The 72,089-nt window shown below is 36.1% G+C and overlaps 1 pseudogene across 1 annotated transcript; it reads right to left on the bottom strand.

Moving 5' to 3' along the window:
• Window positions 1–11,663: 11,663 nt before the first annotated feature.
• Window positions 11,664–38,945, bottom strand: LOC143609745 (ent-kaurenoic acid oxidase 1-like; annotated as a pseudogene). The gene is made up of 6 exons (XR_013149473.1): window positions 38,680–38,945; window positions 13,096–13,573; window positions 12,742–13,005; window positions 12,078–12,246; window positions 11,874–11,980; window positions 11,664–11,789 (listed from the first exon to the last, which is right to left on the bottom strand). The product of XR_013149473.1 is annotated as an ent-kaurenoic acid oxidase 1-like (transcript).
• Between the last annotated feature and the right edge of the window lie 33,144 nt (window positions 38,946–72,089).

Below are 72,089 nucleotides of genomic sequence, written 5' to 3' on the forward strand. Positions count from 1 at the left end.
TTTTCACCTACATATAAATAATATTCATCTACACATAACTCGTATTTGCCTACACATAAAAGACAGATTATAAAATAATTAATATTATAAAAAAAATATGATGTGTTCCTACATTGCGAATATTTTACAAGTTTAGGTTAACATTATTAATTGTATGTGATATCATGAACAAGGTTTGCTTGTGTAGGTTAATATTCTAATATGTGTAGATAAATATAAATTGGTAGGCTATAACATGAAGTAAATTTGTATATGTAGGTTATTATTGTGATTTGTGTAGGCTAACATGAACTAGTTATGTGCATGTATATAAATATTGTGATCTGTGTAGGTGATAACATGAACTAGTTTTTGTATGTGTAGGTTAATATTATGATTTGTGTAGGTATTTGTTTTTATGATGGTTAATATATTTATATTTTTTATAATATGAGTATGATGGTTTTGTTTTATGAATTGTTTAAAGATTAAATCAAACTAAAAAATAAAAATAAATGTATAATCATTTGTAACTTAACATTAATTATTATTAATTACCCATACTTCTACAATTAAATAATCCAAAATTAAAAGAAATCTTATGATTGGCCAGAATCTCTTCTCGTACTTCTCACACTAAAAACACTTCTGAAATGAACCCAATCATATATATATATATATATATATATATATATATATATATATATATAATTTAAAATGATCCAATAATTTAATGTGTCTCCCTCTCGGATAGTGACTTGGAGATGACATCTATTGATGAGGATCGATAAAAATAATAAATAAAATCCAACAACCTATGTGTTTTCTTTCGAGTTGGCAGCTTGACTGATAGGCCTCTGGGTGAGGATTAAAAGAACGTTCATGAGTAATGACCAACAGCTTACATGCTTCTCACTGGGCTAGGAACCACGGTGAGAACATCCATGGGTGAGGTCTAAATTATTTTGAAATATAAAATTGCTCAAATAATTCAAGTATTTATTTATGAAGTTAAATTTTAATAGTTACAAGTTTTTAGGGTGCACTGGTAGATTAAAATCTTTATGGTATTATCTTTGCTTTGACACCTGAAAAAATTAGGTGGATTTATGATTCTAGGTGTGAGACCCTTAGACTGAGTGTTAACTTGAATTAATGCTAAACATGATTAGAGGTCTGATCTGTAGGCAGTTAGGTTTAAGTGAACAACAATATTGGCAATCGTGGTTTTTTTGTTCTCTGTAATTAATGAAGAAAACCTTATATGTTTTTAAGACAGTGTTTCTCCGATTCTGATCCCATTGCAATTAGACTTTTTCAGTGACGAAAAAAAGATAAGTGTGGGGATATTTGATATAATTCGAAATATATATAAATCACTTGTATATTTTAATTAATATTTTATTAGTTTTTGTTCATTTTTTATTAGAATTTGTATATAACTACCGTATTTGAATAATGTAGGTTTCGAGACTTGTTCATGGTTAAAAAGGGCGAAAAAAAGCTAAAACAAGCCAAACCGGTGAATCAGAGCATCATAATTGAACCGGACCACATCAGAATTGAACCGGACCGGTCAGCCACTCCTAGCCCACGGCGCTGCGCAACCGGGAGGCAAAATCCCGCCACGCGACGCTCTTGGCACCTAGTTTCTCGAATTTTCTTCATTTTTTAATCAGTTTTGGGCCTAGAAAGCCTATATAAACACCCCTAAATTTAATCCTGAGCATACCCTGCGAACCAGAGCCGAATTTGGAGTTTCTGGAGCTTAGGATTGCAATATTTGGTGGTTTGAAGTCAAGGAATCAGTCGGTGAAGTGCCAATCGATCAAGAACGAAGACTACTGGTTTTATCACCTATTTTCTTCCGTTTAAATTATTTTTTCACTATGATTTCCTTTAAGTTTGTTTTGTTTGATTTTATAATGATAGGCTAAACATTATAGACTGCCTACGCTTATGATGAACCTATTTTGACGTTGTGTTTTGATTTGGGATTTATTTATCGTTATGGTTTTATGATTTAGTAAAAGGTTTAATTATATTAAATTGATGCATATGGATGCTTAGGATTGTTTGATTGATTATTATTATTCTGTAGTTGCCTTGATTATTGTTTGTCATTATGATAGGTTGCTATTAGGTCAATTACTTTGTGTTCTTGAATATTTTATGATTGATTTGCAATAAGATCATAGAAATAATAATTATTAATTAAATAAACCTAAGTGTGCTGTTAACCTAAAATCTGTAAAGTGCTAGGTTATTAATATATCTTTATTATCTAATCTTGCTAGACTTAGTTCTTCGTAAGGAGTCCGTCTAGGTTTGATTATTTATTATTGTCTATTGAATCAATTAAATATATTAAATTACCTTTGATTTCCGCGCTATAAGGTAGAATTTCATATAAAGGAATTAAGTCATAATTAATTAGGTGACCGTATGGAAACTTGATTTTTAATACTGGTGTGCGTTAAAACTTATTAGAAACTCATAGGTGTCTCTTGAGAAGGGTTAGGGGTCCTGTTCGGGTTTTCTCTTAAGTGTCTATTTTACGATCTTAGTCCATAACTTAATACTTTCCCGGTTAATTCATAACTGAAATTTAGGGGATTCTAGCCTGGGCAGTTTTTTCATCATCATCTTATTTACTTAAACTTGTGTTTTCGTTTATTTTACATGTTTTCTTAAATTAGTATTTAATAGTAGTTTTAAATTAGTATTTTTATTGAAAACCCCCCGTTAAATAAATATAAATAAATAAGTTGCGTCTGTAGCTGAGTCTAATTTAGCTAGTATACATAATTAAAAGAGTTTCGTGGGTTCGATATCCGGACTTACTTAGTTGTACTAGAGTCGACCGGTTCACTTACCAGTCAGTAGTTTTAGTTAAGTCTAGATTCTCATAATTTAGTTAAAATTAGACTACTTCAAGCACATCAATATTCCTGAAGTTGGGGGTTCATTGTCAGTGTTTGTTGATCCTGTAGTTGAACCTATGGTTACTAAACCTGTGGTGGAATATGTGATTGATCATGTTATAGTACTAGATGCACCAATTGTTGTTGAACTAATTGTAGATCAACCTATTGAGGAAGAGCAAGAAGAAGATGAAGAAAAAGTGGATTATGGTGACTCCCCGACTCGTGATGACTTTGATGATGATAATGATGATCCGAGTGCGGGTGGAGGTATTGGTGTGTTGATTGGATCAAGTTCTGGTGGTGTAGGGGAATCTGCTTCAAAACCAGTGGTTACAGTTGAACCCACTCACGAAGAAACTCAGACTAGTGGTAATTTGGATGAATAGGAAGTTCTTGATATTGAGCCGTTAGCGTTTAAACCTCCGGTTAGATTTTCATCTACTGGAGATGATTTAAAGGAAGGAGAGATTGAGTTAACAAGGACTGACATTGCCAAGATGCTTGATGTTACTGAAGAAGAGTTCGTGTTTGAATTTGAAAAGGATTTAAGAATGATTGATGATGTTAATGCTGCTCTTGTTAAATCAGGAGTTTGACAGTCAGGGTAATCCGATACCGACTAATAAAGGAAAGTCTACCGAAGAGGAGGAAGTTAACAGTCAGGATTAAGAGGAGCGGTTTGAAAGATGAAAGATCGAGCCTAAATGTATATACTTGAAACCTGTCTAGTATTATCAGAAGGAGAAAGAGGTAAAGCTTGGAAAAGTTGTTAGTATTGCCTATTTGTCCAAAATACGAAAGATTGCTGTTCGGAGGACATATGGAGTTCAATACTTTGAGAGCTTATGTGAGTTAAAATCTTTACCATGGATGGACATAGTGGATATAGTTGAGAAAGAGTTGCTATATTGTCCTAAACGTGGACCAGTGAAAGAAATTTGGGAGTTTATTAAGCGACATGCTAAATGTAGATTTCGAAGCGGGACACCGCAAACACCATTTTTACATGTGTCTCAACTCTCGAGTGAAGAAAGATCTAGAGATAGGTGATTTTGTGAGAACCTGGAGATACAAGCAACCGCAGACTTTGAACGTCACACCTATGTACCATATGGAGCAGGACTTTCATGTTTACTTCCGATGGTGGTATTACGATGAGAATAGGGGAGAAGCCGTGATTGTACTGAATCGTGATGGAGTTTGGGATGTTATCGATGGTCATGGATCCAATGTGGTTGATAAATTGTTAAGAGAAAGCCATTGAAGCATTATACAAGTTCAAGATTCATGTGGCAAGCAAGAAACAGTATGATTCAGCAATGCAGTATCATAAGGTGGTGACAGTTTGTCACAAATACAATATTCAGTCAAGTATGGAAGAGTAAATGGTTGAAGCTGGGTGAAGAAGAGGAAAGAAAAGAGAAGGAGCATGAATGTCAAATCAAGGAGAATGTGACAAGGGCTTCATGGTCAAAATTTCAATATAAAGGAGTTGATGTGTCTATCCCTACCAATCAGAAGCCGTCAAATAAACGTTCATGGGAAGATATGAGGCAAGAGTACAGGGAAAGAGTATTTGGGATAAAAGAGTGAAGCTGATTGAAGATTCAAGACCAAGCAACATCCAAGGGGGAGTTTGTTAGAGCATAGTGTCTATTGCTAGGGTCTTTGTTTTGTTTGTATAGCTTAATTATCATGTATGTTTGAAGTTATATTATAGCGCATAAGTCATCCATGGAAATGGATATGTTATACGGTGCATATCTTATGCGCCGGATAACATATACGCCCATGTGAGCTTATATGTCAAACCTATAATAGGTTGACTTATGCATGAATAGTAACTTTTGGTCATTAGTGTCAGTTCCTAGAGAGAGAAAGTGTCAGAACAAGTCATATCTATGTAGTCCTTTTGATTATATTAATGAAATGGACTTAATGTTACTTGTGTTCTTTCGACCTTGTTGTTTTCCGCACCTCAAGGTATAAGCGATAGCAATTTAGATCCTTACGTAGATCTACGTCACCCTACAATATTCTTTCAAGATATTTACAGTATGTACAAGATAGTAACTGAAAAGGAAAGGGGGAGACATGCTAGAGATGCAGAACAGATAAATCAAGAATTGAAGAAGTATACTGGAGATGTGAGATTTCTTGCAGAACATGGATACAATTTTGCTCTAATCAAAGATCTTCCAAAAACAATACTTAAAGAAGGCATATGAAGAAAAGGAGAAAGACAAAACTGAGAGAGAGAAGAAAAAGAAAGCCGAAGAAGAAAAGGCCAGATTAATTAAAGAACAGAAGAAGGCTGATTTAGCTGAATGGTTTGAGAATGTGGAAAGAGTGGAGATCTTGAAGAAATTACTGATATCTAAAGGTATGACGGAGCTGGAAATTGAGAAACTGTCAAAAGAAGAAATGATTGAAATATGTGAGAGGGAGCTTAGATTGTATAATCAATAACTAAAAAGGCTAAAAGAAGAAAGTCATATGCAGAAGAATGTAGTAGAGCCTGTTGAAGTGAAACCATAGCCCGTGGACATTGAAGGAATGATGGATGCAGAAACGGCTGAAATGATAAGCATCTTATGCAAGAGGGGTGAAAAATATTTTGAGTTAATATTGAAGGCAAAAGCAGAAATCAAGAGACTGTTTGATGAATTTGAAAAGAAACATTCCACGAAACCTTCAACTCATAGTACATCATCTTCCAGGGTTCAAATGCCATCCATAAGATCGGAAGTGCAGAGGCAAGAACCAGAAAGGACAAACTTTGATTTGCCTACACACTTGTATTTTGATTCAAGATCAAAGACTCTAAAGGTAATTACTGAAGATGGGGTTGAAAGTGTAATAATTTTTAAAGATGATTTAAGGGAGTTCAGCAGGGAGCAGCTTGAGAAGATGGCTACACTGGATTTATATGATTATCCTCAGAAAGACAAGCTTGCTGGACAGTAGAGGAATGAACTATCCAAGTATTTACACGAGCAACACATAAACGGATTTCCTCTGCTGGACAAGAAAAGAAAGTGGTAGTATACAGATGCTGATAAAATAAGAAGAGATAAAAGACTAAGGGAAGTCAGATGGGCAGAGTATACATTCTTACAACCTGGGCAAAAAGACACTTCACATAAACATGGACCATCAAGCTCTAGTGGATAAAAGAAGATTATTATTTCTAGCTCAACGAAAAGAACACTTAGAGAAAGCGTTGCTATGAGGAGAGAGATGATGGTACCAAATTTGGAAGCTCAGAATAATGGAAGGATTGCCAGCCTAAGCTTCAACACAAGAAGTGAAACGGTCACCCTAAGAAACTCATAAAGAGATGTCCTTGCAATAGTTAAACATGACTCTGCATTGTAGTTCATACATATTCAGGACTTAACAGACATCATGAGGGTGGAGATACGTTGGACTCAAAGGTATATGTTGAACTAGACATGTTTAAGCAAAGAGCCGTTGCCGTTAGAAATAGAAAAATTAGCAAGACAAAGAGGCTGGAGTGAAAGCTGACATTACAAGATATGTGCTAAAGGGAGTATTCTTATGATCTTTGTAATTTTTATCTTTTTGTGTATTTTGTTTTATTTGTGTAATTTGATAACTATGTTATTTAATGTGTAATGCATTGAAGGCAGAATCTTGATTATATAATGTAATCATTATTTGATTTTCATTTATGATATATATTTTGACAAAAAATGTGAGTAAATGCAGGTAAGTTTTGGTGCATCTAAGCTTTTTCCAATCTAGGGGGAGATTGTTGGGTCAGAAAATTGCTAAGGAAGATTGGAATCTTCTCAACCTCCTCGGAAAATGGCTGAGTATGGAACTTGAGCAAGCTTAGACCTTCGAGCATGAAGTTTACTACCTTGAGCATGATATCTTACGCTTGTAAGATTATCTTCTGGAATTTTTCTAAGTGTTGAAAGCTTCGAGCAAGCTGCACTTTGTCGAGCAATTATGTTCTTCATCAAGCACAGTTTGCTATCCTAGCAGACACTTGATCTATCCTGCTTAAAACAAGTTGTACGAGCACTTTGGTGGGTCAAGCATGGATACAATAAAGGATGATCTCAATATGTTCTAAGTAAAGCTTCGAGCATGGTTCAATCTTGAGCAAGTTTTAGTACCAAATATGTTGGAGTTGTTCTAAATAAATTATAAGGAAAGATTGAAGAGGTCAAGAAGAATATGTTTGCTCCTGGGACTTATTCGAGCAAAGTTGGAATACGTCATGAAGATTGAAGTCTGCTGGTGTAGAATATTTTCTAAGGAAAATATTCTAAGTAAAGTTTGCTCGAAGACATGTTTCGAGCATACTCTGTATTATAAGGTCTGCTCAACAAGACCATCTTTTATTCAATTCGTTCAGGACCCTGATTACTAACTAATAGCGGTAACCTGACCCCGAATGGAGCTTCACGGGTTTTCATTAGTTCAACCCCACGTTTTATTTCATGCAAGTTATTTTCTTTCTTTGCTATTTTCATTTTTTAATTTTCTACGTTGGTTGCTTTTATTTTCCATGCCTCTAAATGTTAGCAAACGCGGGTTGTAGTTTTATTTCTCTTTATACGTATTTGTCAAGATGAATGAGAAGAGGCAGTATGTGCTTATGTTTGATATTTTGAACTTATTTTATCTCAATGGATTTTGAGAAGAATTTGAAGTCTAAATTCAAGTCTAGTGGTGATTTTATGTATCTTAATTTGAGTTTAGTTTTCCCAACGTGTTTATTCGAGTGGTGATCTGTATCTCGAGCTGAGAATTGTTCTATTTTTTTCGATTTTCAATTTTCTATCCATTACCGGTTGGTTTTACACCTAGTTATAAAATCTAATAAAAGCCGAAACTAATAAAAATCAAATAAGACAAAATTTGATACCTTTATCCATTGATATGTCTAATGAGATCTTCAACACCACCAAGGTAAATTGGTAAAAGACTACTAGAACCATAATGGAACTACAATATCCAAATCCATAACTTAAAAAGAAAACGACATAAATGGTAGATACTTTATTTAAATTCCAAATCTACCCTCCAAAGTCTGATCCATCATTTTGAAACTTTTATTATTCTTCCCAAACAATTGTCTTTGGGCCTTGGGTGAGGGAGGTGTAGGCATGTTCAACGAAACCGGTTCCTGGAACTGAACCGGTGGACCCGAACCGGTTCCTACCCGTTTTTTGTAGGAACCGAACCCTATCTGATTCAACCCGATGATCCGTGACCGGTTCTTGCATTTCTGAGTGGGGGCGGGTAGGAACCGGAACCGAACCGGAACCGGTTCTGGAACCGAACCATCCGGAACCGGTTCCTAACCGGTTCTAGCCGTTGGATCGAATATAGCCGTTGGAAATCGTTTTTTTGGCCGTTTTTTGACCTTTGGGGTCAAAAATAGCCGTTTTTTGGCTCCCCCAAGCACCCCACTACTAGTATAAATAGGTATTTGGTGTCATGGGTTCATCACAACACTCAAAACGCAAACCCGAACGCAAAAAAATACAAAAAAACGCTATTACAACGTTTTGAGTTCTCTAATCTCTTGTTTTCTCTTCTTCTATATACATATTTGTTGTTATGGCTGCCTCACAATCATCGGTTGGTCAAGGTTCCAACGCCGAACCAAGTTTCGTTCGTATTGTACCTCATAATCGTAATCAAGAGATTTGGTGCAATTGGGATTTGGTTGAATTGAGTGACCATTCATTGAAGGCTCGGTGCAAGTTTTGTGGGATTTATTTAAACCCACTTTCGAATTCAAATTTGAAGAAACACATCGAAAAACCGTATTGCAAGGCGTTGAAAAAGAACGTCGATTCGCAACAAACGCAAATGGATAGTGAAGGCGGAATATTTACATACCAAATTGATCGAGTTCAAGATCGTATGGCGAAGTTTGTGATTCAAGAAGCTTTGCCGTTTAGCCACTTCGACAACCCTCGCTTAACCGCCATGATTCGAGATACGCTTCAACCACAATACACTCACGTAAGTCGTCATACTCTTAAACGTTATTGTTTAAAATTGTGGAAGAAGGCCAAAGAGGTACTAATTGCATATTTTGAAAATATAAATACGGGAATAAACTTAACTAGTGATGTTTGGTCGGCTCCACATGGTCTACCCGAATCTTATCTTTGTGTCACCGCTCATTGGGTAGACCCGTCATCGTGGGAAATGATGAAACGCACCATTGCTTTCGAACTCTTTGAGTATTCACATACGGGAGATAATTTGTTTGAAATTTTAGATTATGTTATAAAAACTTATAAACTAGAAAATAAAATATTTTCAATGGCATTTGATAACGCGTCGAATAATACATCGGCGGTTGATTAATTAAAATTAAAATATATGCCGATTTGCAATGGTGTATTTTTTCACTCAAGGTGTGTTGCACATATCATTAATTTAATCGTGCAAGACGGACTTGCTTCGGATGAGGTTACATCGGTTATAAACGATTTTAGACTAATGATACATGAAGTTTTTAAGAAAAGTAAAAAAAGACAAATGGAATATAGAAAATTTTGTAAAGATACGGGAAGAAAAGCTTTGGGAGCTAATTGGGATGTACCTCATCGATGGAATTCCACTTGCATAATGTTTCAAAGTGCTTTGAAACAAAGAGAAACTTTACAAATGTTTCATTCTAGTCTTGCCGAGAATGATTTGGCAATCCCCTTTTCAAATGAGAAATGGGAAATTATCAATGACTTATCGACTTTTCTTGAAGTTTTTAAAACATCAACTACGAAACTATCGGGAACGTATTATCCGACAAGTCCCTTGGTTCTTTCGGAGTTATTTTTAATCGTTAACAATCTTAAAGAATTTGAAAATAAAAGTCCAATGTTTTCAAACATCATATTACCAATGAAGTTTAAATTAAAAAAATACTTTCTTGAATTGCCACCGGTTTTTACTTGCGCCGCCGCTTTAAACCCAATGTTAAATGTTACGGGGGTTGAATGTGTGATAGACGAAATTTTTTCAGCCTTAGATATGCATGAAGTTGACCCAAACTTTTCAACAGAGGCAATAAATGATTTTAACTTGAATTTTAAATTTATGTATGACTTTTATTTAAATAAATATGGGTCAAACATACACATGCCTATGCCGGGGGGGTCTTCATCAAGTTCAAGTGCTACTAGAGTACAAGATCCCATGATTAGCCTTATGAACACCGTTCGCAACGTAACGGCTAAAAAACAAAGGGGTAACACCCCTTCAAGCGAACTAGGAAGGTATAGTGCAAATGATTACTCTACCGGTTTATCCGAAGAGGAATATGGCACTTTTGATGTTTTGGTTTGGTGGAAGGTAAAGAAAACCGAGTTTCCGATTCTTGCCACCATAGCCCGTGATTTACTAACCGTCCAAGCTTCTACGGTAGCTTCGGAATCCGCTTTTTCTCTTAGTGGCAGGGTAATATCGGTGAGAAGAACAAGACTAAATTCGGAGTCGGTGGAGATGTGCATTTGCTTAAATGATCACTTGGACTCAATCGATCATATTCAACACGTAACCACTCTCGAAGATGAAACACCACTTGATGTTCGAGTGCACGACGAACAAGAAGGCATTTCTACAAGTAATTCCGAGGAAGAAGTCGCCGCTCAATAATTACGACGAACAAGAAGGCTTTTCTAGAAATAATATGTCACAACTTTATATTTATAAGTTTAATGTTCCCACTGATGAGTATTCCTCATCAGTTAATTGTTTATTTTTATGTTAATTGTTTTTTTTATTTTTCATGTTATACAAATACGAATCGTAGTTTAGAATCCAAATCGCAAACGAAAAACGAAAAAAAAAAAAAAAATTTTTACACTGTAACCGGTTGGAACCGGTTACGGTACAGGAACCGGTTAGGAACCGGTAAGAACTGGTTAGATAGGTTAGGGGTCCGAGGGTGGGAGAACCGGTTCGGTTCCCTAACCGGTTCGAGCCTGGAACCGGTTTAAAAGGGGGTTTTGAATATAGGAACCGGTTAGGAACCGGTTCCGGTTCCTAGTCCCAAACCGTTTTGAACATGGCTAGGGAGGTGCATCATTGGACATGATGGATTGTCTCTTTCAAGCCTGGAAAAAAAAAGGAATTAGGTTCTAAATTCTTTGGAAGACAAATAAGTATTTTAGTCCATAATACTATAGATTTACATACATTCTTTATAAAAGAATTTGACTAACAAATCGTTTTAAATTGGTTAAAAGTCAAATAAAGCAATTTTTAGCATGAGAACAAGAAGCATATATGTATCATAATTAGTCGGCATCTTTTGGTATAAAAACTATGGTTTTGATGATCTGATTCTAACAGCTTTCAGTTTAAACTGTGAGTTAAACCGTCTGTAATGATTTTAGCTTTGTAAAGTAAATAAACGGTTGCCTAACCAGTAATAAATAGCTTGATTTCATGATATAGAGTTACTTAACTATATTAAAAAGCCTCAAAATATAAAATTAAAAATAGGAAATAATAGAATACATAAAAATTTGAGAATTTAAAATCTAGAAGAAAGGTAATACATTAAGTTTTGCAAATATTTTATTGACAAATAAATGCAATAGAAAATAAAAAGACCGAAAGTTTTTGAAAGAACAAAACACGACATCAAACAGACTGGTTTTAATTAAACCACATATCAATATTATAAATAAATTATGAACTTCAAATATAAACTGTTTAGAGTAAAAGAGTCAAAATAGAATCTAATATGGATACTTACTGATAGTTGAGAAGAAAATGATGAAGGAAGATGGCAATCTCTAGCTTGGCAAGATCATTTCCAGGACAAAGTCTAGTGCCTGCTCCAAATGGAAGGAAAGTTCCAGCTTTTGGTACAAGATTCTAGTAACACATGTTGCATTAGTCAAAGGTACAATTGGTTGGTTATAAAAAGCAAGTTGATGGTAAAAGTCATAAAAAGCTTACATCCCATCTTGAGGGGTTAAACACTTTGGGCTGTGGATAGAGTTCAGGGTTGTGGTGAACACTCCTAAACCAAACCAACACTTTCCATCCTTTGGGAATGAAATAACCTAAAACCACCAAGATGCATTTATTAATTTTTTTATTTTTGAAGTACAATATAAGGAGGTATTTTTAGCTATATAACAATGAAGATGATGATTGAACCTTTGATATCAACATCCTTTCTCGCTTGTCGAAACGTCATGAGCGAAAATGTCACTAAACGAAGAGTTTCGTCGATCACCTTTGAAAGATACTCCATTTGCCTAAATTCCTTTAGAGTCAACCCCTTTTGGTCTGGAGGCATATTCTTTACTATCCGTTCTTGTTCTTCCTGTAATCAATGAACACATGAAAACGTTGTACTTAGATTCATCATCATCATCATCATCGTCATCATCGTACTCAGTATATCCTACCAATAGCAAAGCTATGGTAGGGTCTGAGGAGGGTAAGATGTAGACAGCCTTACCTCTACCCCGTAGGAATAGAGAGGCTGCTTCCGGTGAGACCTCCGGCTCGATAGTAGTTTTGCATCAAGCCTTGGACATAAGGCACATAACACTCAACCATCGGGACACCGGTCGATTGGTGCATGTACCGTTGTCTTTCGGCTATCAACGCCACCACATGATGCCTGATTAACATTGTACTTAGATTCAAATTCATGAAACATATATAGCTAATAGTGTGTCTAAAAGCACAAGAATTTATGTAATTTGTGTTTTAAGCCATGCATTTTGTAAGACTCATAATGCACATCTTAAAACACCACTGAATAGCAATATATTTTTAATATGATAGTTAAGAATATTCTTGATATCGCTACCTTTGCTATTTTAAGATACTCTGGGTGCAATTGAAGAAGAAGAGTCGCCCACATTGTGACGTGGCCCGAAGATTCGTGGCCCTCATTTAGGTACATGACTAGAGTATCAATGATTTCCTCATCGTCTAGTTTCTTTCCAATCTCGTCCTCAGCATCTAGGAGATTATCGAGAATGTCCTTTTTGGGCATCCCTTGAGTCCCCTCTCGATTCTTCCTACGCTTAGTTACCGCTACTTGCAAAATGCTGACTAGATTCTTTCGTGCCTGCAATTTGTAGTCGCTATTAAAAATATTTAAAAGTCTCAAGGTATAGCGGAGTAGCTAGATCAATAAATGGCAATTAATGTAGAAGACCTTAAGGGCTCTATGGTACACAAAACCGGGAATGTTGATGGCCATGGCTCGAACACCATAATTAAGTTTCGTGTACTCTTTCTCCAACGCGTCCATCACGTCTTCACCCTCTGAACTTAAGAAAATGTACATGATTATCTGAAACGTTAGTTTTCAGAGTTGAGTCAAGAACTCGATTTGGCCCATCTGTGACCAATTTTCCAATGTGGATATCACTTTAGACTCAATATATTTCATGTATATTGACAAGGCTTCGTGACCATTGACTGGCGCTACAGTCAACTTACGAAGCCTTTTGTGATCTTCATAGGCAATTGAAACAAAAGATTTTCTTCCAATGAGTTCTAGTGTTGCGGTTGGCCACCCTGGCTCGAATGCATCATCATCAAACAGTATCCTTCGACATGCTTCTGGAGCCGTGACTATGATGCTAGGCTTCCCGAACATGAATGACTTGTAAAGACCGCCTGATCCAAACCTATATTCAAAAAATATATAGCAAATCATTTACATGAAAAGAACACAATAATAATAATAAGAATTGTAACAACTAGTAGCTTGTTTCCCACACATTTCGGTGGGGACCTGTCTGCTAGTGTGTAGAGTGAAAAAAAGAAAAAAAAAAAACACCACGCGTTGCGGCAGCTATGTGGCGGGACTTCGAACGGTGTTGCTTGGTTATCATATTATAAGCTTGGTTTACCAATACCCACATGGCCGGCCCTTGGGTAGGGCAAATCGGACGGCCGGCCGAGGCACATAAATTTTGGGGGCCAAATTTTTTTTATATATATTATGTATATATATTTAAAAAATTATAAAATAGATATTGATCGTAATCATATTAAATATTTTGGATCCAAACCTTTTTTTATCTATAATTCATCTAATCTATTTAGTCCAAGCTAAATTTAAAAACTAAATAAATAATTGCAAATTGGAAACTAATAATCCCACATTTTGTGTATTGGGTGATAATAATCTCATATTTAAAGTCACTACCAATAGTCCAACCTTTCAACTATTTTTGTTTCAATGGACATCCATTAAAAAGCACTTAACGTCGTTAAGTTTTTTTCCGGGTTTCAAACCGGTGTTTTAGGACTTTTAATTTGAATAAGGATACGAGTCGACTTATGTAAAACTTATCTCGAAGCAGTGATCCGAACGACGAAACAGTGTTTCAATTCGGGTTTTTGAATTTCCAATTAACAAAAATCAAATCATATGAGTCACCGTTTTAAGATAAGTTTTATATCGGGCGGCTCGTATCCTTCTTCCGATCAAAACCCTAAAAAATTGGTTTGAAGCTAAGAAAAAAATTAACGACGTTAAGTGTCTTTTAACAAAGGTCCACTGAGATAAAAATAGATGAAAAGTTGGACCGTTGGTAGTGATTTTTAAAGGTGAGATTATCGGCCGATACACAAAAGTTTGGATTATCTATTTCCAATTTTCCATAAATAATTAACGTTAATCGTTGTTTGAAAAAAATAGCTTACATATTTCGTTACTTATTAGGGCCTGCGGGCCTTTTTATTTTGGTTTGGCCGAGATATTTAAATTCTCGGAGACGGCCCTGAATACCCATATTCATAACTAGTAGGGTTATTTGTGTAACTTATAAATGAAACGTAGATTTTATTTCATAATTTGTAAATTGTGTAAATTATGAAAACTGTGGGGTAGCAAATGTAAAAGTGGTGGCATGTATTTCTAAATTAACAAATTAATAATAATAATAATAATAATAATAATAATAATAATACCCCTATCAAAACATCAGCAACTTTAGCTGATAAACATAAAAATAGTATAACGCACAACATGCACAGGAAAATCATTATAATATGACAATGATAGTGACAAAATAGTTAATTCGCGTATGTGCATAGTTATAAACTCATATTGTGTCATTATCATATACATAAGCGTAACTATTTATATCAGTTATGTAATATGTTGCATAATTATTATGCAATTATTTACGTAACTAAGTTATATAAGTAGCGTAATTTGTGTGCGATTATTTAGCTTTGTGTGTAGCTATTTGATAACTTTTATTTGTAATAATGGTGTGGAATCATTCACCGAAAGACACGTAACATATCTTTTGTGTGTGCGCGCACATGTATAATAACCTACAATAAAATGACTAGATTAATTATTATTACTTTTGTTCAAAACTCTTAACAAGTAATAATGTTTACTTCAGTACGTGCTAGTATGATTACTTTAATATTTATACTTCAATGTTGAAAGTTGCTTGTAAATGACCAACCATGCTTTAAATCGGTTGAATAAAAAATATTAAATAGTTAGTAATGAAAATTATAATACTTATAAAACGACATTTGTGGTAAGATATGATTACAAGTGGTTAGATGAGATGTAAATCAATTTTCATTTTAAGCCCTTGTTTTCAAAATATAATCATTTTTTTTCAATTTTGCAAATTATATATTCCCCGTTAACATGTACAAAAACACTGGCTCACATGTAATATATCACCACTTCACATGTCAAATGCCACCGTTTGCGATATTTAAAGCAAAATTGGAAATAAATAATCTTACTTTTTGTATATTGACTGAAAATAATCATAACCTATCCAAGGCGCAAAATTCACTAAGACATAGCTATATACAATAAAATTCGTTTAGAGATAATCAATTTTAAATAAATAATTAAACATGTTTTATAAAAGAAAACGTAGTAATATAAAATCAAAGTATCTTTTGAGCATTAAATCATTCATTTGGATCATAGGAATAATTAATAGATCGGCACATGCATTTCTTTAATTTGTAAAAAATTTGCACCATAAAAATCAACACTTTATTTTCTTTAATTTGAGTTTGATGTTTTTATAATTTTTAAATTTTATAGAAATGAATATGCCACACAGGGGTGTTAAATTCAATTTTGATGGTTTTTAAGTTAAAATTGTGAGTCCAACCGTTAATAACGATTTTTTGTCATCCAAAAGTCAACCATTGAAAATTGAAACCGAATCGTTACTAACGGTCTGATTCCGGTTTGATTTCACAGCTTAATCTTTGATAATAAATTTAGTTTAAAATAGTTATTAATTTAACTGTACCATTAATTTAAATAAACACCAAACAAAATATGATACTCGAGAAGACTATGTGTATGTTTGGCAAGGAGCTTTTAGGGGCTTCAAGCTTCAAGCTTTTAAGAAAAAGCTCCTACCCCACAAAAAGCCCTTGTTTAGTTCAATGGACTTGAAGCTTTATATTTGGAGAAAAGGCTCTTTTTCTAAACGCTAATACTACTAGCGTTTGAGAAAAAGCTAGAAGCTTTTACAATTGAATTTACAATTTTGATACTTGAACTTTAATCCACTTTTGTTAATTTATATAATAGTTAAATATTTTACCCTTATTCAAAACTAACTACCCTCATGACTCTTTAAAAGTCCATAACTTTTTCACACGTTAATATTTTTTTAAACACACTATATCATAAAAAAGAGCATTTTATTCTCTTTAATTTGAGTATGATATTGATATACTTCTTTACCGGTTATGATTGGCAACAAGTCGAGTCAGACGAGCTCGGGTCATGCGTAAAACCAAATTAGGGTCGGAACGAGTCGATAAAAAATGGTTAATTACTTCGGTTCATGTCGGTACGGTTTTGAGTCGAAAGGGGCCAGGTCAAAACATGCTTCAGATTAAAACGGTGTACGGCCGGAAAGGGTTTCAGATCAAAAGAGGTTGGTTTAAAAATTATCTATTTGAAATTACTGTATATTTTAGCTTTGTTTCTTGATTTTCGCCACGGATTACACGCTTACTGTCTTTGCACGAAGTACCGTCTACATTCGGGTTATGTGTGCACTAATATCAAGCGAATCACGTACCGATTAAAACATGTTTCTGATTAAAACGGTGTCGGGCCGGAAAGGGTTTCAGATCAAAAGAGGTTGGTTTAAAAAATTATCTATTTGAAATTACTGTATATTTTAGCTTTGTTTCTTGATTTTCGCCACCGATTACATGCTTACTGCCTTTGCACGAAGTACCGTCTGCATTCGGGTTATGTGTGCACTAATATCAAGTGAATCACGTACCGACACTAATTATGAGGTTGATGTCAGGTTGCGCGCGCACTCCGCTGCACCACGCTGGCACCCAATTAGTTTTTTTAAAAGCTCAAGCTACTCTGTCAAATACCTAAATATATATATAAAAAGCTCCAACTACTCTGCCAAACACCTAAATATATCTAAAAAGCTACAGCTACAACTACCAGCTTCCAGCTAACAACCACCGGCGTTGGTACATGATTCACCTGATGACCCAGCTACATACTCAATTAAAAGCCTTGTGTTAAAAGCCTTGTTTAGTTGAAGGAGCTTGAAGCTTTTAGGTAATAAGAAAAAGATTAAAGCTTGAAGCTCCTACTAGTAGCGTTTAGAAAAAGCTACAAGCTTTTAGTATTTTAATTACTTAAATAACCTTCCAAAATAAGTAAATTTAATATTATTTATTTTTAGTTATACCCATTTTGGTCATTTTATATATTTTATTAAAAGCTTCAGCTACTCTACCAAACATTTAAATATATCTAAAAAACTACAGCTACCAGCTTCAAGCCATCAGCCACTAGCTTCCACCTATAGCTACCGGCTAGTTTTGCCAAACATACCCTATAATAGAAAGAATTATAATTTTAACCACTTAAATGGTAAACAATAATTGAAGGCATAGGAGACGAAATAATAACAATAATAAAGATTATAAAAAATCATTCTGAAAATACGTTAATTTAAAATTGTAATAGCCAAATTTACTTGCATTAACAAAGATTTGTTCAACTATATCTTAACTATACTAATCTATATAACAAAACATATCTAAAACTAATAATAAAAAAATATTAAAATGCATTCATTAATTAAATTATGGTCTGGTTTCATAAGACCTGTTTCCGTTATAAAGAGTGAACTAAACCGTTTGTCATGGTTTAGAAATTTTGAAACCAACTGAAAGTAAAAAAAAACACCAATCGTGAAACCTAACCGATGATCGTTTTAAACAGTTTCAAGGTTTTAAACTGAACCATGAACACTCATAATTGTTATGTGATTAACATGCTACGCGTTCAAACACCTGCTGCATCACATGGACACCCATCTAATGTTACATAATATATGAAATTTATGATTTATGCCCCTTGCTTGTAATGCATGGGCCGATCTATTAGTTATTCCTATGATCCAAATGAATGATTTAATGCTCAAAAGATACTTTGATTATATATTACTACTTTTCCTTTTATAAAACATGTTTAATTATTTATTGAAAACTGATCTATATATCTATTAAAGAAATTCATTTTAGCTCATTTTTATTGGTTGATTTTACTATATTTCAAAAATAATAAGCTCTCATAGCATTTTTTTACTAATAAAATAATTCAAAATTAAAATCATAATAATCATTTAATCTATATAATAAATGTTATTAAATAAATTCTTTTTGGCTTATTATGATTTTTAATTTTGAATTATTTTATTAGTAACAAATTCTATGAGTGCTTATTATTTTTGAAATATAGTAAAATCAACTAATAGGAATGGGCCCTTTTATATAGTTTTTTTTAAAGAGCCTTTTCATACAGGTAGTTTTGTTTTTTTTTTTTTTGTTTTTTAGGCAGATGGTGTTATGTTCACTAAAATGAATTATTAGTTTTATGTTATTAAAATGCATTTTTATATGCGAGTTAAGGACAAACATAACATTTATTTAAAATAATTTGATACAAATAAAATATTACAAATTGTTCAAATATATAAGCATATATATACAATTGACACCTTAAGATAAAAAAAAGCTTCTGTTTAAGTTCAAGAGAAGACAGTTTTCTGTTGTAGTTTGGTTTTGCAATGATTATCAACAAAAGTCTAGGCCAGTCTCTAGCAAGAGTTGGCATACTTAAAAGACTCGTTTTACATATGGTCAACTTTATGTAAATTTATCTAGAGTGAAAAATAGAACCTATATCTATATATCTATTAAAGAAATTCATTTTAGCTCATTTTTATTGGTTGGTTTTAGGATATTCCAAAAATAATAAGCTCTCATAAAATTTGTTACTAATAAAATAATTCACTATGAGGGCTTATTATTTTTGGAATATAGTAAAATCAACCAATAGGAATGAGCCATTTTATATATATTTTTTTAAGGAGCCCTTTTATATAGGGTTTTTTTTTGCCAGATGGTGTTATATTCACTAAAATGAATTATTAATTTTGTGATTATTAAAATGCATTTTTATATGCGAGTTAAGGACAAACATAACATTTATTTAAAATAATTTGACACACATACAAAATTTACAAATTTTCAAATATATAAGCATATATATACATTTGACACTTTCAGATAAAAAAAAAGCTTCTATTTAAGTTCAAAAGAAAACAATTTTCTATTGTAGTTTGGTTTTGCAATGATCATCAACAAAGTCTATGCCAGTCTCTAGCAAGAGTTGGCATACTTAAAAGACTCGTTTTACACATGGTCAACTTTATATAGATTTATCAAAAGTGAAGAGTAGAAACGAATAAAACATAAATACTTATTTTAGATAAGCAAGAGAAAGTTGCAAACAAAGCAAAAAATATTGTTTATAAGTAAAAATTTGTAGCTTTTGAAGTTTAAAATTTTATTTGTAAACATTCTACTATGTAATGTTATTTTTCGTAAGTTCATGTCTTTCAATATTATATTTTCTTTTGAATATGATTTACAATTATAAATTATATTGTTGTTTCAAAATACATATTAAAAACATGTTGTTGTTTGAAATTATATATACGTTTACTTGGACGGTTTTTTATATTTCTGCCCGTGTAATACACAGGTCAATCTGTCTACTATACTATTAAAGTAATAACTCTTAACATAAACAATATGCATTCTCCTAATTTCATGCTAATAAAATAATTCAAAATTATATTAAATTGTATTCAACATATTCTAATCTACTATACTATTAATAATAATACATATGTTCGTTAAGTTTGAGTTTTTCTTTTAAAAATTTCGTAGCAGTTATTTTTTATTTAGTTTCATTTCAGTTTTTGGTTTGTTTTTAGTTTTTATAAATTTGTTTCGTTTTGGTTCGATTTTGTTTTTTTTGTATTTTTTTAGTTTTGTTTTTGGTGAGTTTAACTTTATTTAGTTTTTCGTTTTGGTTTTTATAGTTTTTGTTTTTGAGTTGGTTTCAGATTTACCGGCTTTATTTTTTTAGTTTCATTTAGGTTTTTTTAGTTTTATTGGTACTTGGTTTTATTTAGGTTTTTTGTTTTGGTTTTGTTTTAGTTGTTTTCAAATTACTTTCGTTTCAATTTGTATTTAGTTTGTTTGTTGTTTGGTTTTAGAGCATATTGAAAAATAAAAGAATATGAAAGGTTCACAAATTAAGTGAAAGGTTTACATAAGTTTCAACTTTCAAGTGGGCTGAAGTTATTGAAGCTTTATGCATTTTTATATCTTTATAACTAGTAATAATGAATTCGCATTTGGTAGAAAGGATTTCAAAAGCTAAGAGCGTTCTTAATTTTCTTCTTAGTATTCAATTGTGTTATTTCAATTTTCATTTATGAAAATGGGTCATTTTAGAAATGTTTCAATTTGCTTTGGCTAGGATCAAAATGGGTCATTTAAAAAAGGTAAGAGTATAGTTCTGGTCAACGTGTCAATATAAAATGTATCGATTTCGTTCGGGTTTCAACGGGTCTTTTTAAAATCATACCAATTTGGTTTGGGTTATAATGAGTCAATTTTAGAAGATATCGATTTTGTTCGGGTTAAAATGGGTTATTCTCAAAACCTAACGATTTGATTTTGGTCAAAACATGTCATTTTAAAAAGGTTTCGATTTGGTTCGGCTTCTTAAATGCGCTTTGGGCTTGCTTCAGTTTATTAGGGTGCAAGACATTTCACATGAAATGTAAAAACACTTTTCGTAGTCAGTTAGTCATTATGTTTGTTAGATTGTGTATAAATGTTTATGTCATCAACTGTGTTCCCGATTCAAGAAGAAAAGAAACCCGAACCATTCTTGGATGTTTATCGGGAATCTTTTCTAGATGCTTATTTTCTGATTTGCTTGTATTCCAAACTAATGTTAGTGAACGTTTTTTGTTTTCTGTTAATATTATTTTTCAAAGTTTATGAAGTTTATGTTTTAAATTTCCTTCGTAGACATTTACTATGTAAAGTCATTCTTTATAAGTTTATGTATTAATTTCAATACTTTGTTTGCGTATGAATACGAATTGTAGGTCCCGAACCAGATCTAACAACAACTATTCTTGGATCAATCTCTTAGTGATAGCGAAAATCATACTAAAGAACCGAGATCTCGAATCTTGTTTGGAGTTTGGTTATTTTCGGGTAAGAAGAGAGGTAGAGAGAAAGAGTTGTTAGAAGCATAAGATTTCTTTTTGCAAAAGGTTAAATTTGCATGTTCATGCTTCCCTATTTATAGAAGAAGCAGGGCATGCAACTAATATATTATTCACGGCCCAATGGGCTTTTGTTTATAAGGCCTCGGGCCCAAATACATGAGAAGTAACAAATACGATAAAATATAAGCGTAAACAATACAAAAGACTTTCAATATACAAGATGAGGCCTAACACGAATTGCAATTAAAATCATGTTGTCGTCTCAAAAAATAAATTAGAAAATAACTTGTTGTTTGAAATTATATATGTGTTTACTTGATGATTTTTATATTTCTGCCCGTGTCGTGTACGGGCCAATAACCTAGTTATCTATAAATGAATTTTATTGTATATAGCTATGTCATAGTGAATTTTTCCTTTTGTATTGTTTAGTTCCAGCTGGCCTTGGATAAGTTATAAAATCCTATGTTCATTCTTCAAATGATTATTTTTAATAGCGTTATTGACTACAAGGATAGATATATTAGATGGTTATACTTACGGCTGCAAATGAAATAAACGAAATATGGTGAGAATATGATTTTCTATTTTATGCTAGGGATTAATAAAATTAAAGAATATAAAATAAATAAATGTACAAAAGATTTCATGAACAACATATACAAATGTTACTAAACGAATGTTTATGAACACATTATCGAAGTTCACGAACACAACTGAACGGACGGGGCTTTGTTCATGTTCGTTTGTGTAACTAATCGAATGAAATTTCTTGTATGTGTTCATTCATTTATTAAATGAACTTCCGGTCAAAAAGTTTATAAACAGTTTGTTGAATATTTGGTTCGTTTACAACCCTAATTATACTGCATATATGATCTAGAAAAGTAATGACTCTATATTTATAAAAAAATTATTTGACCATTAGACAGAACCTATTTTTTAATCATTTTTTATTTTTTGATAAGTAGTAAAATTCGGGACTCAAGGGGGATTTGACACTTTTATGTTGAATCGGTAAGAGGCCAAACTGATTAAGTAGTCTTTTAATCATCAACATATTTATGAAATTTAACAATTAAGAGGCTCCATAGACCATTAAAAGGGGTCATTTTATTGAATCAAACACATTCTACTTCTAACCGATTCAGAAGTAGCCTTTTACGACGTACTTAACAACACCTTAGTCTTAAAAAATGAAGCAGAATAGTATAACAAGTTATATATTTAAACTAATTGATCCATTTTTAGTACGTAATTATACACAATATCATCATTTTTCTTCAATTTTGCAAATTATAAATATATCCCCTGTTCACATGTAAAAAACACTCGCTTATATATGTAATATATCACCAATTCACAAATGCCCACCGTTCGTAATATTTGAAAGGAGAATTAGAAATAAATAATCTTAAGTTTTGTGTATTGGTCGATAGTAATCACATTTTAAGAAATCTTTGTCAACGATCCAATCTTTCGACTATTTTCTTTCAATGGACATACGTTAAAAAACACTTAACGTCATTAAGTTTTTTCCCCCCGATTTTCAAACCGATGTTTTATGGATTTTGATTGGAAGAAGGATACGAGTTGACTGATGTAAACCTTATCTTGAAACGGTGATCCAAACGACTAAACAATGTTTCGATTTGTGTGTTTGAATTTCTTATTAACAAAAATCAAGTCATTTGAACCACCGTTTCGAGATAAGTTTTATATCAATCGATTCGTATCTTTCTTCTGATCAAAAGCCCTAAAACATCGGTTTGAAAATCGGAAAAACACTTAATGGCGTTAAGTGTTTTTCAACGGATGTCCATTGAGAGAAAAATAGTCAGAAGGTTGAACCGTAGGCTGGGATTTTTAAAGATGGATTCTTATCAACAAATACACAAAAGATGGGATTGTTTATTTTCAATTTGCCTATTTGAAATGGTTTTTATAATACTTGTTGTTTAAGTTAACTTTCATTAAATATAAGGAAAATTGGTTTTTATTGGTCCCAACTATTTCATTTTTGTTAGCGCTGGTCCCAACTTTCATTTTGGTTGGCAACAGTCCCAACTTTAATATTCGTTTCTTCCACCAGTCCGCGACTGACGGAGCACTAACTCCGTTATGTTTTTGCTTAAGTGTCAATCTGAGTTGTCAAAAAACATCTTACGTGGCAGCCATCGTGAATTATTGATTTATACTTAATATAACCTTAAACTTTAGGGTCTAAACTGAAATTATAAATTTGAAATATATTAAATTAATAGAAAATAACCCAACCCCCCCTGTAGCCCGTATTCCCGGTGTGCCGCCGCCGGCAACGGCGTGAGGCTCCGACCACAAAAAAACACCCCCATTTCAGCCGTTCTTGACCCGTTAATTTAGAATAACGTAGTTAGATGGCAATAAACAACAATAATTAATATTCTAATTATATTTTAACTCCTTAATCGTCGAACTAATTCCCGTAACCTTCACCGGAAAATCGGTCATATGCAATTAACACTGATTAATGAATTTCATCGCAATTACTAGTATAAATAGGACCCACACACCAAGATAAACTTGCTCATCCTCTCAAATCTCACTGATATATCCTCTTTAACCCCGTAATCCTTCTTCCAGGCTTGGAGCTTCGGCTAACTTCGTTCACCCCTTTCCCGGCATCATTCGAGGTAATTAAAACATGGTTTTGAATCATTTTAATCCACTAATCAAAAACCCTAACTTAATTTTAACAAAGAAGGATTGGATTAATCAATTGGATTTCTAGGGTTTGCAGAATTATAGATGAACCTATATTATTATATACAATAATCCACAGTGGCTGCCACGTAAGATATTTTTTGACAACTCAGATTGACACGTAAGCAAAAACATAACGTAATTAGTGCTCCGTCAGTCGCGGACTGGTGGAAGAAACGAATATTAAAGTTGGGACCGTTGCCAGCCAAAATGAAAGTTGGGACCAGCGCCGACAAAAATGAAATAGTTGGGACCAATAAAAACCAATTTTCTTAAATATAATTATGATAAGATACTTCAATGCCGGGGTTTATTCAGGGGTATGAAGTTCATCATAAACCAAGTATGGATATAGTTTAGTTAGTTAGTGATTACATCAAAACTTAATGAAAGGTTAGGACGCGTTTCCTTATTTCTATTTTTTTCAAGTTCCACATAAAACAGCCCCACACATAAATTACGACATTTATAGAGAAAATGTTACATAACAATGTATGAAACTTATAATTTATGCTCATTGTGATAGATTATTAATTATTCCTATGGTCCGAATGAATGATTTATCTCTAAACGAATTTGATTATATATATGTATACTATTTATAATACACGAGACAAAGATAAATTAAGACACTTGATTTTAAGAGTTTTACAAGTATTAATGTATAAAGTACATGTGCAAAAAGGATAAACTTAACTTTTAAACGCAATTCACCCAACTTACAAGTTTGCTCTCTCATATTTAACAATGCTATGTTTTTAATTTCAATTTTAAACCAATTTCCCACCAATGATTTTTAAATGGTCATAACTTTATCGTACGCTAATATTTTTGTAAAAATATTGCACCATAAAACCTAGCACTATATTTTCTTTAATTTGAGTATGATAATTGCATAATTTTTCAATTTTAAAGAAATGAGTATGTTACGCAGGGGCATTCAAATTCCAATTTTGATGGTTTTTAAGTTAAACTTGTGAGCCCAAATGTTAGTAACGTTTTTTGTCGTCCAAAAATCAACCATTGAAAATTGAAACCGAATCATTACCTACGGCCTGATTCTGGTTTGGATTCATAGCTTAATCTTTGATAATAAATTTAGTTTAAAATAATTATTAATTTAACTGTATCATCAATTCTAAATAAACACCAACAAAATATGATACTTGAAAGGACTATAACAGGAACAATTATAATTTAAACCACATAAATGGTAAACATTAATGGAAGTCCTAGGAGACGAAATAATAAAAATAATAAAGATTACAAAAAAATCATTCTGGAGTTACGTTAATTTAAAATTCTAATAGCCAAATTTACTTGTATTAAAAAAGATTTGTTCAATTATATTTTAACTATACTAATCTATATAACAAAACATATCTAATACTAAATAATAAAAAATATTAAAATGTATTCAGTAATTAAAGTCTGATCTGGTTTCATAAGGCCAGTTTCCGGTATAAACGGCGAACTAAACCGTTCGCTATGGTTTGAAAATTTTGAAACCGATCGAAAATAAAAAAAACCAACCGTGAAACCTAACTGACTACCGGTTTAAACGGTTTCAAGGTTTTAAACCTAACCATGTACACTCATAATGTTACATGATTAACAAGGTCAACGTTCAAACACCTGCTGCATCACACGGACATCCATCTAATGTTACATAATATATGAAATTTATGATTTAATGCTGAAAACATAACTTTGATTATATATTACTACTTTCCTTTTATAAAACATGTTTAATTATTTATTGAAAACTTATTCTCTCAAAATGAATTTTATTGTGTATGGCTATGTCTTAGTGAATTTTGCCATTTGTATTGTCTAGTTCTTGCTGGCCTTGGATATAAGTTATAAAATCCTATTTTCATTTCTATTTTTTCTTGTTTAACAAACCAGCTCGCTTATAACTCAAAGGTGAGTAATCATACTTCCCTTTTTAACTATTTTACATTTTGGGGGCTTTATGCATACACAACTTTATTATTTATTTTGTTATATAGTATATACTCAAACTCAATTCCACTATTTGCGTAGTTGTGGTATTGCTCGATAAGTTGCTAAATAATATATGACTATGTGTGTACAGTTTTTATGGTTGGTTGGTATCTCATTCTCATCCTCATAGTATGATCATATGCCGTCTGAGTAAATATGTCCGAATCCAGTGGCATGTTGAAAAGACACTTTTATTTTATGTTATGCTAGTTGACAAGGAATTGTCATTTTTGTCTTTGCAAAATACAACATGCCAGAAGTAGAAATGCGCATTATTGCAAGGAATTGTCATTTTTATCATTATATAGATATCAAATTGTGATTATTTTCTCAACAATATGTTGACAAAATATATCTATTTTTATGCATATCACATGTAGCTATTTGGGATGATCGAAGATGCAAGATTTAGTTGGACTTTAGGTTTAATTAAAGAAAGGCAATTGCTTTGTTTTGATTTTTGATGTAAAATTTTGCATTATTTAGTTTGTGAAACTCTTGTGTACGATGGCTTTAATAAATTAATTAGTTGTTATCACTTTATTTATTTGGTGTCATTTGAACTATGATACAAATTACATCACACCCCGACATGTTCCGTCGTAGGTTGTGGTGCGACAGATTGGTATCAGAGCCTGTAAGGCCCCGATCCCGGTGCCCTACATTGGGTGTTTGATTTACTCATAAACACAGTTCAAAATACAGAGTGAATTAAAACTTTTCACGGAATATAAAACATCAACCATACATTACATAAAACTTTAAATATTGTCATAACATCATTCAACTTTGTCTTTGCAAATTACAACATAACGAAACAAAACATCATAACACTCTTCTTAAGATGCTAGCTTCAACTATTCTCCTGGTAAAGTGCTTTCGCGATGGTCTGTTCTCCTGGTATTAATTCTATTTGAAGTTCCACCTCATGTTTCGGTGGCAACCCCAGAAGGTCCTCAGGGAACAATTCTGGGTAGTCACACACTACAAGAACATCTTTCATTTCTTTCGTCTCGATCGTAGCTACGCCAGGTAGGCACTGCACCCTCGCCTTAACAAACCTTCGGCTTTTATCATCAAAATGAAATTAAGCCTTGTGTAAGGCCCCGTTACCGGTAGCCCTACTTTCGTGTTGGATTTACTCATAAACACAGTTCTAAATATCAGAGTTAATTAAAACATTTACGCGGAATATAAAACTTTCATACTTTCTTTTGTATTAACTTACTTTCATATCTTACGTTATAAAGAGCATTACGCCCTACATTCCTCGAGTATTATTAGGGCTCGGTACCCTCCTTCCTCGAGTATTATTAGGGCTCGGTACCCTCCTTCCTCGAGTATTATTAGGGCTCGGTACCCTCTTTCCTCGAGTATTATTAGAGCTCGGTCCCTCTTTCCTCGAATATTAGTAGAGTTCGGTTCCCTAGTTCTCGAATATTAGTAGGGTTCGATTCCCTCTTCGTTACCATTCAACCATCCTTTCTTTCTTTTATTAACTTTATCACATTCATACACATAAGCATACATATCATACTTACCTTATACTTAGCGTTACAACCTGACAGTACGTGCAATATCCGAAGATCGTTCACGTACCATCAAGCAATCATTCATACATATCACATCATCCACATAAGGCATACACTTATCTCTTAGGATAAGCGTATTAACAAACATATTGAGTATGCACACAGCCCCGAAAACATAACACATAAATGGGGCTAGAAACTCACCTGAACACGGTTACGTTCACCGTTAATCGTAATCCCTTTCTTCAGTTGTGCACGGCTGACTGTATAACAAGTATACGTATCAAACAACTATCACTACTCATATCATCTTTCTAGTCTTAACTACTACCCACAACGAACGGGGGTCCGGGGGCAGCGGGGTCTAGGGGCGGCAGCCCCTAGCAGGGTCCAAGGGGCAGAGCCCCTGGCTGGGGTCGAGCTGCCAGGTTAGCTTGGAAAAATTTTATTTCCATTAACTGTCTTAACACATTTTTCATTAGGTTTTTAATTTATTTCCTAATCGAACTTGGCTTTAGGCGAAGTTAAACCTTAGGCGAACTTAGCTTTAGGCGAAGTTGTCATCAGGCGAACTTGGCTTTAGGCGAAGTTAAGCCTCAGGCGAACTTAGCTTTAGGCGAAGTTAAACCTTAGGCGAACTTAGCTTTAGGCGAAGTTGTCATCAGGCGAACTTGGCTTTAGGCGAAGTTAAGCCTCAGGCGAACTTAGCTCTAGGCGAAGTTGTCATCAGGCGAACTTAGCCGTAAGCGAAGTTATCAATTAGGCGAACTTGGCCTCAGGCGAAGTTATCGCTTTGAAGGCGAAGTTATCGCTTTGAAGGCGAAGTTGCCCAGTTGCAGGCGAAGTTGCCCAGATCAGCCGTTGTTTTGGTTTTTATTGAGCATTTTGGCGATTTTAACACCCTTGTTAAGGTTCGACATCTCCCACTACGCTTCCCGACCATTTTCGGTCGTATCTATACTATAAAACTTGGATCTTTAAACTTCAAAGATCAAGAATCATATCTTTTTGAGCTTGTTTGGATCTCGTTTACTTGTTTAATCACAACCAACGCTCTCTTTCTCTCTTTCCCGGATCTGTCCGTTCCTCTCCTCGGCCGGCCAGCGGTGTTTGGTGTGTGTCTTGGAGTGTTAGAAAATAGATGGAATGAATGATGGTTTGGGGTTTTAGGGGATATTTATATCCCTTAAATCCCATGGACCTAAGGCCCATTCTCATTTAACCCATCTCAATTAATCCAAGTCCAGGATCCGCTCCTTACTCGATATCCAATAATTAACGCGAAATCACTAAACATAACTTTCTTTATTAAAATTTTAGGATGTTACACCTTGAACTTTCTTTATCACCATAAACCATCACCATACCACCATCTGCAGATTCCAACCTTATCAACATACTCTTACACACTATATGAGCTTCAAACTCAAACAACCAATCCATCTCCAATACTATATCGAACCCTCCTAAGGTTATCACATACAGGGTAGCAGGGAACTCACGTCCTTCTAACTCTATCTTACAACCCTTAACCATTCTGATTACCCTAAAAGAGGTTTCATTAGCGGTTTCTACCGTAAAATTTTCGGGCACATGATAACATTCTATCTTAGATTTTTTACAAAACGACATAGCTACAAAACTTCTATTTGCACTTGAATCAAACAATACTGAAGAGAGAAATACCGCTTACTAAAAACGTACCAGTCACAACATCTGGGATCTTCTTGTCTTGTTCTTGTGTCAGCATGTAGGCTCTGGTCTTTGGCCCATACTTTTCGGCATCTTTCTTTCCACTTCCTCCAGTTTCTCCATCAGTGCACTCCCTTTCCATATGACCCGTCTTACCACATTTGTAACACGCGGGCTTTGCACTATATTCATTGGCATAATGCCCCACCTTTCCACACTTATAATAGGCATTCGACCCAAACTTTCACTCTCCTCCATGAGCTTTTCCACACTTGTAACACACATCAGAACCAGTACCCAACTTGAACTCACCACCGTGTATTTTGCCACACGTCTTACAGGGATTTCTCTCCCACACCTTCTGCTTCTTATCCTTAGGATTCCACATCTGAGTACCAGGTCTCTTAGTAGGAGCAACCCATTCTTCTCTTTCTTTTCTTCCACCACCACATCATCCACAGCCAGGTCGTTATAACCATTTCTACGAGTTCAATAGGAGAATCAAAAGTAGCAGCTTTACTATCCCTGACTAGTGTGCAGACGTTCTGTGGAAGTCCCCTTAAGTAGCACTTGATCCTCTTTGACTCAGTGTTCACCATATCAGGCACAAACATGGACATGCGGCTGAATTCAGTAGTGTACTCGCGGTGTGTCATTTTCCCCGCTTTCAGATTCAGAAACTTCTTCTCAGCCCGTTCAACCTCAGCATCAGCACAAAATCGCTTCATAACCATCTCCTTAAGATCTCCTATCTCATGGCCTTAATCTCTTCAGGTATCTTTCTCTGTTCCATAGTTTCCACTAAAACATGGCCTCATCACCAAACGACTGGGTAGAAAACCCCACCGCTTGTTTAGGATGACGGTCGCTGATTCGGATAACCTTGCCCCTAGAAGTTATCCATTAGAGAGTGGCTATGGCATTACCCATACCTGTTAGTTTCGGTGGGTCACATGCGTTAAATGTTTTGTAGTTACACCCACCACGATCCTTCTCCTTCTTACCAACCCTCACAGACCATACTTCACTTAAGTCACTTTTCTCAGTCTCAACAACTTTCTCAGTTTCCTCCTCAGTCTGCTCAATAGCTTGGTGTTAACCTCATTTGACTTCCTCATACTCTTACTTCCCACAACCCTTTAGACTTGCATGGTTTTCACCGCATTAGCCACGGCTTGAGTATTGCATCTTAAATAGCATGATCAAGTTGATACCCCCCGTTGTTACTCTGATCTTGCGCACCCATGCTTCTTTCTTCTTTGGTGCTAGTAACTAGTTTCTCAGAAGGTATCGGGGTAATACGTGGCCTACCACGACGTCCCGTACGACCTCCCTGTCCAGTAACCTTTCTTGGGCCAGCCATTTGAATTATGTAAGAAAACACAAACGTCATCACGCTAAGAACTACTTAGTAAAAGGATAGTAAGGCAAACAATTAATGGCAGTGGCCAGCTGTGATTATCTAATCATGTTACTTTCCGTATCCTAAACACTTCCCTTGTGTGATTCCACTTGTGCTAGTTTCTACTTATAAACAGTTAGACAATCAATCAAACATTTCATATAATTACACATAGACACATATTTCTACTTCTGGCAATTAAGCTAAATTTATTACTCTTTCTTACATTATACATGAACTAATCATGCACCTCACCATTGCCGAGCTTGCTTGAGCGACACAAACGTCATCACGCTAAGAACTATTTAGTACAAGGATAGTAAGGCAAACAGTTAATGACAATGGCTAGCTGTGATTATCTAATCAAGTTACTTTCCTTGTCCTAAACACTTCCCTTGTGTGATTCCACTTGTGCTAGTTTCTACTTATAAACAGTTAGACACTCAATCAAACATTTCATATAATTACACATAGACGTATATTTCTACTTCTAGCAATTAAGCTAATTTTATTACTCTTTCCTACATTATACATGAACCAATCATGCACCTACCGAGCTTGCTTGAGCGACACATGGCTTTCTTGAGCTGGCATCTTCTTTCTCTTCTTCTTTAAGTCCCATTCTCTGTTCGAGTCTAAGCATGTAGGATGCTTATTTCTGTCAAATTTATGCTCTGATACCAACTTGTAAGGCCCCGATCCCGGTGCCCTACATTGGGTGTTGGCTTTACTCATAAACATAATTTAAATATCAGAGAGAATTAAAACTTTTCGTGGGATATAAAACATCAACCATTCATTACATAAAAATTTAAATATTGTCTTAACATAATTCAACTTTGTCATTGCAAAATACAACATAACCAAACATAACATCATAACATTCTTCTAAAGATGTCAGCTTCTTTAGTTCAATGCCATCTGTCTCTCTTAAGCCAGTTGCCTCATCCTATTTGAATGCGTACATACTAAAAGTCAGCTATGCTGAGTGAGTACTATTTAATCAGGCAACATACATTGCAATCACATGCTGACGAATACACATCTGAAGATACATATTATATACTTAACCTATTCATCTTTCATTCATACATACTTACATACATACATTCGTTCATTCTTTCATAATTTCTTACCTTCTTTCTTTTTATACTTTTACGCTTTCATACCTTTCCTACTTTCATCTTTTAACTTATTTAGTTCATACATAATACCTCTACGTTTTAAAGAGCATTTCGCCTTACATACCTCAGATATTATTAGGGTACAGTGCCCTACGTACCTTGGATACTATTAGGGTCCGGTGCCCTTCATACCTTGGATATTATAAGGTCCGATGACCTTCTTCTCGTTCCATACTTTACTTATATACATACTTTACTTATCTTTTTTTATATATACATTTATATACATATTCATACACATCCACGTACATACTCTTAGCTCTTTCTATACCATTCAAACATCATTCATAAGCATTCATATAGCATACACTTACCACTTAAGGTAAGTGTATTTACTAAACACATAGTAGTATGCACACAGCCCTGAAAACATAACAGAGAAAGGGGCTAGAAACTCACTTGAACCCTGTTCCTCTCTGATATTATTGTCACACCTCTCTTCAGTTGGGCACGACTAACTGTGTACAAATTACAACCATCACTTAACTATTCCTAATCATATCATAATTCTAGGATAGTGAAACTCCTAATGAACGGAGGTCCGGGGGCAGCGCCCCTGACACCGGGGTTCTAGGGGCGGCATTCCCTAGCAGGGCCCAAGGGGCAGAGCCCCTGGCTGGGGTCGAGCTGTCAGGTCAGCTTGGAAAAATTTTATTTTTTGTTAATAAGCCTTTATTAACAATTCATCAGAAAAACGAATCGAGTTGAATTATACGAACCATTCGGATTGCCTATGAAACCAATCGCGTGGATGCAATCCAATCGTATCGATTGGATTACAATCCAATCGCATCGTATGGTTACAATCCAATCGCATCGTATGGATATGAGATTGAACCAGTTTCCGGATCTAGTTCATGATGACAACGAATGATTAAAGCTTATAAGGTTGGGATGAATACGATTAGGATGAGAATGTGTGTGTGTGTTTCTGGAGAGAATTTGGCAGCGTAACAAGATGATTTCTATAACTAACAATTCTCGTTACTTTAACGTACGTTATAGGGGTTTATATAGACGATAGGGTCATTCGTTAAACATCCCCTTAATGAATGACCTTATTCGTTATCAATGCATTTAATGAATACGAATGGTCCTGACTCATTCGTTACTCCTATATTATTCTAGACGAATGGCCCTCATTCGTTATCTCATTCGTTAACAATCTTAACGAATGAGATTTACATTAAGCGAATGGTCACATTTGTTATATTATAAGGAATGTGCCCTACATTAAGTAACGAATGGGCTTACATAATTACCAAAATACCCCTATTAAATTAAAACTAATATAATAATACTTTATAAAGACCGATACGTCAAACCATGCATTAACAAACCCCCCTCGTCTCGAGCTCTTTATAAACTTCAAAATACTTTAACCAATAAACCTCTTGGTCTTCCAATCAGTTCAGCTGTGAATCTTGTATGCGTAACAGACTCGAACAACTCGCAGAAACTGCATAACAAGCTTATAGTCTCGAACCTCAGCCCACCGAATCTGGTTATGGTATAATGCATCGTTTTCAGATTCAGATAAATTAACCAACCACATCGGATCGATTACTCTTATGAACTCAGTCTTCAATCCCGATCCCAATACGATAACTGCTTCACCCGTTCGGTTATCATAGTACCACCAGTTAAAGGTGTTCAACAGACTCTTAGGTAAGGTTTTTACTGGAACCTTCTTCATTGTCTTTGGCGGTTTTACCTGTAAGATCATCTTCCTCCAGTCGGTGCGTGGATCAATTTCGTCGATGTACTTATGTGTCAGCACCTGTGGCTTGAAGTGTAACAACTCGGGTTTTCCACTTACGAATTTATACCTGTACCCGACTCGTTTTATGTTCGGGAAATTTTAACAATGAAAAGTAAGCTGGTTTATTGAGAAAGTATTATAAAATTTATATTTGTTTATTATATTTAAATAATATATGTTTAACTTTAAAAAATGTTCATTTTTAACCCAAAACTAAATTTTAATCTTTTATTGTTCCTATCTTGAATTTCCATGGAAAGCCCAATCCAATAACATTTTACTTTTGAATTTTTGTAAACATTATTTATTAAATTAAATATCTCAAGAAAATTATTCACATTATTTTCAATCCCGACTCGTTCTCGAGTCTTCACTAGTACTAATTCATATACATACATATACATATATATACGCATCCCCATTATTTCATATCAACTCATTCCTACAACTCACCTGTCATCTTAAACATTTTCATCCTTGGTCCTCGTAGAATGTTTTCCCTAGGAAATCATCGTTATAATCAGCGTCGTTCAACTGCTTCTCGTGATTGTTGTTCGACTACTAGAATCGACAAGGAGTTTGCTGACGTATTCTGTTAACCAAAATGACCGCCAATCTCGACAAAACTAAAATACACCGAACAAGAAATCTTATACTAACTCATATCCGTTAAAATATTATTTAAATTATATTTTCTTATTTATATTCATATCCTCAAACTATAAATTTTTAAGTACCTTTAAATCCTTATCCTCAACTTTAAACTATAAATATTTTATTAACTCTTGTTTTCCTCAATATCATGATGGTTTTCACAACTTATTTTCCACTTTATAAATCTTTATTATTAAAATTCAATTATTGTAAATTTTATTATTATTAAACTAAATTATGTATTCTCTAAATTTGATTTCCATTTTTTAAATTAAAAATATTTTCCATTAATTAATTTAACTTTTATTATTAAATTGACTTTTTGATTTAACCTTCATCGTAAATATTTCAACTCCCCACTTTGATTTTTTTGAAAATTTTGAACTTTTTAAATGATAAATTCGTAGTTGTTAGAATAGTCATGGTGGTTCATGCATTTCTAACCTCGCATTTATCTCAATTTATTATATGTTTCACTTTAATTTAGAACTTATTATTTACTTAAATTTCCATTATTAATAATTCAATTTACTTATTTCCTATATTTATAACGATTTTGTGAAAAAGGAAAAATCCATGAATTTCCAATGAATCAAATTTAAATAGTTTTAAAAATTTAATTGGAATAGGACTATCTCGGTGATTCGGGAATATCCGCTTCCCAGTTTAATCTATTAACAATTTAATTCAAATATGTATATTTTCGAATTATTATTAATATTTAAATTATTGATTACTAACTGTTATAATATTTTAGAATATCTTAATCGAAATAATCTAATCTCAGCACCATAAACTTGAAAAGTTATAACTTTATCTTAATTTCTCTTTAAATCTCATAAGTTCTCAACTAACTAAACTTGACTCACCAAAATCTTCATTTAAATTTATATTCTCGATCTTAAGAATTGTTATGAATTAAACTGTTGCGCATATCGACTCATGAATCAAGTTTCTTTATCTATCACGGTTAACTTCATATTCTACTCTTAGCTTATTCTCGATCATCATAACTCATTTCAAACGTCTGCTTCAAGATCTCCATTTCAGTCTCCAAAATTTGTAACTTTCCTAATCAAAAGATATAATAGAAATCACCTGGTTTTATTAGTCAAATTCGAACATTAAATAAGTATCTCTGGAATTTATATTCTAAGTTATCAAAATGTGTGCTTCTTTCAAAATGATGGTTTTAAATGTTTTACAACCCACATGATGAAACGAATTATGCGGACCATCGACGATAAGAGTAATTAACTAATTATGGTCGTGAACATAATTATCCGAGTCCTCGCTTGGAAATCATAATACGTACAATTATGTGTCATGATTTAGAACCTAAAGTAGCTTGGGTAACGGTACAAATTATGAAATGATAAGGACATAGTGGATACGACGCTGGTACATCCTATATATAAGAGCCCTTATCGGATTGTCATTTGAAGCGTTGCTTCGGTTATTATAAGTTTTATGTTGTGATATTTTCGTTAAAAGTATAAATGTTTTTAAAATAATGATGTTGTGGTTTTCCTTAATTTCGGGACGAAATTCTCTAAAGTAGGGGAGTTAACAACTCGGGTTTACGAATTTATACCTGTACCTGACTCGTTTTATTTCGGAAAATTTTAACAATGAAAAGTAAGCGCGTTTATCGAGAAAGTATTATAAAATTTATATTTGTTTATTATATTTAAATAATATATGTTTAACTTTTGAAAATGTTCATTTTTAACCCAAAACTAAATTTTAATCTCTTATTGTTCCTATCTTGAATCTCCAGGGACTAAACCTGCAAATTTAATTTATCACTTTTGGTCCCTGACCCGTAACCCATGATCCATACCCATTTAACCCTAACCGTGACCCGTTTAGCTTTTTTGAACCGCAATTATCGATCTAAATTAGGAATTGAATCGAGTATGTGATTGTTCTTACCCTAATCGGCCTAACTGACTCAATGAATTAGGAAATTAGATAATCTATAACGTGTAATCAATATATTATGAACCGTCTTAAACCTAAAATCAATTGTATAACTTCGGATTGACAATGATGCAATTAATCGCGTCTACCACACTCCTCTTACCAGCGCCTACTAAATCCCAATACTTAATTGGATTTTTAAAGTCTCGTTATACCTGTTCGTCGTTTTCCATCGCCAGTTCGGTTAACTCTAGTTTGATCTGCGTTTAAACATCAAATCAGGTAATTGAATCATGCATCTTAGTCGTATAAAATTGTTAAACATAAGCCCTAACATTAATTAATGGAACATTGAATGGATGGATCGATTGCATCAGTTAGGGTTTATAATCAAACTTGGTTTTTATTAGTTTTTGTATATATAAAACTGTTTACAAACATTAATCAACTGACACACCAGCGCGCACGGCTGGTGTGTGTGTGTTAAACTTCTGTTACGGCCATAGGTCGCGGGTTCGAGTCCCAGCCGGCCGTATTTTTTGGTTGTTTTTGGATCTTTATTGTTTTAATGGTTTTAATTGATTTATAAAATATTATAATTAACATTAAATATTAATAAACCATATTTTATTTAACCGACACCATAAAGTAAACGTTTCGTGTCAATAAACCTCGTTACAAATTTTCGTATATATATGTATATATATATAACGTATTAATAATAAATCATTATTATTTTATTCAAACCGACACCAATATTAATGTTTATCGTTGTTAAAACGTCTTTATAAATTTGCTCATATTTATCATATATATATATATTATATACGTATATTAATATATATATATACATATATATATATTTATATATATATATATATATTGTTTTAAATAAAAATTATAATAAACGTATTAAAAGTATTAGAAGTGTTAATAATATTTTTACCATCGAATTTCGTTAAGATTTCCAAAATATAAATTTTACGATAATTATATATTTAAATGTTTATTATTGTAATAGGTCTCAATTCATATTTATTTAAATTAATTATTCGTAAACCCAATTTTATGACAAACAATAATTTTTATAATTGAATAATAATAATAATAATCCTTAGAGAACAATCGTTCAATCCATAACATACCAATCATAATTATAACTCAATCCACATCGAAATCCTAAATTCGTTATACATATTATATCATCTATAATTCACTCATGATATTATTTAATTAGGATTCTTGTCGGTAATTCTCGAAGAGGGTGATTATCGTTTTTCTTGTCGTATTCATTCTTGTTTGGCTTATTTGATCAGGTGAGTTTTATCATTCCCCTATTTTACTCAGTTTTCACAAACGTTTTGGGGACATATGTGTATACCATACTATATATATATATCAAAAATAGCAAACGTGTAATTGTGTGTGATTAATCAAATCTACTTGTTATGTGCTTATTTGTCTTTATATGCAATCGTTTGACATATCCCCTTGGAGAGGGTTCTCATTGACCACCGCCCGATTCGCTTGGCAACGGTCTTACTCTGTTTATTTGCTCATAGTTGATTTACCGGCGCCCGATTCACTTGGCAATGGTTTAGTCAACTTATTTGCTTATGGTTTGATTTCATTACCGCATTTATTACGTTTTGCTTATTTATTCTATTAACTCTATTTTTTATGTTAAAGATTGGTCATAAACTCACTCAACATGTTTGTTGACAAAACTCCATTTTCTACGCGTATGCAGGTTGCTTGAATTGAAGGATGGACACTTAGAAAGACCTTAGGATTATAATGAAGACAAACATGGATTTAAACTTGTTATATTTATTTATTTAAATTGTTTTGTTGTATTTGGTTATTGTGTGTACATTTGAAATAAAATAATTAAATAGATATTATCACATTTATATTATGATAGTATCTTCGAGCTGTGAGCAATCGGATCACGCCCCGGCATTTCCGCCTTAGGTTGGGGTGTGACATGAAGAACTTGAATCCGTAACTAGTCTCATGCAGAAGATGATGATAGGACCAATTGGCCCATTGGTTGTTTCCCCGATTTATGAACAGTCGGTTGGCCAAGGTTCTAACATCCCACCGTGGCATGGACAACACGTCATTGATACATTTAAAGTAATAAATACCATGTTCCCATTTCACCACACATACTTTAAGCTCCGAGTCATAACCAAGAAACAATATTACCTTTCACCTATCTCCGGCTCACCTACTTTTTCATTTGGTATGCAGATGCTTGGACTTTTGCTTGTCTGATTTCTATGCGTTCGTTGTAGCGAATAGTCTCGATCATCTTATTAATCCATTCAACGTTATGCCCAAACATACTATCTAAAGCACTCTTTTTCTTCTTTTCAACCACCGTCTCAGCACCTTTATTCCACCTTTCTCGTTCCTGCCTCAAACGCTTTTCTACAGCCTCAAAGTGTTCTGTAGTAAAGAATGGAATACCAGACTCAGCATTGCTCGTCGTGTACATGTATGGATACTGCTATATAGTCGCATCCTCTAATTCGACCTCATAAATTAGATGGTATATTCCCACGTGGAATACCCATATTTATATAAGGTTCCACATCAACAGTTCTACCCAACTCCTCGACCTCTTTATCGTTTAGACCCAGAGGTAGAGCGATTTGTTCTTTAGATAACGAGTGATCAACAAACTCGCCCTCTTCGATCTCATCGGCGTTTACCATACTCCTCACAACCCCATCCATACCAACAAACAAGATCATTTTCGCCGCAATCATGTTGACCAGCTAGACATTTGTGTAATCCTTTTACAGTATGATCTGCAAGTTGTTACCTCCACTACCACCAGCCTGTTAGTGCATACGTCTATTGCTTTCGTCTTTGAAGGTGAGCGGAACTTTAAAGGAGCTAAAAGGTTGAGCATTTTAGATGGAGTATAAATGAAGATATTATTATATAGGGTGATAGAGAATTTGATTACGATCACGTGGGCGAAAACGGCACGTAAAATGGAGGTATAACGAAGAAGTTATGAACTAAATAGTTTTCTGTTTTTCTGGGGCATAACATATACGCCGGATAGCATATACGGCGCGTAACATATGCGGCGTATATGTTATACGTTGAAAACATATACGGTGAAAACATATACGTCCAACATATACGCTGGTTGAGGACTTATACGCCAGAAATGCTCCAACCACCCTATAAATAGTGATTTTGACATATGTTTTCATAACTCTTTGGTCCAGAACGTATATGTACTGATATTTGTCATATCTTGTTGTAAACCTTGATATATATGAGAAATACAGAGAAGATAATGAGAAACCTTGTTGTTTTCGATCACGTTTAGGGATTCCGCACCTTCGTTGATTATAGATATCGATCTACGTCTTGTTCACGACACGAACACGTTCCTACAAGTGGTATCAGAGCTTTGGTGCTCGATATTGGAAGAAAAAACTAGATACACTCGTTTCATGTCAAAAATTCGATCTATTTCTCAACTCGTTAAAAAGTTCGTTTCGGATTCGTTAATATCGTGCTTAATCGTTGCTCGTTTCTACATCTAATCACTGAATCTCTTGCTTAAACGTTGCTTCTAACGTGTTCGATTTTGTTTCCGTGTGTTCGTGTTCTTCGGATTGAATTTAGGTTGATTCGGATCAAAATCGGTTGATGTTTGACTTTAGAACTGTTTAGATATACGAGTGTGTTTGAGCTTGAATGCGTACTCCGTTTGATGTTTCCGGCCATTTTTGTTTTTCCGGCTAGATAACCGTTTTTCCGACTAGGTAACAGAAAATTCCGGTAATTCACGTTTTTCCGGTGTGGTCAACAGAATTTTCCGATTCTGATTTGTTTGGTTTCCCCGTTGGTGTTCATGTCAAATCCATTTAGTGTGTTCGTATCCAAGTCAAAATCGCGGTTTGTGTTCGTATTATTCGAGTGTGGTCCGGTGTTCGATTCGAGTTCAAGTTTGGTGTTAGTTTCATGATTATTTGAGTTGGTGTTCATAGGCGTTTTGTTTTGATCTTGATTCATACGTTCTGAGTTCGCTTTCGGTGTCTCTTATGATTCATACGTTTGCTTAAAGTGTATTCGCTGATTCAAAAGTGTAAGGGTAATCTGGACATTTAAAGAAAATAGTTTTTCACGCGAGCAAAGTGTTAACTTCAAGTTCAGATCTGATTCGTGTGCTGATTGCTGCTGTTGCTACTGATTTTTTTTGCTGAAGTTGCTGAATTTCTTTCAAAACAAACCAAAAACACGCCAAAACGTGTTGTTGCTGCTGTGTTTACTGATTAAACAAGCAGTTTTTGCATTTAAAACGAGCTGTTTTGTTGCTGAAGTTGCTGTCAAACGGGCTGAAAAAGTCACCAAAACTGCTGTTTGCTGCTGATTTTGTTAATAAACATTCTAAAACGAGTTTAAAACTTGCTGTCTACTGTTTTAACGAACCAAAAATGTGTTGAAACTAGCTGAAAAGGGCCAAACACGTGCTGAAACGAGCTGAAAAGTGTCAATAACGCGCTGAAACGAACTGATTTTGCTGCTGAAACGGGCCGAAAACCCGCCAAAACGTGCTGATTTGCTGTCAAAACGGGATGAAACGCGCTGATTTCGCGCTGAATTTACTGTTTTTTTGCGTTAAAAGTTGCTGAATCGCGTTTAAAACTGCTGAAACTGTGCTGAAACGGACTGTTTTCGTGCTGAAACTGCTGTTATACGAGCTGAAATTTGCTGAAATTGCTGAAACGTGCTGAATTTGTTGCTGATTCTCTGAAAAACTGGTTAAAACGAGCTGATATTTGCTGAAACGCGCTGTTTTCGCGCTGAAATTGGTGAAACGAACAGTTTAAGTCCGTAAACGAGCTGAAACGAACCAGAAAGTTGCTGAAATTTGCTGTTTTGCTGATAAACGAACCTAAACAAGTCAAAAAGTTGCTAAAATTTGTTGAATTTGAATTACAAAAACTTGAAAATTTTCAAAATGGAATTTTCGAGTTTGTTTAACGTTGAAGCTATATCGAGAAGAAACAGAATGAAGAAAGAATTTGATGATTTTGAGATGATGACTGGAGAATCGTTTTATCATCTAATCAAAAGATATTGCAAGCTTGTGAGCGAAATGAAACATATCGGGATTGAGAGACGAGAGTTCGAATACATTGACAGGTTGTCCGATATACTTGCTGAAACTTCACCTGAATATTTGGGTATAAACATTTTGTCAATACTATCAGACCCCAACACATACAATAGTCGCAATCTCTCCCGATTCATGAGAAGCTAACGATGCATGTGGTAATTGAAAATTCTAAGGTTGTGAAGGCTGATGATGAAATTAAAGTTCAAAATAATCAGTCTAAAAAGTTTGAAATGATTGACCAACTTGCTGAAAAGATTGTCAAATCTGAAGAACTATCACTGCCAGAATTTGAGAACACCCCAAAGTTCGATAATGATAGTGATTCAGAATTTGATGAAGAATTGGTTTTGGAATCTTGGTGTCAGTCTACTTGTGATCCTCTGAAGTTGGATTTGAGGGAAATTAAGGTTGAGAATGAAGCTGAGGAAGCTGTTGTTGGAGCTAAGGAAACTGAACCTATTCTCAAGCAAGTCAGAACAGAAAGTTCATACATCCTGACTATGAAAGTCGAAGAGGTTAAGTTATTCGAGGTACACTTTGAACCTTCTGCTCATCATGTTAAAATCAAATCAGAGTCTAATCATGAGTTGCTAAAAATTCATAACGTAAAGTCTTGGGAAAAATGTGAGTTACTTCATAAAGAATGTTTAGAAAAAGATGTGGAGAATAAATTATTAAAAACTCACAATGACTCTTTACTAAATGAGCTTAAACGTATTAAGGAAGCTGACGCTATGCTTCAAACATGTGAAAAGGCACCGGGGGAAAAGATTGATCAAAATGACAAAACAATTTTGATGTTAAAAAAAACTGTTAATGAAAAGGTTGATTTGAAGCCTAACAGTTTCAAAGCAGCATCTCACCTCCTGTACAATATTCTCCCCAAAACTTACAGGTAAAATGAAATATCTAGGGAAGTTTTCTATGGTTATAATGATCATGGTTTGGGGTATAAGCAAGTTCCAACCCCAATTTCCCATGAGCCTTTAAAATCTGAAAATACAAAAACCGGGCGTGATCGTGTTCAAGAACCTCCGGTAAGAAAGTTTGTTGACAAGAGGAGATGTTTTAACTGTAATGTAGTAGGGCATGTGTCCTTTGCGTGTCCTAATCATTATAAGCATGATTGTGGGAACCACCAAAAATTTGTTAATAAGGTTGAATTTGTAAATGGTAGAACATCTGAAAGTGATAAAGAAATCCAGTATTGAAATCAATCCAATAAGGATTTCTTTGTTCAAAAAGTCAAACGTAAACAAACTTAGGAATCTCCTTGTTATAAGAAGAGTCCTAAGTTCGTTTACATTCAAAAATCAGATGCTGTTACATCTAAAATCAACCAGGAAAGTTAAAAAACAGAAAAACAAAAATTTCAAAATTCAAAATCTAAAAATACAAGCTCAAATGTCAAGTCAAATATCAAACCTAAAGTTGTTGGGGTTGTTGATTTGAATGAGTGTGATGCAAAAAGGTTTGAAAGTTTGAAATTTTATGTGAAAAGATCCAAATCAAAGTTATATCATTGGATCATCAAGAAAAAGGAGTTTGGTTCTGAAAGTTCGGATAACATTGTCAGATCTGTAAAATCTGAAACTTCAGAAAATTCAAAAATTAATTCAGAGTGTTCAGACAGCAAGTATTCTGTTGTAACAAATTTGTCTGAAACTGTTGAGAATTTTGAAAATGTCATGAGGTCCAAGACCAAGCGGGCTTGGATTTCTCTGTTTTCTTAAACTGTGTGTGCAGGGGCTCCCGTAAGTCATAATGTATATCATCGGAGCATGGTTGTGCTAAACATTGCCAAATCAATGGAGGGCGGGGAAAACACAGGAAATCTGAAAAGATGGAGCTCATTACGGTTTGCTTTTCATGTCCATTTTGGATTGCTTAACTGCTTATTCTTGATAATGAGGCTGTCATTGTGATTAACTAAAAGTGATCTAAAAATGTTTGTAGACCACATCGAACAGTTAAGTTTATTTTTGATAATGTTTTTGATTTTAGGGGGAGTAAAAATTTCTAGAAAAACCAAAAACATTCAAAAATATAAAAAAATTCAAAAACATTCAAAAATGCTAAAAACTCAAAAACATTGAAAAAATGTTGCTCCTTGAAAATGAGTTTTTGAAGCAAAAAGGGAAGATGATAGTACATTGACCATCTGGTCTCATATCCAGTAAAAAGTAGGCATAAAAGGCTGTGTGTTTAAATGTATTGGTGCATTGGTAGGCCTTTAAAACAAACAAGTAAAGAATATTATGTGATATAAACATAAATACTGTTGAATCTAGTGGATTAACATCTTGAAGCTTAGTTAGTATCTTCTTTAAAGAAAATGAAGAGTTTAAAGATTGCTGTGTGTGCATGCTTTCATTTTTGAAGAAAATTCAACTTATTTTCCTTTTTGTTTTGCTAAGAAATTCAATTTGATTTTTTCTTTATTTTTATTCAAATCTTGGATCCTCTCCTATGCGATAAGATTATCCGACCTGAGGGTTAAGATTTGGGTATTCTGCTTTATTTTCTTGGTGTTTCGTACAAGACTTGGATCTCCTCTGCGTATACTATAAGCACAAACATGTGAAAGTCATGTATCGAACTAGGGGTTAATGCCTGTACAACTTTAACTTATTTTATCTTTTTATTTTGTTAAAATAGAACCTTATCTGCGTATAGTAATACCGATCTTAAGGGAAAATTTTAACGTTCTGAATTGTTTTGTTTTATTATTTTTGCATGAGTCACAGCTAATTGATTTTAAGCAAGTAGTGAAAAGATATACATGTGAAAAACTCACTGTATAAAGATATACAAATTATGTCTGATGGGTGGGGTCCACATAAGATTCGTGCTTAATTGAACCAATTAAATGTATCACAGAAATTCCTGAATCATTTGTTTATAATGTTTAGGTGGACAACAATACCAATGACTGACTTAACGTCAGTCATAATAACGCTGAAAATAAAACTGTGATAGAAGGGAAATTTGGTCAATATGATTCTCTGCTCAAACTCACAAAAATATGTAATTGTTTATATGTTTGTAAATAGTTTTGAAGTTCATTTGTTTACTGTCTTTAATGCTTTTCATTAAAACCAAAAAGATTTTATTTTTCGTTTTATTTTTGACTGTTGATGTTGGAATACAAAATTTTAGAAAACCAATTGGAAACATACTTAAATGTCAGTGTTTTTCAAGATCTTTAATTTGGACTTGATAAACAACTTTTTGTTGATGTTTGTGGTGGTAAATTTGTCAAACGGTTGAAAAATCTTTACAAGTTTTTGAGTATGCTTACATTGTTAATTAAGATTTTCAACTTACAATTATCATAAGTAACAGGTCCTATAAAGACATGAAGCTTGAGGTGGAGTATGTTAGATGATCAAGAATTGAGGGGGAGAATAATTAAAGATTCAGTTCTGTAAGGTGTCAAAGACTATAAACCATTGTTTGAAGCTTGATGTCAAATGTTCATTGCACTTAAGAAGGAATTGAGAATTTGAAAGAGATGTGACAAGCGATACCAAGAGCTAAAATGTTAAAGCACTTAATTTGAATGGAAAGACTCGACAATATCCGGGGGGAGTCTGTTAGTGCATACGTCTATTGCTTTCGTCTTTGAAGGTGAGCGGAGCTTTAAAGGAGCTAAAAGTTTGAGCATTTTATATGGGGTATAAATGAAGATATTATTATATAGGGTGATAGAGAATTTGATTACGAGCACGTGGGCGAAAACGGCACGTAAAACGGAGCTATAATGAAGAAGTTATGTGCAAAACAATTTTCTGTTTTTCTGGGGCATAACATATACGCCGGATAGCATATACGGTGCGTAACATATGCGGCGTATATGTTATACGTTGAAAACATATATGGTGAAAACATATACGTCCAACATATACGCTGGTTGAGGACTTATACGCCAGAAATGCTCCAACCACCCTATAAATAGTAATTTTGACATATGTTTTCATAACTCTTTGGTCCAGAACGTATATGTACTGATATTCGTCATATCTTGTTGTAAACCTTGATATATATGAGAAATAAAGAGAAGATAATGAGAAACCTTGTTGTTTTCGATCACGTTTAGGGATTCCACACCTTCATGTTGATTATAGATATCGATCTAAGTCTTGTTCGCGACACGAACACGTTCCTACACAGCCTCAACCTGTTTACCTGACGACAATGTAGCACCGCCGGGTTGCTGTTCACTACTACCTCCACCCATATCATCAGGATCTTGATCATCACCTTTTATTTTCTTCAGTTCGTCTGCCATATTCGTATAAGTTTTACTTTAACGAATAGGTCATTCGTTCATTACATTAACGAATCAACTAGTCTTTCATTACATTAACGAATGGACCAGTCATTCGTTACATTAACGAATGGACAAGTTATTCGTTATATTAATGAATAAGCAAGTTATTCGCTACATTAACGAATAAGCCCTACCTCCGAATAAGTTCTATCATTCGTTATGTTTAACGAATAAGAAAGGTCATACGTTAAAAGCACCTGATTCGTTATCAAGATAATGAATAGTGTGTCATTCGTTACATCATAACGATTGATACATTATAAGGCTATTTGACTATCCCGAGTCAAAGTCAAAATCGACGATGAACACAGAAAGTCAAAAACGGTACCATTTTGCCATCATATGATTTCAAAACAACTGATAAATCTAATTAAACCTAATATGATCATCGATAGTAATCGACAAACGCAAATTACATCTAATAATCATATTACACTTTGTTTTAAGGATTTAAAATTGTCGTATCAGTTTGTAATCTTAAACCAACAATTACTAATCGATTACAGACCCAAATCTAATGAAATTGGTATGCATGAACTCGCCTTTACCTGTAGATTAACAAACACTCAATTAGAATTAGGATTATCGAAGTTTAAGAATTCTAGAAAAAATTTGCCAGAGTTTCGTTTAGGAAGGCTATGTAATAGTGAAGACGAATGGCTATTCACTCGTCTTCTAGGAATTATAAATACCCAGCAATAATGTCACGAATCCCAATGCTATTCGTGTTTTCAAACTAATGAATGAGGCTCTCATTCGTTAATTTAAATTTGTTATTCGTAAAAACAACATGAATAACCCATTCATTAGTTAACCTTTTAACGAATAGGCAGGACATTCGTTAATTTTAATGAATGAGTTAAATTAATTATTCATTCGTTAGTACAGTGCACGAATGAACACCATCGTTATCAGGTAGCGGAAGTGAATGTGCATCCATAACGAATGAAGTCATGCATTATGGTGTTTAACGAATGTCTAATCATTCGTTATACTATAGTAGCGAATGAGCATTACTTTTTAACGAATGAACATGATTTAATTCAAATGAATTAAATAATCACTTAAATCTAATTAGGGTTTCAAATTGAATACTTTAATATTATTTACGTTAACAGATCAAACAATGATCGGAAATCATTAAATTAAACGGATATACGCTAAAATTCAATACGTTAAGCACGAATTAACTTAAAATGTAACTTCTTCTGGCTTCGTCACAGGTTCTCCTCAAACGACCAACACGCCACCGTTAGCGACCGGGAGCTCGGTTTTCTGGCCACCGTTGGTCAAGCTTCTAGCTTTAATTTACCGGGAGCTCGGTTGGCCACTGCTAGCTGCTAGCTTCTCTCCATCGACTAAGGAGTTTCTGGCCGGTCTTTTTTGGCCACCAACATGCCACAGTTTTCGGCCACTGAGGAGTTTCCGGCCACTGAAAATTGATTCCTATGGTTGATATTACGTATGGAATTGAAGCTTAAAATCAAAAATCAAAGCTTAAAATAGTATTTTGTTTGCTGTGTAAGCTAAATTTGAAAATCGGTAACACACACCGCACATTTTTTAAAGCAATTAACTATGTAAGCTAAATACTTGCTAAAGTTGAAGCTTAAAATAGTATTTGGTTTTCTAAAGTTTTATTAAAATCTACCACTTAGATTAACATAAACTCAAAATAGTATCTATTAACACATACTCTTTATTACCACTTAGGGGGTCGTTTGTGTTTATGGGTGTGTCGTTTGACGCGTGACCTACATTTTTGTGGCATTGCTTGGTGTTGTGTGATTGGCGGCAATCATAGACTATAGAAGCCATGATTATTACTTGAGACCATGTCCGGAAAGGAGGGGTGTAGGTCAAAGAAAAAGGTAGGGGAGATACATTGCGTTTGGCTTCCTGGAATGTAGGAACTCTAAGTGGTAAGTTGTTGGAGCTGGTAGATGTGCTTAAAAGGCGTAGGGTTCAGATAGCATACTTCAGGAGACTAGATGGAAAGGGCATAAAGGGGCCGAGTGTAATGAATATAAATTGTGGTACTCGGGTCTGATGGGGCCAAGAATGGGGTAGGACTTCTAGTGGCTAAGGAACTACACAATAGTGTGGTGGAGGTGATAAGGCATAATGATAGGATTATGGTGTTAAGACAAGTCCTAAGTGAGGAAGTAGTGACAGTAGTTTGCACTTACGCGCCACATGTCGGACTAGGAGATCGAGAAAAAAGAGATTTTTGGGATTGCTTAGACGCGGTGGTAAGGGCTATACCTAGGGATGAAAGGATGTGCATAGGAGGTGATTTTAATGGTCATATTGGTAAGGATAGCGATGGTATCTATGCCGTTCACGGTGGTTTGGGTTTGGTGATAGGAATGAATCCAGCATAGATCTCCTGGACTTTGTAGTGGCCCATGACGTAGGTATTTTAAAATCGTTCTTTAAGAAAAGAGAATCACATTTGTTTACCTTTAGCAGCGGGGATGAAACACGCAGATCGACTACATATTGACGAGGCAAGGAGACTGGCGTTGGTGGAGGGATTGCAAGGTGATACCGGGGGAGACGGCCGTGGCTAACATCAATTGCTGGTAGCAGATATAGACTTTAGAAAAGAGTTGACTGAGCGAGAGAGAAAAGGTACACCTAGGATTTGATGGGGATATCTAAAGGACGACAAGCTACAACTATTTAAGGACAAGCTTATCTTATTGACCTTGGTTGGAGTAGACGGGGACTCATGCCAGATGTGGCAAGGAATGGCGACAAATATTACTCAAATAGCGAAGGATACTCTAGAGGTTACGACTAGTAATACGGGGGGGGGGGGGGGGGGTTGGGGCATAAGGAGACGTGGTGGTGGAGTGAGATCGTCCAAGACAAGATACAGGACAAACAAGGAAGTTTTATGGAGCTTATGAGGTGCATGAATGAGGAAGAGCGAGTGGGATGAAGGAGTCATACAAAAAGGGTAAAAGGGAGGCGAAGAAGGCAGTGTCAGAGGCAAAGAACACTACCTATAAATGGATGTATGAACATTTAGAAACAAAAGAGGGGGAACATGATATGTTCAAGATTTCCATAGCAAGGAAAGATCTAGGGGCTGTGAAGTTTATAAAGAGTGAAGATGGGCAGGTACTAGTTAAAGAGCAGGACATCAGATTAAGATGACAAACCAACTTTTAGAACCTTTTCAACAATGAGAGGGCTTACCAAGAAGAAAATGACAACACACGCCTACGACGACAGCAACAGAATAATTGCTTCTGCCGACATATTACGTAGGAAGAGGTGAGGAATGCACTAAAGAGGATGGGAAGGGCTAAGGCAGTTGGCCCAGACAACATGCCTATTGAGGTGTGGAAGTGCCTGGGGGAGGAAGGAGTTTCGTGGTTAACTACTCTGTTCAATAATATCTTCAAGTCTGGTAGTATGCCAGATCAATTGAGGAGCAGCGTTGTAGTACCTATTTATAAGAACAAAGAAGACGCCCAATGTTGTGGGAACTACAGAGGTATCAAGCTACTAAGTCATACTATGAAGCTATGGGAAAGAGTTATAGAGAATAGAATCAGACGGGAAACTCAGGTTATAGTGAACCAATTTGGTTTCATGCCAGGGCGGTCCACTATAGAGGCGATACACCTCCTAAGAAGACTCATGGAAAAGTATAGGGAGAAGAAGCGTGATTTACATATGGTGTTCATTGACCTAGAAAAAGCGTATGACAATGTGCCACGTCGACTGCTTTGGGATAGCCTTGAGGGCAGAGGGGTCCCATGGAAATATATAGAGGTGATAATGGATATGTATGCCAACACTACAACAAGCGTCCGTGCGCCCTTGGGAGATACCGACTTATTCCCGGTGACGCAGGCCTTCATCAGGGTCAGCACTAAGCCCGTTCCTTTTTGAAATAATCTTGGAAGAGTTATCAAAGTCAATTCAGGAGACAGTCCCCTGGTGCATGATGTTCACAGACGATATTGTGTTAGTGGCGGAGAGAAAACAAGAACTAAACATGAGGTTAAAGGAGTGGCGAGCACCTTTAGAAAGTAAAGGTTTAAGGATTAGTCGCTTAAAGACCGAGTATCTCTGTTGTAACTTTTGAGGGATAAACGATGATGAGGAGATCCAGATTACCATCAAAGACTAAGTGTTTTCGCGGGTAACGAAGTTTAAGTATCTAGGATAGTTTGTCCAGAGTGACGAGGAAATAGATAGTGATGTGGCACACCGTGTCCAAGTTGGATGGAGTAAATGGAGGGCAGCTACAAGAGTTTTGTGCGACAAGAGATTCCCAACCAGGCTAAAGGGTAAATTTTATAGGACCGCGGTTAGACCTGCGATGTTATATGAATCAAACTGCTGGGCCATCAAGAAGTCACATGCGCGTAAGCTAAAGGTAGCAGAGTTGAGAATGCTAAGGTGGATGTGTGGGCACACAAGATTAGACCGAATAAGAAATGATGTTTTTCGAGAGAGATTTGGGGTTGCTAACATATCAGATAAGATAAGAGAAAAAAGATTGAGATGGTTTGGACATGTGAAGCGAAGAGAGATGATGACTCCTGTTCGATCCATAGAAACTATAAATATAGAGGAGAGGAGGGATAGAGGACGCCTCAAATTGACTTGGCCCGAGAGGATTAAGCATAACTTACTAGATTTGCACCTCTCCGAGGATATGGTTGAGGATAGGAATTCTTGGAGATGTAGGTTTAAGGCTAAGGACTTTTAGGAGAAACGTAGAGTTTTTTTTATTATAATTTTATCATAGGAGGCGTTTCTTTACCTTTTTTGAGTGAAAAATGATATATTACTATAATAACCTATCCTCAAAATAGTATTTTATAACACGTATTTAGTGTTCATTACTAATATCACTATTATTATTTATCTTTTTCTATTACGACTACTTTAATTATCTTACAGTTACCTATTTATTTAGTTATTATAGGTATATGTCTTTCCTTCACGGCCTACAGGTTAGTTGTTGAATCCGGTTTTATTTTACTTGATTCCATGCATATGGTTTTCGAGCCGGGGGTCTCTCTAGAAGCAACCTCTCTATTCTTTGGGATGGAGGTAAGGTTTGCCTACATCCCACCCTCCCCAGACCCTGCTTACAGCTTTGCTATTGATGGGATTTTTACAGGGTATGGATGTTGTTGTTGTTGTTATCTTGAATAGTTTGCTTGCTCAGTAAATCGAAAATAAGGAAGAAATAAAGTCTTTTGGTTTTTTCGAAATTTATATCAAAACCCACTTAAAATCTTTTTGTATTTTTCATTTTTCTAATAAAAATAACAAAAATGAAATATGAGAATATAAATGCAATGAAAGTAAAGACGATAAAGCAGTACATATTTTTGTGAGTTCGAACAGGGAATCATATTGACTTATGACGTTCTAAGCTACACTTCAATTTAAATCTTATTATGCACGTAATCCAACGATGATTGTAGATATAATTTTTCTTTTAAACTTTACACAGACTTGTCGGTGACTTTACTATATGTTTAAGGTTTAATTAAGCACATATCATATGTGGACCCCACCTATCAGACATAATTTTTCTATCTCTTGCACAGTGAACTTTCACATGTACGTTTATCTTTTGATCGTAGAATTTGATTAGCTGTGATTCATGCAAAAATAAGAAAAGTAAAAATAAAGCAGAACACTAAAATTTTTCTTTAAGATCAGTATTACTACACGCAGATAAGGTTCTATTTTAACCAAATAAGAAAATAAAAATAAGTTGAAGTTATATAACGTCTTAGCAATCAATTCGGATAATCCCGTATTATCGCGCGGAGGAAGTCCAAGACTTTATATGAAACACCAAGAAAATAAAGCAGAATAATCAAATCTTAACCCTTAGGTCGGATATGACTATCACGCAATAGAGAATCCAAGATTTGAACAAAATTAAAGAAAAAATAAAGTTGAATTTCTTTGCAAAATAAAAGAAAAATAAGTTGAATTTCTTAGCAAAATCTATGCATGCACACACAGTAATCATTTAAACTTTAAATTTTCAAATTAGATATATAATCACGCTTCAAGATGTAATACCACTAGATTCGAAAATCATTATGTTTATATCTTATCAGTCCCTATATAGTATGTCAAGCTGTAACACCTTGAAAATACCCCATCTAGTTTTGGGCTAAAAATGTCAAAAATTATAAGTTAAAGGACAAAGTGTAAATTCTGAAAGTAAAGGACTGAAAATGAAAATTTTATGTTTTGAGATCCATCGCGCTACGCGATGATCTCCTGACTAACTCTATCGCGCTACGCGACATGGAATCACACAATTCAAGAAAAAGGTAGGCGTCGCACTACGCGATGAAGAAACTCACTGGTCTCATCGCGCTATGCGATGACCAGGTTAAGTAACCCGGGACACGTGGCCAACTACGTGTCAACACGTGGCAGCCTCTGGTAAATTGCGGCGTCGCGCTACGCGACGGCCTTGGGGAAAAGGCCATCGCTACGCGATGGTCTGCAAAATTCACCTATAAAAGGGCAGCTACGGGTTCAAGCCATTTTATCCCATTTTCAACTTAGTTTTCACATAGTTAACCTTGGTAAGCGTGCAAGGGAGTTCCGAGGTGTCGAGGGCTGTTTTTGCAAAGAGACAAGGAGTCGTTACACTATTTAACGAGCTGTTGATCGTATAAAGGAAGAACAAGTCGAACAGCTGCTGATTTCTTAGCTCTTAAGTTCCATCAAGCCGATTAAGGTGGGATTAATGTTAAGTTACTTTACTAGTTACTTTAAATACATAAGATATAGCTTAGTTAAGGGTATAGTCGTTAAATTGTAATTATTTTCCAAGTGATGTTTTATAAAGCAAAGACGTTGCTTCCACGTGAAGTAATATTATCAAAACTATTATTTTGACGGGCATGTAGTAACTGGAAGGAGGGTATCATTAGTAGACTCTTCTTGCCTAAGGAAAGCAATTCGTACAAATCCCAATCAACCGCGGGACCCGTTTGCTTACCTGGAGAAGTTTGCCAACGTGATATCCTTTATTAGGCCAAAGCGTGCTATTCCAAACGTCATATGTAAATTCAAAGTATTTTCATAAAACGACTATAACTATACTAAGGTTAGGTCAGACTTCAAGTCTGCTGGTCAGACCTCGAGTCTGCTGAATCTAATCAGACTTCAAGTCTGCTGACCAGACCTCGAGTCTGCTGAAACTGAAACAGACTTAAAGTCTGATGAAAAAAATACCAACTAGGTACTTATGCATACCCATTATGAATATAGGTTAATAACATACTGAAGCCAAGGAGGTTGATATTTCCTACTGATAATATAAGGTAAACACGTTAACCTTTTACTGTCTGAACTGATTTTACTCTTGTAATAGACAGGTTGTTTATTACAAAGAGTCTGATAAATGTTTGCATGAGATATAATCTCTAAAATCTTTATAATTCAAAATAGATAATAAAAAGCAACTCAGACCGAATACACATGTGTCTGGATCCAAACATAACTGTTAATTGGCATACAAAACCAAGTCGGTCATAACCGGTTCTCTAACAGGGTTATATAGCCTAGGGGAAAGTTGTCTCCGAACAGGGGCTATATACTCGGGGAACCTTTGAATTGTGTGTGTAGGGCAGTGGTACAAATCCCGGGAATGGACAGGCATTCCTGCTGAGTTTATGAAACAGAAAACTATGTTTGTATTTAACGACTGTTATAAATGTTTTATCGAGTAAACGTTTCACCAGCATATAGCTGACGTGTTTTTCCAACCCTTGCATGTAACTAGATGATAATAGATGATATACAAGGATTGGAGTCATAGAAGATCTCTCAAGATGGCTCGTTTTTTAATATTACAAATCCTTAATATCACGGTTTTGTAAAACTGAAACTCGGTTGTTTAATTCCCGAGTAGTTTTGATAATGTAAATTAATATTCTAATATTTAAAGACTTCCGCTAAAATAAACCCGCTACTCTGATATATTTACAAAACAGGTACCAACTGATGGTCACACTCCTAAACCATGGATTGGGGTGTGACAGGTTGGTATCAGAGACATCGGTTTCAGCGAAATAGGTATTAAAATTAGTACCTAAGCTTTAACCATTTACCTGATAAGTAGGGATAATTTATGATTGGTAGTCTGCCTATCCCTAAGTTATTATATATACAGATATCTTACTCTAACTACTACGGACAAAAACGTCGGGTCGCAAGGCGATCTAATCCTGCCCCCGATGCTGAGCCGTCTGACCGAGTTAGTACAAATTTTGGTCCTAAATGGCCAACTGTTTCGGTAAATCTGACTAAACCGGTGCACGTGAACCCAACTGATCTGAATCCGATGAATCCAAACCAGTTAAACCCTGTTGATCAAATCGATCCTTACTTGGCTTACGAAAGCCAACCAATTTATGCTCCGGGAAGTCCAGAAATGCCAATAGAAATATCCAGTGACACTTCTGAAAGTATTCCAATGACCGGTACCCCGAACTATTATCCATATGATCTAGAAGTTCAAAGTAGAGTCAAACAAGAAACTAGTACTGAATCTCGAGTTGGATGAACTGTCATTCAAACCAGAGTTTATGGCATTTTGGATCACCCCCACCAGGTGCTCAAACTTTAGCTGAACCAAGTCGAAGATCGGTTTATTATTCTGATAATCCTAATTTTCCACCCTATCATGGACCTGTACCAACCATAGCTGAACAAGCAAACGAGATACGGGAAGAAGCCCGCTTGATTGAAGAATTTTATACAACTAACCTTCCTGATGAGGAAATGCAGACATATATAGCTAATCGTCACTTGTATCCGAGAGAAAACGCTTATATTTTTCCTTCGGCATCCGCACCGTAGGGTATCCCAACCCACCTAACTCGGTGATGGATGAATTAAGAAACAAAAGGATCAAGAAGAAAAAGATGGGTGATAAGATCATAAAAAAATGTGATAAGATGAAGAAGATGGTTAAGAAATGGGCCAAAGATTAGGGTTATATAACTACTGTTGTTGTATTTCTATCTTTTGTAATATTATGAATAAAAGTTTGCGTGTTGTGTTCTAAATTATGTATTCCTATGATTTACAGAATGTCTAAACAACGAGAAAACCGAGTCAGTTAAGGGAGTCAAGTAAAGACCCCTGAAAATAATAATTCACTTCCTGAAGAATATATTGGAGGAATACGTGATATGATAAAAGAAACGGTTTCCCCACTAATCAAGGAAGCTGTAACTCCTCTAATAAAGATGGTGCAAGACCATACGGCTAATTCTAAAAGTTTAGCCAAGTCAAAATCAGTAAAACAAACACAACCAAGCCATAGCGTATCAGTACATTCAAAAAGAAAAGAAACTGAAAACACAAAGGATGAAGAAGAAAAGAAACAAGAAAGTTCAACTGCTGAACACATCCCGAGTAAAACAAAAAGAGTAAAGGTTAGCACAGGATGTACCTTCAAAGATTTTCAAGTATATAAACCAAAAGAATTCTACGGGGATAAAGGGGCAATAACAACGCTCCGTTGGATTGAGGAAATGGAATCGATTGTGATTATAAGTAAATGCACGGAGGAAGAAAGCATCCAGTACTCTTCTCAGATGTTCAAAGGAGAGGTGCTAGAGTGGTGGAATACACTAATCGAGATCAAGGGAAGGAGTAATATGTACAATTTGGAGTGGAAAACTTTCAAGGAACTGTTTAAACAAAGGTTCTGCCCGATAGATGAAGTTGATTAAATTCAGACCAAGCTATGGAATCATAAGGTTATCAGCACTAATCTCAAGGAATACAACATGAAGTTCCTTGAATACTGTAGACTGGTACCGCATCTGGTTACACCGGAGTACAACAAAGTAACCAGATATATTTATGGGTTGCCAAAAGAAATCCGTGATCATGTAAGATCACACATGCCTGCTAGTATTGAAACTGCAATTGAATTAGCAGGATATCTGACGGAAAGTATGATTAGAAATAAAGATGAAAAAAAAAAGATGATGGTTGAAAGGAAGAAAGAGAATGATGGTAGACAGAAGTTTGGAAGAGGTAGAGAAGGGTCAAGTGTGTTTAATCGACCGCTGTGTAATAATTGTGGTAAAAAGCATGATGGGAGATGTTTGAAACCCACCCCCAAAGTTGATGTCCGCAAGTTTGATCCATACTCAACTTGCAACTTTTGTAAAAGGCCGGGACACAAGGAGGAGGATTGTAGGAAGAAGTTGATTGTGTGTTTTGAGTGTGGTGAGAAGGGACACTTTCGTTCGGAATGCACTAAGAAGAAACCGGCAGCTGGAGGCGCCAGTAGTAGTGGTGCCAGAAACGAGGGGAGAAAGGGAAATGCTCGCGCTTTTATGCTGAGTACACAAAAAGCGGGTGAATTGCCAGATGTAATCACTGGTACGTTCCCTATTAATAATGCTTATGCTAGAGTTTTATTTGATTCTGGAGCTAATAAAAGTTTTATAGATTATAAATTCTATAATTTACTAAATAAACCACTAGCTAAGTTAAGTAAGCAATATGAAGTAGAAACGGCTAATGGGTCATTAATCAAAATATCTGAGGTATTAAATAGTTATATTACCTTAGTCGGATATGAAATGCCAGTACAATTGTTACCAATGGAGTTAGCTGGATTTGATGTTATTTTAGGAATGCACTGGTTAGCCGCCAACCAAGCCCGAATACTATGTAACGGAAAAGCTATTGAAATTTTAACTCCAAATAAGAAAATGATGCGAATAGCTGGCGATAAAGATTCTAGTAAGATAGGAATCATTTCAAAAATAAAAGCTAGTCATTGTTTGGGAAAAGATTTCTTAGCATTTATGGCTTATGTAACCAAGGGGCCCGAGTCTAAGAAACTAGAAGAGGTCCCAATTGTCGCTGAATTCAAGGATGTGTTTCCTGATGAATTGCCTGGAATTCCACCCGATTGAGAAGTTGAGTTTAGAATCGATTTAGTTCCGGGAACAGCTCCAATTGCTAAATCTCCTTATAGATTAGCACCAACTGAGATGAAGGAACTAAAAAAGCAGTTAGACAAGTTCTTCACCCTGGGGAGCTCCAATATTGTTCGTTAAGAAGAAAGACGGATCAATGAGGATGTGTATTGATTACCGAGAATTGAATAAAGTCACGATCAAGAATCGATATCCGCTCCCGAGGATTGATGATCTTTTTGATCAATTACAAGGAGCAAGTTGTTTTTCCAAGATTGATCTAAGATCCAGGTATCATCAACAGAAAGTTCAAGAAGAAAACATATCCAAGACAGCATTCAGAACCCGATACGGACATTATGAGTTCACTGTTATGCCTTTTGGACTCACTAATGCTCCGGCAGCTTTTATGGATATGATGAATCGAGTCTGTAAACCTCACTTAGATAAGTTTGTTATTGTTTTCATTGATGACATTCTTATCTATTCCAAGACGAAAGAAGAACACCAAGCTCATTTGAAAACCATACTCGAAGCTTTATGCCAAATTCTCGAAATGTGAATTCTGGTTATCCGAAGTACAGTTTCTTGGACATATTGTTAATAAGAAAGGTATTCAAGTAGATCCGGCAAAGATTGAAGCTATTACCAAATGGGAGAAACCCAAGACTCCGACTCAAGTAAGAAGTTTTATGGGGTTAGCAGGTTATTATAGAAGGTTTATCCAGAATTTCTCAAGGATAGCGGTTCCATTGACATCATCGACCCGCAAGTCTGTGAAATTTGAATGGGGACCGAAGCAAGAAGAGGAATTTGAAACTCTTAAACAGAAACTAACAAATGCGCCTGTCTTAGCCTTGCCTGAAGGACAAGATAATTTCATTGTATATTGTGATGCTTCACATACAGGAATGGGATGTGTTTTGATGCAAGGGAAGAAGGTAATTGCTTATGCTTCACGACAATTAAAGGTTCACGAGAAAAATTACACCACTCATGATCTGGAGTTGGGAGCTATAATTTTTGCATTAAAGTTATGGCGACATTATTTATATGGTGTAAAGTTTACAGTTTATACCGATCAAAAAGTCTGAAGCACATATTTGATCAGAAAGAATTGAACATGAGACAGAGGCGATGGATGGAAACGTTGAACGATTATGATTGTGAGATAGTTTACCATGAAGGTAAAGCTAATGTGGTAGATGATGCTTTAAGTAGAAAAGAGCACGAAAAGCCAAAAAGAGTACGAGCTTTGAGGTTAGAACTCAAAATTGATCTTTTAACTGAAATCAAGGAAGCTCAGAAGTTGGCACTAGAAGAAAATAACATAAAGGATGAAAAAGAAAATGGAACAATAGATCAATTAGTTAAGGGCGATGATGATATACTCAGATTAGGGAAAAGAATCTGGGTACCAATGGTTGGGAAATTGCGAGAGAAGATATTAGAAGAAGCTCACAAATCCAAGTATATGATGCATCTGGGTAGTGATAATATGTATCATAATCTTAAGGATGATTATTGGTGGATTGGAATGAAGAAAGAAATTGCTCTGTATGTGGCAAAATGTTTAACATGTTCAAAGGTCAAAGCCGAGCATCAAAAGCCATTAGGTTTGTGAACACAACCTGAGATCCCGATTTGGAAATGGGATATGATAACCATGGACTTTATTATGAAGTTACCAAAAACCAATCGCCAAAATGATGCAATTTGGGTTATTGTTGACCAATTGACGAAGTCGGCTCATTTCATTCCAATGCAAGAATCTTATAGCATGGATAAACTGGCACGATTATACGTTGAGAATATTGTATCTTTACATGGTGTGCCATTGTCTAACAGTTTAGATAGAGATAGCAGATTCACTTCAAAATTTTGGGCAAGTTTTCCGAGAGCTATGGGGACGCAATTGAACTTAAGTACCGCGTATCATCCGCAAACAGATGGTCAAAGTGAACGTACTATCCAAACCTTGGAAGATATGCTTCGTGCATGTGTAATTGATCTAGGAGGAAGTTGGGATACTCATTTACCCTTAATGGAATTCTCATATAACAATAGTTATCATACGATTATCCAAATGGCACCATTTGAAGCACTGTATGGACGCAAATGTAGGACACCTGTATGCTGGTTAGAAATTGGAGATAATCAACAATAAGATCCTGAAATTGTTCAAAAGACTACTGATCAAGTAATCCAGATACAAGAACGATTGAAAGCAGCAAGAGATAGACTATAAATTAAGCTGATATTCGTCGCAAGCCTTTGGAATTTCAAAAGGGAGACAAAGTACTACTTAAGGTATCACCTTGGAAAGGTGTAGTACGATTTGAAAAGAAAAGAAAGTTAAGTCCACGATTCGTATGACCATTAAAAATACTCGAAAGAATAGGACCTGTTGCTTATCGGCTAGAGTTACCTGATGAAATGAAAGGCATACACGATGTGTTTCATGTCTCTAACCTACGCAAGTGCTTAACAGATGAAACTCTTGCAATGACATTAAAGGATGTGGAGGTTAATGAAAAGCTTAAGTTTGTGGAGCAACCAATTCGAATTGAAAATAGCATGATTAAATTTCTTAAACGTAAACGATTTAAGTTCGTAAAAGTTCGTGGGGATTCAAGACGTGGACCTGAATATATGATGTGTTGTAAAACACACGTATTTTTCACACCTTTTATCTACGTATTGTATTACGTTTTATGTATTTTAACTTGTTTTAGATAGGTTTTACATTTTTATTTATCTTGTAGGCAAAGCGTGAAAAGGAAGAAAAACCGAGCTTTTCGGAGAGCTTACGGGTCTTTTATCGCATACAATTTCAAGACAAAGCTCAAGGCCCGGCCCGGTTACATGTTGGAAAAGCCAAAGATGCCATTATATTATAATACATAAAAAAAAGAAAAAACCCTAGGGGCTGGGCATTCTGCCGATCGCAAGACAGCAGGGGGAACAAGAGAAGAAAACCTTTTTTCGGCTAGGGTTTGAAGGTTGTGGCGGCTAGGGAAGGAAGAAGACACAAGAACAAGCCTCGGGGATCGATTTCCCGTCAGTTTCCATCAGCCAACAGCAGCCATAAACGTCATATATCCTTCCTCTTTTAACATTATTCAACACTTTGATTTTCTTATTGAATTGTTAACTAGTTTTGCAATTGCTTTAAGGATTGACTTGTTATTGATTAGTATTGATTGTTGAATGATTTTTGAGATGATTGGTATGAGTTTTATGGTGTTTTTATTGAGTATTTGCTGCTGTCCAATTAATATGCTTGGCTAATCTTGTCGGTTCTACCTAGGAATAATGTTAATTGTTAGTGTTTGATGAGTTTTATGGATTGTTTGATTGATAGACTTTAATTGTTATTGTAAAGTTTGATTTAGACATGAAATAGGTTGTGTTTAAGGGCTGGAAATTTTGGTGAATTATTGCATAAACCCCGTGTGTCGGTTAATTAGTTTTGTGTTGATTGATCGGTGCATTGTTTGATTAGACTTTGTGTTTAGGGTTTGTTTGTGGTAGGTACAATCGTAGGGTTTTGTTGCATGATTTATTGGATTAAGTACAGCGGTTAGGCACCTTCTTTGAGACCGAGAGGTGATAAGAACTTAGGGTTGTCTCATTGCCTTTGCATGCTAGAATAAGGATTGCGCGAGAGCGAGTTCGTTTTTTGTCAGGTTTAGGTGTTTTGAGCGACTAGTTGATCTATTTTGGTTTAAGTTGAATTGTTCCTCTATCCTTGGTTGTGTAGTATTCATTGCCATTAGGGTCGAGTGTTGGTGAGACCGAGATGTGAGTTAACATTAGAACACGTTAGCAATTGTTTCCCGGTTTGGTCGTTTTAGGCGATTTTGAGTAGTTTAGGCTTGTGAGTGAGACCGAGAGGTGATCCAGTAAGCCCGAGCGATCCTTAGTCGTGTCATCTTTAGGGACCGGTGTCTTGATATCATTCAATCCATTAGCTCGTTAGGCCTACAATTTGATTCAGATCTAGGTAGACGTTTTCCTCCATCCTAAGTTAACACTGTTAGTTCCCCGTTAAGTTTTCTATTTTTGATAAGTTTTGTTAGTTAGTCCAGTTAGTTCAGTTAAGTAATTAAAAATAAAAAATCAATTAAATATTATTCTTAGGTAGGTCTTGTCTAGGGTCAGTGATCTTTAGTGTTCTTACGTGTCCACGTGTTCGATACTCCGACTTCCTAGGTCTATACTACTTGCGATCGGTACACTTGTCGGTTGTGTGTGGTTTTAGGATTTTTGTTTTAAATTTAAAGCTTAGTTGTGAGGGTCATTATTATAGGGTTATCCGACGCACATCAAGTTTTTGGCGCCGTTGCCGGGGACACGGTTTTAGGCGTTTTGAAAGCAACCCGAGTTAGGACTTACCTTTTGTGCTACTTGTAATTATTTTTGTTTTATTTTGCTTATTTGTTAGAATAGTTTTGATAATTTTATTTCTAATTATAGTTTTATGCGACAGACTCGATCTCGTGGACCACCCGACACTGAAGCATTCCCCGAGCCAGAGAGAGTTTCGTGAGAGACGTCGTCCCGTTTCACCTTCATCCACTTCTTCATCCGTTGACTCCGACGATAGGGATAGGATCATGGGTGACATTCCACCACAGAGGAGGACAGTTGCAGACCGGGCCCAACCGGCCAATGCTGGCTCGAGATCCAACATCGCACCACCCGCCATTAGAGTTAACGCGAACTGGCAGATTCCTTCGAATATTCTGAACACCATTTCTCATTCTGCTCAGTTCCACGGGTTACTTCACGAAAACCAGCATCATCATCTCACTCGCATCGCGCGTTTCTGCGACACATTCCATCTTGCCGGCGTATCCGAAGACGCCGTGAAGCTCCGCGTTTTTCCGTTCTTGCTCATCGATAAAGCGAGTCTGTGGCTCGAGTCCCTCCCACAGGGCTCCATAGCTACTTGGGCTGCCATGCAGACCCTATTTCTAGAAAAATACGATCCTCCGGCTAAGGCCACTCGTTTGCGTAACCAGATTCATTCTTTCCAGATGGAGGACACCGAGAGTTTCTACGAGGCATGGGAGCGATTCATAAATCTTTTAGCGTTGTGCCCGAACCACGGCTTGCAAGATTGGGCGGTTGTCGAGAAGTTCTACAATGGAGTGACGTACGTGACGCAAAATATACTCGACACAGCTGCGGGAGGAAATTTGCTGACTACGAAGGACCCGGATGAGTGCATCGCATTGTTTAACGGGTTAGCTATGAGTGGATACTAGCAACCACCCGCCAAGGGTGGTAAGACCGTCTATTCTATTTCACGCGGTATGCATTCGGTGGACACGACCACCGCACTCACAGCACAGGTAGAGGCGTTGGCGAAGATTGTGAAGGACCTGCAGACGAAGAACAGGCTATGCGAGATATGCAGAGGAGGGCATGATACCGTTCAGTGCCCAGTAAGTTCGCAGGAGGAGGCCGTAGACTTCATAGGAAATCCAAACCGAAATCCAAATTCTTTCAATTCTTATAATTAGAGGTGGAGAGGCATCAGAATTCCAACTGGAGGAGCGGCAATCAGTCCGGTTTTCAGCAGCGTCAGAGCCTTTTCCAGGATGCCGGTAAGGGAGCGAGCAGTGGGGAGAAGAAGCCAACTTTGGAGGAGATGATGGCGCAACAGACGCAGATGTTGTCGCAGCTTATGACGCGTGAGGATTCCCGACACAAGGAGACGCAGGAGAAGTTTCGAGAGCACGAGCAGTTCATGAGGAATCACGGGGCGTTAATTCAGAGTCTTGAGCGGCAGATGGGGGAGATAGCCAGTCGATTGAACGAGAGGCCTCAGGGTACGCTACCGAGTAACACCGAGCAGAACTCGAAGGGATTCGCTAAAGCTGTGACAACGAGGAGCGGTGCAGGGGCACGAGATGAGCCCGGGATTCAGCAGAGGTCTAGAGGAGGAGTTGTCGAGGAGCCTGCAGTAGTTCTAGAGGAGTAGGTGGATGAGGAGATTCAGATGGAGTCTCCACCGGCCCAGGTGCATTAGAGGAGCAGCCCAGGGAGTTCAGCACAGGTCGAGAGACAGCAACTACTGAGCGAGCCACCGAGAGTCTACAAACCTAGAGTACCATACCCCGGGAGACTCCGTAGAGACAGAGATGAGGAGCAGAATTCCAAATTTCTTGATCTTTTGAAGCAGCTTCACCTTAACATTCCATTCCTTGAGGCACTGACTCAGATGCCTAAACACGCGAAGTTCCTCAAGGATATCCTTTCGAATAATGAGAAGCTTACTGAGGTCGCTTCCATCCCATGAGTGCTCGCTGTTCAGTTGTCTTACAGAGAAAATTACCAGAAAAGATGGTCGATCTAGGGAGTTTCACGATTCCCTGCATCTTGAGTGATGATACGGTTATTCATGCGCTGGCGATCTCGGTGCCAGTATTAATCTCATGTCGTATTCCGTGTATCGCAAATTAGGTTTAGGCGAACCGAGGTTTACCAGGATGAGTATCCAGCTTGCTAATCGTTCTGTGAAATACCCTCGAGAGGTGGTCGAGAACATGCTGGTTCGTGTCGACAAGTTCATCTTCCCGGTGGACTTTATCATTCTGGACATGAACAATGATGATAGTGTACCGCTTATTCTTGGCCGACCATTCCTTGCCACTGCACAGGCGTTGATTGACGTTTGCGAGGGTAAGTTAATCTTGAGAGTTGGGGATGAGAACGTCACCTTTGACATTCGACAGTCACTGACACACCCCAAGTCTGCTGATGACTCCTTATACTTTATTGATACCATCACAGAGCATGTTGGGGAGTTTTCCAGTGAGATCTGTGGAGGATCTGCCTCCGAAACTCAGATTCTCGATAGGGACATTTTGGAGATTGAGATGGTTGCCATGACCGATCAGTCAACGGAGGATGACACCGAGTTACATACCCCTTAGTCTGAAATGTCAGCTGGGATCGTACGTGACGATCCGATGGACCGACCTTCTGTCGAGAGCCCCCCTCCTTCCTTAGAGCATAAGGATTTACCGGCCCATCTGGAGTACGTGTTTTTGGACGAGGAGAGGAAGTTGCCGGTTATTGTTGCATCTGCTTTGACGGAGGTAGAAAGAGAGAGATTGTTGAGGGTGCTTCGAGAGCACAAGGAAGCCATTGCATGGAAGATTATCGACATCAAGGTTATCAACCCTTCGTTTTGCACGCATAAAATCCTCATGGAGGATAATTATAGGACTGTCGTTCAGCCGCAGCGGCGGCTTAATCCGAAGATGCAAGAGGTCGTGAAGAAGGAGATCATCAAACTCCTTGATGCGGGGATCATTTTCCCCATTTCTGATAGTTCGTGGGTTAGTCCAGTCCAAGTGGTTCCTAAAAAGGGTGGCATGTCTGTCGTCACCAATGAGAGGAACGAGCTCATTCCCACTAGGACTGTGACCGGTTGGAGAGTCTGCATCGATTACCGCAGACTGAATGATGCCACGAGGAAAGAACAATTTCCTTTACCTTTCATTGATCAGATGTTAGAGCGTTTGGCAGGTCAGCAGTACTACTGCTTCTTAGATGGTTTCTCCGGGTACTTTCAGATTCCTATTGCTCCCGATGACCAGGAGAAAACCACGTTTACCTGCCCATACGGTACGTTTTCCTATCGACGTATGCTGTTCGGATTGTGTAACGCTCCATCCACATTTCAGAGGTGCATGGTGGCTATATTTCAAGACATGATCGAGGACTCCATGGAGGTGTTCATGGACGATTTTTCTATGTTTGGGAGTTCTTTTGATCAGTGTCTCTCCAACCTTGAGAGGATGTTGGCCCGATGCGTTGACACCAACCTAGTTCTTAACTGGGAGAAGTGTCACTTCATGGTATGCGAGGGCATCGTTTTGGGGCATCGTATTTCGAGTGCGGGGATAGAGGTCGACCGAGCGAAGGTCGATACCATTTCTAATCTTCCCCCGCCCACTTCAGTGAGATCTATCCGGAGTTTTCTGGGTCATGCTGGGTTCTATCGCCGGTTCATTAAAGATTTTTCTAAGATCGCGAGACCCATGACCAAACTCTTGGAGAAGGATGCCCCATTTGTGTTTTCTGAGCAGTGTATCGAGGCGTTTGATCTTTTAAATGACAAACTCATTAACGCCCCGATCATGATTACTCCCGACTGGTCGCTTCCTTTTGGTTGATGTGTGATGCCTGCGACTTCGCAGTCGGAGCGATTCTTGGACAACGGAAGGATAAACACTTCCATCCGATTTACTATGTGAGCCAGACCTTGAATGGTGCACAGGAGAGTTACACCGCCACCGAGAAAGAGCTTTTAGCTGTGATGTTTGCATTCGATAAATTCAGGTCCTATCTTGTTCTGTCCAAGACGATTGTGTACACGGATCATTCTGCCATTCGTTATCTCTTTAGAAAACAGGATGCTAAGCCACGCCTTATCCGATGGATCCTTTTGCTTCAAGAGTTTGATATTGAAATCCATAAAAAAGGGGCCGAGAATGTGGCGGCCGATCACCTTTCTCGTCCTGAGGGAGCTGAGTTAGGAGAGTCGGGGGTCATGATTAATGACCACTTTCCGACAGAGAGTCTCATGTTTGTTTCGGCTCAGGATAAGGGTTTTCCATGGTTCGCCGACTTCGCGAACTATCTTGCGGACGGGTACTACCCGAAGATGTCCTACCAGCAAAAGAAGAAATTCTTTGCTGATGTTAAGTATTACCTGTGGGACGACTCGTATCTCTTTCGTATAGGTGCTGACCAGTTGATCAGGAGATGTGTTGATGTTAAGAAGGGATGGCAGATTCTAGGCCATTGCCACGTTGGACCGACAGGAGGTCACCACGGTGCGAGTTTAACGGCAAAGAAGGTTTTTGATTGTGGATTTTATTGGCCTTCGATTTTTAAAGATGCGCACGCGTTTGTGAGGATTTGTGATCGTTGCCAGCGTGTTAGCAACATTTCGTCGCAAAATGAAATTCCCCAAAATGTTATTCAGGTTTGTGAGGTTTTCGATGTGTGGGGCATTGATTTCATGGGACCGTTTCCATCTTCGCTTGTAAACAAGTACATACTCGTGGCGGTTGATTATGTCTCGAAGTGGGTTGAGGCCAAGGCCTTACCCACTAATGATGCCCGAGTTGTAATCCGTTTTCTCAAGAGCCTTTTTGCTCGTTTTGGTGTCCCGAAGGCGTTGATCAGTGATAGAGGAACTCACTTATGCAATGCGCAGATGGAGAAGGCGTTGCGACGCTATGGGGTCACCCATCGGCTTGCAACCGCCTACCACCCACAGACTAGTGGGCAGGTAGAAGTGAGTAACCGGGGGATCAAACGTATTCTTGAGAAAACGGTTGGTTCGAATCGTCGGGATTGGTCCGACAAGTTGGATGCTGCGTTGTGGGCCTTCCGTACAGCCTACAAAACTCCAACCGATTCTACACTATTTCGGATGATTTATGGGAAGGCCTGCCACCTGCCTATTGAGTTAGAGCACCGTGCTTCTTGGGCCCTACAGAGGGTCAAATTTGACATGTCTGCCGTAGAGAGCACTCGTTTCCACCAGTTGCACGAGTTAGAGGAGCTGAGAGATCACGCTTACGCGCAGTCATTTAGGTATAATGAGCGGACGAAAAAACTGCACGATAGGAAGTTGAAGGGTAATAAGTAGTTCAAGTGTGGGGATTTGGTTTTATTGTATAACTCCCGGTTGAGGTTATTCCCGGGAAAGTTGAGATCCCGATGGTCGGGACCGTTTACGGTCACTGAGGTCTTCCCGTACGGCACTGTTGAGATAGAGGATAAAGGCGGGAAGTTTAAGGTGAACGGTCACAGACTGAAGCACTACATAAGAGAGCTGGTGACTGATCAGACGGTCGAGGTATTCTACCTTGACTCGCTCTCCGAGACATAGACGTGATGAATGCACCACTCGGGAGACTGCCCGAGTTGTAGAGTTTGTATTTTTGTTATATGTTTGTGCTATCTGTTTTATTTGTTTTGTCTATTTCAGGATGTTCCAAGATGAAACCGCTCGTACTCAATCTCCATTCGAGTCGATCGATTTAAGGGGTGTTCCATTATTGAAAAAAATAAAAAAAATTATAAAAACCAAAAACACAAAAATATGTTTATTTGTTTATGTTTTTGTTTTCCGTGTTGTACGCCGCTACATGCGAGCGAGTTTGAGTTTTGCAGGTTATATTATGTGCATGGTAGCTACGATGGCGTTGTGGAACAGGTTCTCCCGAGGTTGCGGCCGCGAATGAAATGCTATACGGTCGTTTGGATACTACTCAGCTATTGAGGATTCTGCACACAAACCAGGGGAGTAACCCGTTTTTTGTTTTAGTCTTGTATACATTATTTTTATTTTCTGTTTTATTTTTATTTTATTTTATTTTATTTTATTTCTTTTCCTTATACTCATCGAGGATGATTTCGTTCTAAGTGTGCGGATGGGGTTTATTTTACTTAGTTGTAGGAAAATTTTTGAAAAAAAAAATTGAAAAAATTTGAAAAAAATAGTCCCTTGAAATTTGTTTTCTCTACATTAAACAGGAGATGATATTATTACCGAGTAGTGGTTATTTTATAAATTCTTGGTGGTTTCAAAAATATATATATAATAAATAAGAACAGTGCCCATTAGACCCGCACGTAATGTATGGTAATCGAACAGTTTAGACTCAGTAATTGTGTGTCGGTAGGCTCAACCTTTGAGAATGAAAGGGCGGTTTGGTTGTTGACCTAATTGAACCTCTTAAATGGCCTGACTTTAGTAGGAATAGGCGTTTTGTTTGTTTAACTAAGCTCGTGACAGGACTGGAATGAAAAGCCGGGTCATACTCAAGCCTCGAGTCACATGATCGTTTGTATATTAGTTGTTTTATCTTCTGTATTTGTTTTTATTCATGCAAAGCTATGTACTATGAGTAAAAAAAAAATTTGCAAAAATCCAAAAGGCAGTAAAAGAAAAAAGAAAGAATGCATTTGTAATTGCGTGCACTTGAAAGAGAGCTAGAGTTTATAGTTTGTATTTGAGTCGAAATATTTTAATCATGTGGCAATAGGTTTAAGTCAAGTTGGGGAGGCTCGGCCCGGTAAAACCATATTGGAATTGGTGAAGTGGCAGCAGGGCTTTTAGGTGTGGGTTCCACTTAGTCATACAAATTAATAGAATTGTCACGCCTTATTTGGCTCGGTAAGTATTAGGGGCATGGGTTTAAAGTGGACAGCACTACCGGCAATTGACCTGATCTAGCTTATTAGGTGAAAGTTGGAAGAAATATTTGGGTAACGGGTGACTTGTTCTAATACTTTAAAATAATAATAATTATTATTATTATTATTATTATTATTATTAAATAAATAAAACCAAGAGTTGTCGGTTAAAACTCGGATATGATCCTGTGTAGTATTCTTTTTCAGGGACGAAAAAGTCTTAAGTGTGGGGATATTTGATGTGTTGTAAAACACACGTATTTTCCACACCTTTTATCTACGTATTGTATTACGTTTTATGTATTTTAACTTGTTTTAGATAGGTTTTACATATTTTTATTTATCTTGTAGGCAAAGCGTGGAAAGGAAGAAAAACCGAGCTTTTCGGAGAGCTTACGGGTCTTTTATCGCATACAATTTCAAGACAAAGCTCAAGCCCCGGCCCGGTTACATGTTGGAAAATCCCAAGATGCCATTATATTATAATATATAAAAATAAGAAAAAACCCTAGGGGCTGGGCATTCTGCCGATCGCAAGACAGCAGGGGGAACAAGAGAAGAAAATCTTTTTTCGGCTAGGGTTTGAAGGTTGTGGCGGCTAGGGAAGGAAGAAGACACAAGAACAAGCCTCGGGGATCGATTTCCCGTCAGTTTCCATCAGCCAACAGCAGCCATAAACATCATATATCCTTCCTCTTGAAACATTGTTCAACACTTTGATTTTCTTATTGAATTGTTAACTAGTTTTGCAATTGCTTTAAGGATTGACTTGTTATTGATTAGTATTGATTGTTGAATGATTTTTGAGATGATTGGTATGAGTTTTATGGTGTTTTTATTGAGTATTTGCTGCTGTCCAATTAATATGCTTGGCTAATCTTGTCGGTTCTACCTAGGAATGATGTTAATTGTTAGTTTTTGATGAGTTTTATGGATTGTTTGATTGATAGACTTGAATTGTTATTGTAAAGTTTGATTTAGACATGAAATAGGTTGTGTTTAAGGGCTGGAAATTTTGGTGAATTATTGCATAAACCCCGTGTGTCGTTTAATTAGTTTTGTGTTGATTGATCGGTGCATTGTTTGATTCTAGACTTTGTGTTTAGGGTTTGTTTGTGGTAGGTACAACCGTAGGGTTTTGTTGCATGATTTATTGGATTAAGTACAGCGGTTAGGCACCTTCTTTGAGACCGAGAGGTGATAAGAAGTTAGGATTGTCTCATTGCCTTTGCATGCTAGAATAAGGATTGCGCGAGAGCGAGTTCGTTTTTTGTCAGGTTTAGGTGTTTTGAGCGACTAGTTGATCTATTTTGGTTTAAGTTGAATTGTTTCTCTATCCTTGGTTGTGTAGTATTCATTGCCATCAGGGTCGAGTGTTGGTAAGACCGAGAGGTGAGTCAACATTAGAACACGTTAGCAATTGTTTCCTGGTTTGGTCGTTTTAGGCGATTTTGAGTAGTTTAGGCTTGTGAGTGAGACCGAGAGGTGATCCAGTGAGCCCGAGCGATCCTTAGTCGTGTCATCTTTAGGGACCGGTGTCTTGATATCATTCAATCCATTAGCTCGTTAGGCCTACAATTTGATTCAGACCTAGGTAGACGTTTTCCTCCATCCTAAGTTAACAGTTAGTTCCCCGTTAAGTTTTATATTTTTGGTAAGTTTTGTTAGTTAGTCCAGTTAGTTCAGTTAAGTAATTAAAAATAAAAAAAATCAATTAAATATTATTCTTAGGTAGGTCTTGTCTAGGGTTAGTGATCTTTAGCGTTCTTACGTGTCTACGTGATCGATACTTGGACTTCCTAGGTCTATACTACTTGCGATCGGTACACTTTCCGGTTGTGTGTGGTTTTAGGATTTTTGTTTTAAATTTAAAGCTTAGTTGTGAGGGTCATTATTATAGGGTTATCCGACGCACATCAATATACTTGGGAACTTGAATCCGAGATGAAATGAAAGTATCCACATCTATTTACATAAATCTCGAGGACGAGATTTTTCTAGAGGTGGGGAGGATATAACACCTTGAAAATACCCCATCTAGTTTTGGGCTAAAAATGTCAAAATTATAAGTTAGGGGACTAAAAGTGTAAATTCTGAAAGTTAAAGGACTGAAAATGAAAATTTTAAGTTTTGAGATCCATCTCCCTACGCGATGATCTCCTGACTAACTCCATCGTGCTACGCGACAGGGAATCACACAATTCAAGAAAAAGGTAGGTGTCGCGCTACGCGACGAAGAAACTCACCGGTCTCATCGCGCTACGCAATGACCAGGTTAAGTAACCACGTGTCAACACGTGGCAGCCTCTGGTAAATTGCGGCGTCGCGCTACGCGACGGCCTTGGGGAAAAGGCCATCGCGCTACGCGATGGTCTGCAAAATTCACCTATAAAAGGGCAGCTACGGGTTCAAGTCATTTCATCCCATTTTCACCTTAGTTTTCACATAGTTAACCTTGGCAAGCGTGCAAGGGAGTTCCGAGGTGTCAAGGGCTGTTTTTGCGAAGAGACGAGGAGTCGTTACACTGTTTAACGAGCTGTTGATCGTATAAACGAAGAACAAGCTGAACCGCTGCTGATTTCTTAGCTCTTAAGTTCCATCAAGCCGATTAAGATGGGATTAATGTTAAGGTACTTTACTAGTTACTTTAAATACATAAGATATAGCTTAGTTAAGGGTATAGTCGTTAAACTGTAATTATTTTCCAAGTGATGTTTTATAAAGCAAAGACGTTGCTTCCACATGAAGTAATGTTATCAAAACTATTATTTTGACGGGCATGTAGTAACTGGAAGGGGGGTATCATTAGTAGACTCTTATTGCCTAAGGAAAGCAATTCGTACAAATCCCAATCAACCGCGGGACCCGTTTGCTTACCTGGAGAAGTTTGCCAACGTGATATCCTTTATTAGGCCAAAGCGTGCTATTCCAAACGTCATATGTAAATTCAAAGTTTTTTAATAAAACGACTATAACTATACTAAGGTTAGGTCAGACTTCAAGTCTGCTGATCAGACCTCGAGTCTGCTGAATCTAATCAGACTTCAAGTCTGCTGACCAGACCTTGAGTCTGCTGAAACTAAAACAGACTGAAAGTCTGCTGAAAAAAATACCAACTAGGTACTTATGCATACCCATTATGAATATAGGTTAATAACATACTGAAGCCAAGGAGGTTGATATTTCCTACTGATAATATAAGGTGAACACGTTAACCTTTACTGTCTGAACTGATTTTACTCTTGTAATAGACAGGTTGTTTATTACAAAGAGTCTGATAAATGTTTGCATGAGATATAATCTCTAAAATCGTTATAATACAAAATAGATGATAAAAAGCAACTCACACCGAATACACATGTGTCTGGATCCAAACATAACTGATAATTGGCATACAAAACCAAGTCAGTCATAACTGATTCTCTAACAGGGTTATATAGCCTAGGGGAAAGTTGTCTCCGAACAGGGGCTATATACTCGGGGAACCTTTGAATTGTGTGTGTAGGGAAGTGGTACAAATCCCGGGAATGGACAGGCATTCCTGCTGAGTTTGTGAAACAGAAAACTATATTTGTATTTAACGACTGTTATAAATGTTTTATCGAGTCAACGTTTCACCAGCATATAGCTGACGTGTTTTTCCCACCCTTGCAGGTAACTAGATGAGATGATATACAAGGATTGGAGTCATAGAAGATCGCTCAAGATGGCTCGTTTTTTAATATTACAAATCCTTAATATCACGGTTTTGTAAAACTGAAACTCGGTTGTTTAATTCCCGAGTAGTTTTGATAATGTAAATTAATATTCTAATATTTAAAGACTTTCGCTAAAATAAACCCGCTACTCTGATATATTTACAAAACAGGTACCAACTGATGGTCACACTCCTAGGCCCTGGATTGGGGTGTGACACAAGCCTATCTTTGCATATCATATTGCTGGTCTTACGGCAATTTT

The sequence above is a fragment of the Bidens hawaiensis genome, unplaced genomic scaffold (genome assembly GCF_021521415.1).
Source record: "Bidens hawaiensis isolate Kalapana, Puna unplaced genomic scaffold, B.hawaiensis_p1.1 tig00002186_1, whole genome shotgun sequence".
Taxonomy (NCBI): domain Eukaryota; kingdom Viridiplantae; phylum Streptophyta; class Magnoliopsida; order Asterales; family Asteraceae; genus Bidens; species Bidens hawaiensis.